The sequence below is a fragment of the Pelodiscus sinensis genome, chromosome 8, assembly GCF_052426305.1.
Source record: "Pelodiscus sinensis isolate ZL-2025 chromosome 8, ASM5242630v1, whole genome shotgun sequence".
Lineage (NCBI taxonomy): Eukaryota > Metazoa > Chordata > Testudines > Trionychidae > Pelodiscus > Pelodiscus sinensis.
In genome coordinates, this window is record NC_143059.1 from 21142433 (window position 1) to 21214005 (window position 71573).

At 46.2% G+C, this 71573-nt stretch overlaps 2 protein-coding genes across 2 annotated transcripts; one reads left to right on the top strand and one right to left on the bottom strand.

The window, feature by feature from the left end:
- Positions 1-8551: 8551 nt before the first annotated feature.
- Positions 8552-48946, bottom strand: LOC112544213 (rho GTPase-activating protein 1-like). Its single transcript, XM_025179994.3, has 3 exons — positions 48767-48946; positions 42412-42547; positions 8552-11081 (listed from the first exon to the last, which is right to left on the bottom strand). The coding sequence occupies exons 1-3, from the start codon at positions 48934-48936 to the stop codon at positions 11043-11045; spliced, it is 345 nt and encodes a 114-aa protein (XP_025035779.2). The 5' UTR covers positions 48937-48946; the 3' UTR covers positions 8552-11042.
- An 11668-nt stretch (positions 48947-60614) lies between these two features.
- LOC142830492 (uncharacterized) lies at positions 60615-62027 on the top strand. The gene is made up of 2 exons (XM_075935773.2): positions 60615-61322; positions 61518-62027. Exons 1-2 carry the CDS (start codon positions 60773-60775, stop codon positions 61943-61945), a joined length of 978 nt encoding a protein of 325 aa, XP_075791888.2. The 5' UTR covers positions 60615-60772; the 3' UTR covers positions 61946-62027.
- The last annotated feature ends 9546 nt before the right edge of the window (positions 62028-71573 follow it).

The window sequence follows — 71573 nt, forward strand, 5'->3', positions numbered from 1 at the left end:
AATTTGTTGAACAAGAAATTACAAGGAAAAAACTGTAAACTTATATCTTGCAAAGAGGTCATTACTGCTTTTCTTGGAAAACGTAAGCTGTTCTGGGTTAATATTGGATGTCGCGAGTTGATGCAGTTTCCGTCACTGGCCACTGTGGACATCGAACTGCAAGATGATGATCTTTCTGTGCATATTGAGCATTTGAAGAATTTGTACAGTGATATGCAAGTTCTGTTCAGTGACCTGCTAGAGATGAACATTCCAGATTGAGTGGTGGATCCATTTGGGGTAAATGTGGTTAATGCTGACATTACATTACAAGAAAGCCTCATTGAGCTACAGAGTGATATAACAGTTCAAGCTAGATTCAAACATGGCAAACATAATTTACAGCTAAGCAGTGAAATGGCTAGGAAGTTTCCACTGCTCTGGGAGAAAGCAAAGTTGTATTTTATCATGTTTCCCACTTCTTATCTTGTTGAATCTGGCTTTAGTTGAGTGGTTTACCTACTATCAAAAGCTCATAACCTCCATGATATTGTGAATAGAGGTGATCTTCATTTGTCACTAACAACGCTGCAGCCAGATACTGAAAAACTTGCAAATTTGCATCAGCCACAAGGATCACACTGAATAAAGTGCCAATTATCCAATTTTTTTTGTTAGCAGGCCTTATGCTGCTACTATATATTTTATGTCTTTAAGAATTTTCTTTGCTACTTAGAAATAATGTATGGATTATTAGAATATGTATAATATAAATAAAAAGTGCATATGGTAAATGATGTACCTTTTTTCCAATTAACAGCAGCTATGAGGGAGGCCACAGAGGTCAATGAGGCTCAGAAGGGGGCCATAAGCAAAAAAAAGTTAAGAAACACTGCGCTAGATGACGCAATAGGGGAAGGAGGTGGTCAGCCCTTGGTGGGGAAAGAACAAGTTAGGAACTATTGAGAAAAGCTAAACATACACAAATCCATGGGTCTGGATTTAATGCATCCGAGGGAGTTGGCAAATGTCATTGCAGAGACTTTGGCCATTATCTTTGAAAACTCGGGGAGATCCGGAGAGATCCCGGATGATTGGAAACAGGCAAATGCACTGCCCATCTTTAAAAAAGGGAAGAAGGACAATCCAGGGAACTACAGACCAGTCAGCCTTACCTCAATCACCAGAAAAATCATGGAGGGGATCCTCAAGGAATCCATTTTGAGTCACTTGAAAGAGGGGAAAGTGATCAGGAATAGTCAACATGGATTCACGAAGGGCACATCATGTCTGACCAATCAGATTAGGTTCTATGATGGGGTAACTAGCTCTGTGGATATGGGAAAGTCAGTGGATGTGATAAACCTTGACTTCAGCAAAGCTTTTGATACGGTCTCCCACAATATTCTTGCCAGCAAATTAAGGGAGTATGAATTGGATAACTGGACTGTAAGATGGATAGAAAGCTGGCTAGAAGGTCAGGTCCAGCGGGTAGTGATCAACAGCTTGATGTCAAGTTGGGGTCAGTTTCTAGCAGAGTATCCCAACGATCGGTTCTAAGGCCGGTTTTGTTCAACATTTTTATTAATGACCTAGATGAGAGGATGGGTTGCACCCTCAGCAAGTTTGCAGATGACACTAAGCTAGGGGGAGAGGTAGCTAAACTGGAGGACAGGGATAGAGTCCAGAGTGACCTAGACAGATTAGAGGATTGGGCCAAAAGAAATCTGATGAGATTCAATAAGGACAAGTGTAGAGTCCTGCACTTGGGACGGAAGACTCCCAAGCATTGTTATAGGGTGGGGACTGACTGGCTAAGTAGCAGTTCTGCAGAAAGGACCTGGGGATTAGAGTGGATGAGAAGCTGGATATGAGTCAACAGTGTGCCCTTGTAGCCAAGAGGGCTAATGGCATATTAGGTTGCATTAGGAAGAGTGTTGCCAGCTGGTCTAGAGAAGTGATTTTTCCAGTTTATTTGGCTCTGGTGAGGCCATACCTGAAGTATTGTGTCCAGTTCTGGACCCTCCCACTATAGAAAGTATGTGGATGTATTGGAAAGGGTCCAGCAGAGGCCAACCAAAATGATTAGGGGATGGAGCACATGACCTATGAGGAGAGACTGAGGTATTTTGGTTTGTTTAGTCTGCAGAAGAGAAGAGTGAGGGGGATTTGATAGCAGCCTTCAATTCCCTGAGTGGAGGTTCCAAAGAGGATGGAGAGAGGCTGTTCACAGTAGTGACGGATGGCAGAACAAGGAGCAATGGTCTCAAGTTACAGAAAGGGAGGTCTAGTTTGGACTTTAGGAAAAACTATTTCCCTAGGAGGGTGGTGAAGCACTGAAATGGGTTATCTAGGGAGGTGGTGGAATCTCTATCCCTGGAGGTTTTTAAGTCTCAGCTTGACAGGGCTCTGGGTGGGTTGATTTAGTTGGGATTGTTCCTGTCCTGGGCAGGGAGCTGGACTTGATGACCTCCTGAGGTCTCTTCCAGCTCTATGATTCTATGATTCTAATTTCAAAGTGTCTAATTTATATCCCTTTTTCGAGAAAAGGGATGTAGTCTAGACATACCCCTAATGCTTCACCCACAAAACTCTGAAACTGATTTATTTGGCTGTGTTTCACTAGTTGAGTAGAATTGCCTTTCTGGAGAGGGGAGAGGACAGCAAGCAGCTAAATAACAACAGAATTTTGTGAACAAATACCAAAACATGCACCAATTTAAAGAAAAACATTAAGAAGATGATATATTGTTTCTATCACTCCTTGGCATACCTATAACAAACACAAATTTTATGAAGTATGCCTGGAGTAGGCGAGGATGGCCATGGTGAAACATGACAGATAAGGAAGCACTTTGGAAAAAAGGATCTTCTGTCTGGAAGAACTAGGAAAACTACCATGCATGTGATGAAGTGGGTCTTTGCCCACGAAAGCTTATGCTCCAATAAATCTGTTAATCTATAGGGTGCCACAGGACTTCTCATTGGCCAGCTTCACTGCCCTCGGGTTCCCCAACTGCGGAGGAGCCCTGGATGCAACCCACATCCCCTTCCTGTGTTGTATGTTTGCATACAGGAGTGCCCCTGGAGTAGGATCCTCCTCCATGTATTGGAACCACCGGTCTGTGTTCTGGCCCCGTGGAGGGTGAGAGGGCGCTTGTGTTGTGTTAACCTGTGGAACTCCCTGCCGGTGGAGGCTGTGAGGTTTTGGGCTAATCATTGATGTTTGACAGGGAGCGAGATGAATCCCCACACAGTGCTTGGGAGCACATCTGGCAGACGTGATCTGGGCTCTCAGATCCCCATAGCGTGGGATGTCTCCTGGACAGAACCAGGAGAGTGATTGGGAAGTGTCCCATCCTTGCAGTAAAACTGAGGTGGCTCTAGGGCCGGCCCGAGCGCTTCTCCCCCTCCCCCTCCCATTAGCCCTCACACACATAGCCCAGGGACATGTGTGGCCAAAGTGGGGACTTCCCTCAGGGGGCCAGCCAAGGCACCGGGAGCAGGCGAGGGGCTCAGTGGGGGCCACGCTCACAGGGCTGTGATGCTGCGGTTTTCCCAGGAGCAGCTGGCTGTGCCTCACAGGCAGGCATGGGACAGTGTGCCGTTCTGCGTGCTGCACCCTTGCGGAGGTGCGGGCTCTGGCCTGAGCCCCTGAGACCTTGGCTGGTTCTAGCCGGCATCCACTCTTCCCCCCGGTCCCGCGGGATGTGTGTGAGCAGCACGGTCCCAGGTGTGCCCTGGAGCTGCCTGCCGTGGCCACATCCCGCTCGGTCACCAGGCTGCACGTGGTTGCACATGCTGCTTACTGCCTAATGCTACACAGCGTGCAACTCACGCGGCCTGAGTGACGTGTTCTCCCACTCCTGGCTCTGGGCGTCTGGCTCCCCCGCCCTTGTGAGTGCAAAGTTTAACACTCACCGGTGGATCCTTCCCCGGCCTCCGAGGATGCGCGGGAGACGATGGGGCTGCCAGAGGGGGCCTGCAGGGTGGCAGTGCTAGCCTCGTCCTCTGACCCACTGCTGGTGTCTCCTTCCCCCGCCTTGGTGGTCCTGGTGACGGGGGGGGGGTGCATGCTGCTGTCCACGGGGACATCCGGTGCTTGCGTGCTGGCTGACCCAAGATGGCCTGGAGCCGTCGGTAATGGGGGCAGGTGTCGGCTCCTGCTCCTTGGCCCTCGCTGGCCCAGACGTAGCCCAGGTGCAGTTCCTTAACTTTAGCCCAGACTTACTCCGGGGGCCGGGCTGGATGGCCCTGCTGGGAGAGCACCTGGACCATGCGGGCAAAAATGTCTGCGTTCCGACGCCGGAAGCAAGTGTTGTGTAGGGCTTCCTCCTCCTGCCACAGGTCCATGAGGCCTTCCAGCTCCCCCAACGACCAGGATGAGGCCCATCTTTTTCTGGCCCTGGGGGCCTCTTGTGCTGTGGGTGCGGGTGCCTGATCCCTCCCTGGAGCTGCCACGGTGCTCTGGGGTGGCTGTTGAGGATGACAGGGGCCACGTGGCAGATCTCTGGCCAGAGGTCCGAGAAGGGCTCCTGCCTCGTGACCTTAGCAGCCTGTTTTCGTACCTTGGTATCTTCGGTGGTCTGGACTGTCAGTGTCAGCGTCATCTGGTCAGGGTTGTCCTGGTGCGCTCCTGACAGGTCCTCTACTCCATTGGTGATTATAAACTTTCGGCTGCGTGCGTAACAATTGGTACTCCCTTTATCTAGAGTGTTAGACCCCGTGCACTTGGGTCAACACAGGAGATCTCTGTGAGACCCCAGAAACAACAGATGCAGGCAAGGTTTGAAATCAATCGAGCAGGTTTATTGTCAAATGCAAAGCTCTACCAGTTGGTAACAGAGATCAGTACAATATTACACCACTGGGCACTATGGCCCGCGTTGACAAGGTACCAACACTGGGCAGGCCTATTGCCATATATCAGATATTAACAGCAGTTAGTCAAAGTTAAGCTACTGTGCGTTCTGTAAGTTCAGGCAATGACACCTGCCGTTCAGGCGCCTAGGTGGGCTGGAGAGCACCCTCTGCGGTGTCCTTTTATAGACAGGTACAAACAACTTACATCATTTCTTTACGTACCAGGTTACCACCCTCTGTTGCCTAGTTACCACCCCTCACCTTACGGAAGGGGGGCTTACTTACTAGCCTTCATGCTGTCAATTCCGACCTGGTCCTGAACCTAGGTGCATTACTTTTTAGGGAGTCTTTGTACCAAGACATTTCTTATTAAGATGTTCCATTACTCCCCTTTGGCTCACAGTCTGTACCCAGTGCCTCCCTGTGTCCTTCCATGCTCCACCTAACTTACACAATCACACAATTATCAATAAGGCTTCTTTCTTGGCTCCTGTTACTGAACCAAAGTCTTGGTCACTAGATTGCAAGGCCTGTTGCTGTCTTCATGTTACAGGCCTCTATTTAGGTCTGCTGACTCCATGTTACTGACCCTCAACTTATTACACCTGCATCTGCTTTAAGGGGGCTCAGGTTACCAGGAAGTCCGGGAGCTGACTGCAGCTACAGAGCCTCCAAGCGGCCACTAGGGCTTTTTTCCATTTAGCCTGCTTTACTGCAAAATGTCTTAGTTGCCTGTCTATACTGGCTCTCTTGCACAAAATCATTTCTGCAAGAGGGCTTTTTCCTAAACGGGAGCGTCAAAGCATTTGTGCAAGAAGCACTGATTTCGGACAGTAGAACATCAGTGCTCTTAAGCAAAATCAAGAGGCCAGTGTGGACAGCTGGCAAGTTTTTGCGCAAAAACAGCTGCTTTTGCACAAAATCTTTCCAGTCTAGACGCATCCAAGAAGTTTCTCCTGTCACGTGAAATTGTTTTGATTTAATGGATTTTTCTCAACATCACCTTACTTTACCTCCCACTGATTTTGTGTGTATTTATTTCCCCATTATATGCTTATGTCAAATATCAAATTGTGCACAGTCCAGAGAATCAGATATTTACTCTCAAGGGCACTGGGTGTGATGTTCAGCTAATTATGAGTGAGTAATGTTAAATAAAAGGACAAAATAGATATCTAAAGTAAGCAGTTTGCTTAAGAAAACAGAAGAGAAACAGGGTCTCAGTGAATCATTGTTCCTGGTAGGCAAACAAAACCAGTTTCAAATTTTGCAGGAATCATTACAGATTAAAAATGACTAGCTAATTTCACCAGTATCAGACAACATGGAATCTGCATCACTGGAGATATTTAAGAGCAGGTTAGATAGACATCTGTCAGGGATGGTCTAGATCAGTGTTTTCCAACCTTTTTTTTATAAAGTACCCCTTTTTCAAAAAAAAAATAAGTACCCCCAGTACCTACACACATCTTTTTCTACCATTGCAACACATTTATTTAAACAACATAATCGTAGCTGGGTGGGCAATGAAATTTTTGGGTGTAAAAAGAATAAAAATAATAAAACGCTGTAAAACTTAAAACAAAAATTCACTTTTCTCCAAATTTCAGTTGTGTTGAAGTTCCCCCCAGACTTCTCTCAAGTACCCATGAGGGTACTTGTACCACTGGTTGAGAAACACTGGTCTAGATGGTACTGGGTCCTGCCGTGAGGCCAGGGGACTGGATTCAATGACCCCTAGAGGTCCCTTCCAGTTCTGGTGTTCTATGATTCTATGATTCCACTTTTAATGCAGTAGGGGAAAGGGTAAAAGACCTGATCTGTATATATATGCACCTTGAACACACCATTGCATGTCAGACAAGAGAAAATTAGAGCCATCTACTGATTAACTATTTTTTTCAGATACTTTGGAAGGGAAAAGAAAGACAGTCAGTCCTGCATGATATTGTGCAGGAAAAGGTGTGTCAGAAGTGCACTTTAAATATGTGCTTTCAATTAATTTTATCCGAATGTTTTTGATTAAGAACTTTACCACACTTGTTCCTTAAGAGGATAATTTGTTTCTCTAATTGCTTTATTACTCATATTTCCTTTTTACTTTGGTGTGTGTTTTCAGGCTTTTAAGCACTGCTCCAATGCCATAAGAATATTTCCATAGTGGCCAAGTGCAACATTGTGCAGTTAACTAAATATTATATAAATTATGTTTGGACCAAGCATTATTTATGTTTGGACTAAAGAAAAAATAGTTCATCCAGCTTTAGTCCTCCAGGTATGAAGATTGAGATTTTTCATTGTTGCATTCATATGAAGGTCTTAAATTGACCTTGAACAGCACTAACTGTTATAAAATGTATTGAATAGAAATGCCTAGCTAGCTACAGTAGTAGTGCTTGACTTGCCCCTGCCCTCCAATGATGGGACACCCACCTGCAGCCTGCCATACGCCTGGAAAATCATAGAGCTGGAAAAGACCTCAGAAGGTCATCAAGTCCAGTCCTCTCCCCAAGGCAGGACCAATCCCAACTAAATCAATCCACCCAGACCCCTATCAAGATGAGACTTAAAAACCTCTAGGGATGGAGATTCCACCACCTCCCTAGGTAACCCATTCCAGTGCTTCACTACCCTCCTAGGCTGTGTCCAGACTCAGGGGTTTTTTCGGGAAAAGTAGCCTTTTTCCGAAAAAACTTCACCTGCGTCTAGACTGCAGCCGCGTTCTTTCGAAATTAAATCGAAAGAACGCGGCTTTTCTTTCGACGGCGGTAAACCTCATTTCACGAGGAAGAACGCCTTCTTTCGAAATTGCTTCTTTCAAAAGAAGGCGTTCTTGAATGTAAATAGGGCTTGTTCGAAAGAGAGCATCCAGACTCACTGGGTGCTTTCTTTCGAAAAAGCGGCTTGCTCTTTCGAAAGTTCCGCGTGCAGTCTAGACGCTCTCTTTCGAAAGAGGCTCTTTCGAAAGAGGCTTGCAGTCTAGACATAGCCCTAGGGAAATAGTTTTTCCTAATATCCAAGCTGGATCTCTCCCACTGTAACTTGAGACCATTGCTCCTTGTTCTGCCATCTATCACTACTGTGAACAGAATTTCTCTGTCCTCTTTAGAACCTCCCTTCAGGAAGTTGAAGGCTGCTATCAAATCCCCCCTCACTCTTCTCTTCTGCAGACTAAGCAAACCCAAATCCCTCAGCCTCTCTTCATAAGTCATATGCTCCAGCCCCCTAATCATTTTGGTTGCCCTCCGCTGGACTCTCTCCAATGCGTCCACATCCTTCCTGTATTTGGGGGCCCAGAAATGGACAGACTATTCCAGGGGAACGTGTAGACTATGCCTCTCTGTCAACAGAGAGATGTAGATTAGGCACGCTGAAATTGCTAATGAAGCAGGGATTTAATATCCTGTGCTTCATTAGCATAAACATGACCGCTGCTTTTTTCAAAACAGAGCTTTTTTTAAAAAAAGCAGTCTAGATGTGGATCTGTCAAAAATAAACCCTTTTTCGAAAGATCCTGTATTCCTCAAAAAATTAGGTTTACAGGATCTTTCAAAAAAGGGTTTATTTATCAAAAGCCTAGATTGCCTTTTTTTCCGAAAAAGCTCCATTTAAAAAAATAGCAGTGGCCATGTTTATGCTAATGAAGAACGGGATATTTAAATCCCTGCTTCATTAGCAATTTCAACATGCCTAATCTATATTTCTCCGTCGACAGAGAAGTATAGTCTAGGCACAGCCCAGATGTGGCCTCACCAGAGCCGAATAAAGAGGAATAATCACTTCTCTGGATCTGCTGGCAATGCTCCTCCTAATGAAACCTAATATGCCATTAGCCCTCTTGGTCACAAGGGCACACTGTTGACTTATATCCAGCTTCTCATCCACTGTGATCCCCAGGTCCTTTTCTGCAGAACTGCTACTTAGCCAGTCAGTTCCCAGTCTGTAGCAATGCTTGGGATTCTTCTGTCCCAAGTGCAGGATTCTGCACTTGTCCTTGTTGAACCTCATCAGATTTCTTTTGGCCCAATCCTTCAATTTGTCTAAGTCACTCTGGACCCTATCCCTGCCCTCCTTCTATCTACCTCTTCCCCTAGCTTAGTGTCATCTGCAAACTTGCTGAGGGTGCAACCCAGCCCCTCATCCAGGTCATTAATAAAGATGTTGAACAAAACTGGTCCTAGAACCGATCCTTGGGGCACTCCACTAGAAACCGACCGCCGACCTGACATCGAGCCATTGATCACTAACTGCCTGGCCCGATCTTCCAGCCAGCTTTCTATCCATCTTACCGTCCATTTATCTAATCCACATTCCCTTAACTTGCTGGCAAGAAGCGGGTTGCTATCGCCATATGGAAGCTTGCCACCCCAGACAGCTACTGCTCCGTGGGCAACCAGTTCGGCGTGGGGAAGTCCTCCGTAGGGGCCCTCCTCGTGGAGGTAAGACACTCTCAGGCTGCAGTCCCTGGAAGGGGGAAGTCCTGGAAAGGAGAACCCTAGGGAAAGGTGGGTGAGGGCGCTGGGGTGGACTGAGGATGGGAATGAAGCCCCGTCCCCAGGGGCTTGTGCCGTCCCACCCTCACACAGCCCTGCTGAGGAGCGGCCTCATAGGATGTGGCTCCTGGGGTGTTTGGGGAGGGGGTGGGCACCTCCCAAGGGCTCAGGCACTCCCTCTCATTCTCTGTTTTGCATGTTTATTTTTCTCCTTCTGCAGGTTGTGAGGGCCATCAACTCCATCCTGCTGTGCAGGATCATTCTCCTGGGAGACCTGGACTCAATCATTGCAGGATTTGTCACCCTGGGATTCCCTAACAGCAGGGGAGTGATTGATGGAATCCACATCCCAATCTGTGCACCAACTCATCGAGCTGCCCAGTACATCGACAGGAAGGCCTATTTCTTGATGGTGCTGCAGGCTCTGGTTGACCACCGTGGACAGTTTACTGACAGTTTTGTCAGATGCTCAGACAGAGTACACGATGCCTGCATTTTCAGAAACTGAAGCCTCTACGGAAAGCTGGAGTCTGGCACATTTTTCCCCCAGAGTGAATTTCATGTTGGAGACGTGCACATGCCACCGTGCATCATGAGGGATGCAGCCTACTGCCTAATGCCATGGCTTATGAAGCCATACACCAGCCACCTGCACCCCAGCAGGGACCAATTCAATGCCCACCTCAGCCAGGCCCGAATCCAGGTCGAGTGTGCCTTCGAGCGCCTCCAGGACTGGTTCAGGTGCCTCCTGACCTGCCTCGACGGAGGGGAGCACAACATCCCTGAGGTCACCTCGACATGTTGTGTCCTCCACAACACTGAGGAGAGGAATGAGAAGGTCTTCCTACCAGAGTGGGGGTCAGAGATTGGCCACGAAGGGAGGGGCTTTGATCAGCTGTGCACAGCTGCCATCTACCAGGCACATCAGGCAGGGGTGCACATCCAGGAGGCCTTGAGGGAGAGTTTCTTTCAAGAATCCCAGTAACTCTTCCCAGGGCCTCCCCACTAGGAGCCTGTGCCTTGCTCCACTATCCCTTTCCCCTTCCACTCTTCCCTTGACTCTCAATAAACACACCTCTTCCGATTTGAACAAAATGAACTTTGTTTTTTTTTTAATAAAATACACTGGGGAGCAGAGGGGTTGAGAACCTGGAGCAGGGAGGGAGGAGGGGGAATCAGGGATGGGAGAGGTATGTGGGGTGGCTGGAAGTGCCACCTTGGGTCTGGGGACCTCAGTGAACCTGGTATTTGTTGGGGCCTGGGACAACAGGGAAAGGCAGGAGGGTGGGCTGGAGTGGGATCAGGGATGGCACAGGGGGCAGAGAGAGGAGGCATAGGCATAGCAGAGGGAGGGGGCAGAGGCAATAGTTGGGGAGAGAGCAGAGGCATTGCTTGGGGGTCGGGGGGGAATGGGCATAGCAGAGGAGAGGGGGAGGGGGAATGGGCATAGCAGGGGGGCAGGAAGGTGGGAGGCAGGAACAGGGACAGCAGCCAGGTGTGCCATCATTTCCCGCGTGGTAGCACACATGTTGCCCTGTTGCACAAGCCGGTCCCACATGCGGCTCTGCCACTCAGAGTCCTCCTGGATCTTCTGTGCCAGGGTTTGCTGCATGTCATGCAGGAGTCACAGGACACCCACATGCTGCCTCAGGAGGTCCTCGTGAATCCTCATGCACTTGCGGCTCCCCCCAGGGTCGGGCAGCTGCCTCACCTGGCGTGGATTGCCCCACAGTGACAGTGGTCCAGCTGTGGAGAATAAAGAGGGAGAGGGGTCAGCCATCCATACAGACACTGCTCTGAGGCCATGCCCTCCTCTGTGAGCAGCGACCAACAGTCCTCGGGCCAGAGGACGGGGATGTCCTGGGAGCAAGGCCATATGTGTCCTGCACAACAGGCCCTGCCTCACAGAGACCCCGCAGTGCCCAGAGGACCATGCTTCCTGCTCCCTTCCCTCCTCCCCACAGACAAGCAGGCAAGGGAATTATCCAGGCACTGTGGGACCCCATGGGTAAGAGAGGGGCCTGAGTCAGTCTGGCCCTCCATGGATCTCATACACACACCTGTGCCTGGAAGCGCAGTCCGCGGGAGTGGGGGGTGTGTCTTGCATGGGTAGGCATGCCCAGATGCTATGTGCAGCACTCTGTCTGTATGGGGTCATGCATGCACGCGCCCTTGTGTCCAGCCTGCTTCCAGTACTCTTGCCAGCAAGTTAAGAAAGTGTGGATTGGATAAATGGTCTATACGATAGATAGAAAGCTGGCTAGATTGTTGGGCCCAATGGGTAGTGATCAATGACTCGATGTTTGGTCGGTGGTCAGTGTCAAGTCGAATGCCTCAAGGGTTGGTCCAGAGGCCAGTTTGTATAACACTTTAAAATTAATGACCTGGATGAGGGGATGGATTGCACCCTCAGCAAGTTGCAGATGACACTAAGCTAGGTGGAGAGGTACATACATTGGAGGGTAGGCATAGGATCCAGAGGTCCAGGTTAGATATTAAGAGGGGAGATCCAGGTTGACTATTAGGAAAAACTATTTTAGTAGCACTGGAATAAGTTCCCTAGGGAGGTGATGGAATCTCAATCCCTGGAGGTTTTTAAGTCCCACCTTGACAAAGCCCTGGCTGGGATGGTTTAGTTGGGGTTGGTCCTGCTTTGGGCAGGGGGCTGGACTCGATGATATCCTGAGGGCTCCTCCAGCCCTAGGATTCTATGACTCATGGAGATGTGCAAGCAAGACTCCCGTGCTATCTGCAGACACATTTACAAGCTGTTCTGGGCCCTTCATGCTGCACATCACACAATTGCTTTCACCTGTTTGTATTAAGAAAAAAAACTGTGGATGCCAGGGTCCAGAAGTGCACTCCCCAGGGTCGGTGCTTGACTAGGAAACATCCAGGAAGGAGTGGACTGGTTCCAGAACCATGAACAGATTTTGGCTCTCATTGATCACCAGCTAGCCATTCTCCTCCTTGTCTTCCTCCCCCTCCTAAACCACCACGTTCTGCTCCATGCTGACACCAAGAGTGTCTTGGCTGGACTCCATGTTCACACTTAGGAAGCTGGTCCCCAGCCCCCGAATAGCATCCAGCTGCTCATAGGAGCAGCAGCTGTGAATTGCTACACCAGACAGTGCATTAGCCTCCTTCACCTTGACTGCCTCAGTTCCTTGATTTTGACTCGGCACTGCTGGGTGTCCCTGGAATAGCCCTTAGCCCCCAGGCAGTTTACAATCTTTGGGTAAATGTCCACTTTCTGCTTGCTGGTTTAGAGCTCAGAGAGAAGGGCTCATCTCTCCATGCCTCAGTGAGGTCCAAAATCTCCTGGATGGTCTTCTGCACCCCTGGGAACTGGAGCCCATGGGAGCAGAAATATTAGAGTTCTTTGCAGTCTTGGAACTGGTCAAAGTCATGTCCACGTGTGCTGCTCACTCTGAATATGCTTGTAAGTCTGGCCACGTGGGAAATGAAATTCAGATTTTCCCAGAGCTTTTTCTGTTAACCTGGAGAGCAGTAGAGGAGCAAGTTCTGGCCAGATCGATCAGAGTAGGGAACTGTGGGATGCTGCCAGGAGGCCAATGGCCTCTACTTTCATCAGCTGTAAACTCGACCATGCAAGGCTGGGAATAGCATTACTCCTCATGAAATCAGGAGTAACTGACATCAACTTCAGCAGTCGCTTGATAGCGTAGAAAAATGGACCCTATGTGGCTAAATTCAGTGTAAACCCCTAGGCTGTGTCCAGACTGGCGAGTTTTTCCGCAAAAGCGCCTGCTTTTGCGGAAAAACTTACCAGCTGTCTACACTGGCCGCTTGAATTTCTGCAAGAACACTGACGATCTCATGTATGAAATCAGTGCTTCTTATGGAAATGCTATGCTGCTCCCATTCGGGCAAAAGTCCTTTTGCACAAAAGGGCCAGTGTAGACATCTCAGATTTGTTTTGCGCAAAAGCGCATCTAGATTGGCATGGATGCTTTTCCACAAAAAGTGCTTTTGCAGAAAAGCATCCGTGCCAATCTAGACACTCTTTTCCACAAGAGCTTTTAACAGAAAACTTTTCTGTTAAAAGCATTTGCGGAAAATCATCCCAATCGAGACGTAACCCTAGTGTAGACCAGGCCTTAGTAGCAGGTCCTGAGTCAAAGCAACTGTAGAAACCATTTCATATTTAGCTAGAAGCCATTCTGTATAACAATAGCCATTTCAGTTTCTTGTGTCTGCACGTATACTAGAGGGAGTGAACTGACCTTCACCGAGGTGGGGAGAGGCCAGAAGGATGCGCTGTTGGAATGTGTTAATGAACTATTTTGAGCTGAAGCTCGAACTCCCTCTAAACCTGTTTCTTTCTCCACTTATAATAATTCCTCTTTGAAGTTCACTTTGATTTCTTGCCCTGACGTCAGACTTGCTTGGTTAAGGGTATAAAATACTAGGATTAATTGTATTAGCCAGCCTCACTGGGCCTGGCTCTGCTGGAACCACGTTTGGCTCACTTTGCTTTTATTGGCCAATAAAACTGTCTGTTTAGCTGCGTAAACTGAGTGAACACAACAGTGCCAGATGGAATCAATGTTAGTTTTGAATAAACATGAAAAAGGCAAGGTGCACTATTTACATTTATCCTCTATCAAGATGTTCAAGGTATAAAATGCATTGCAAGGTCTAAGCCTGAATTTCCTCCAGTTCCTTTTTTGGGAGCTGATCTGAAGCACATGAGTATCTTTTCATTGTCCTCATGAATGACATTACATTTTTTTTCTCCTATCTTTGTAACAACTAAATAGGTAGAAATATTAGGAACTAATTATATTCAAGTAGCCCAATAACAGTTCTGTATAGGACAAGGCATAGTTTGAATGTTCTTAGTCGTGCACACAACAGCCACAATTCTAATGAAAGTGACTTACAAATCTTGGGTAGATTCTGAACTTCCCTTGTACTAGTATAAATTCAGAATAAGTCCATGGAGCTGGTATAAATTGCCATGGTTCCAATGGCATGTGGACTTTCAACTGTATACTCAACATCATTGTATGACTCCATGTAGAATTATAAAACTGGACTGATTAATAAGAGCTACCAAGTAATTGAAAAATTATGAGCCGCCATTTTTGCAGAAGAGGCTCTTGCACCAGAAGGAGCTGTCTACACTGCCCCTTCTTGCACAATAAAAACCCTCTTGTGCAGTGCCACTACGCCAATTATTTTCAGGAATAACAGCATTGCGCAAGAGAGTTTTTCTTGCGCCAGAAGGGGCAGTGTAGACTGCTCCTTCTGGCGCAAGAGCTTCTTCTGCAAAAATGGTGGCTCATTAGATATGCAAATGGGGCTCGGCGATATTCCACACTTAACGTCATTTGCATATTTCTCGCGCAAGAAGCCACGAGTATAGACATAGCCTAGGAATCCACAAGCCTCAACACCCTGTTACATAACAATTGAAATATCCACTTTATATCCAGAAGAGCACATTTAATCCTGCAGAACTCTTGCCTTAAGCACAAAAAATCTCTAAGGGTATGTCTACACTGCAAAGTTAATTCAAAATAACAGCTGTTATTTCGATTTAACTTTAATAGCGTCTATACATGCAAACCACTATTTTGAAATCAATTCAAAATAGCGGAGCACTTAATTCGAATTTGGTAAACCTCATTCTACAAGGAGTAACGCCAAATTCGAAATAGCTATTTCAAATTAAGTGCTGTGTAGACACTTAATTCAAAATAGGGGGCCTCCAGCCCTTCCCAGGGAGCCCTGGTGGCCACTCTGGGCACAACCAGAAAAACTCCTCTCCTCTCCCCCAGCCCCAGAGCCCTTAAAGGGGTAGACTCTGGCCAGACTGCACGTGCCAGATCCAAGCCTGCCAGCAGTCTCTGCCCCTGACCCAGTGGCCCCACAATGAGCTAGGCAGTCAGTGCCAGCCAGGGGTCGTAGATGCTGTGCTCCCTCCTGGACTAGTGAGGAGATCGTGGACCTCACCCCTGAGCACTGAGCTTCCCCTCCCCCTTCCTCCTCTTGCTTCCCCCTTCCAGGTCCCTCCTCCCAGTTTTCCCCTCCCCTCTCCCACCCTCTCTCCTCCCATCTCCCGCTTCCTTTCCCCAGTCTCCCCAAAGGTTCATTCCCCCACCCCACCCCGTCATTTTGTTAAATAAGCAGAGTTTCTATTTTTTGAAAAAAGTGTATTTTATTTGACATCAGGAAGGGGGGGCTAGGGAGGAGTAAGTGGAAAGACGTGACAGAGGAATGAGGCACAAGGCCCCAGTGGGGCAGACCACGGAGACTGTTAGTGCTCCTCAGGATGGAAGCTCTCCCACAGGGCCCCCTGGATACCGACTGCCCCCTAATGGACCTCCCGGATGGCAGCCTGCAGCAAGTGCAGCCAGACTGATGGCAACACGTCCACAAGATGCACCAGAGTGCCCAGGGGCAGCTCTGGCTCCTTGTGGCATAGTGTTGTCGTGTCCTGAGTGAGGGCAAGCAGAGACACAGAGACACAAATGCTTTGCTGTCCCTCATCGAAGTAGACAAGCAAGCAGGGAAACCTGAGAACTGTCTTTCCAGGGTAGGAGTAGGGTCCCTTTAAGTACAGGCCTCAGGCAGAAACCCTACCCATTAAGTCCTGACCTGGTGCCCTGCTGGAACTGGTTCCAGCCAGCCTTAACTCCATTTCAGAGTCCACTCAGTGTGGATGCACTATTTCAAAATAGCAAAACTGCATTTTGTGTGTAGATGCGTTAATTCAAATTAGCTTAATTAGAATTAACTATTTCGAACTAAGATAACTCAGATTAACGTTGTAGTGTAAACATAGCCTAATATATTTTCTAAAAGTAAATGCATAGAGGCACTCATAAAACTATTGCTCCTTAATTAATCTATTTCTTTGAAATCCGTAACATGGTACACATTAAGTTTGATTCTATTCTCAATTTATAACAATACTCAGCTGTTTCTATAGCAACTTTTATTCAGGTTTAAGAGTGACAAATCCTAAGATTCTGATTCTTGCTGACTTTGAGCCAACACACTTTTTAAAGGAAATCTGATGTATCAATAGATTTCTTACTGAAAATTTGTAAGTAATGTAAAAGAAATACAAGAGCTTTTCTATAGTCCATTTAAGATTATAGTTCTTCTTTCCCCTAGTATTTTAACTGTAATAAAACAGAAATTAAGCATTCTTTGGAATGATCTTTGGGATTTCTCTGTATCCAGGCTTCATGTAAAATTTCAGTACCTCTTTTTCTTTAAGCTGCTGACAATGTTCTTGTTACTGTTGGCTTTTTCCAAGCATACCAGCTGTTGCCAAAAAACATTTGGATTTCTTTTTTGTGGAGTAATTCCCAAGCCCTCCCTATGTAGTTCTCACAGTGCCTCATTAGCTGAAGAACTGAAAATACATTTTGTTTGTCTAAGGACAAATATGAATAAAGTCCATGTTCATTTCCATATCCTTCATGAGTATGTGTATAATGCCTAGTTAATGCACGATTCAAAACTTTCAATTAATGGCCATTGGAAATAAGTATGAGAAAATATTTAAAATGAGACAATAAGAACCCAACCCACCCCTTTACCTTCAGAGGGTCCCTTATGCTGTGTTGGCTATCTGACTGCAGGTCTCAAGCCCCCAAACCTGCTGTTCTGAAGCAAACACCTTATCACCTAGTCCACTCCAGAACACAGGCCTATGGCCCCCAAAAACCATATTAATGTTGACTGTTCTGTAGATCATCTTTCCAACTCCCAAAAAAGAGAGTCCATGGTTGAACATAAATTTCTTTAAAGTAATATCAGAGTAGGTCCAACAAAGAGGAGTTATTGGATTTGCTCTGGGCAGACTGATAGAAAAAAATATCACTTTCTTTCTGCCCCTTTATGGTAGACGACATTGTCTACATACAGGTGATCCAGTTAGTTCTCCTTGCAATGGAGAACAAGGAACACCCAAAGAGAAGACCTGGTTGGTGAGCAGAGAGAAGGAAAACAATGCCAGATGAATTCTGCCACTAAAAAAATAGAGTTCTGTTGGGTAAAATGCCAAGTTCTGAAGCCTAGAGAGTTGCCTTGTACTCTCCTCTCTGCCTCTCATTTGTCTGAATGTATCTGTTGTCTCAGGTCTTCAATTTAAATTGTAATCCCTTTGGAGCAGATTTCATTGTTTTGTCCTATGTGTGTATAGTACCATGGGATCCCAGTCAATGACTAGGACTCTTATTGATTTAAGAACATCAGAACGGCCATACTGGGTCAGACCAAAGGTCCATCTAGCCCAGTATTCTGTCTGCTGACAGTGGCCAGTGACAGGTGAACCAGAGGAGGTGGACTGAAGACAATGATCAAGCAATTTGTCTCCTGCCATCCTTCTCCAGCTTTTGACAAACAGAGGCCAGGAGCACCATTCCTTACCCCCTGGCTAATAGCTGTTTATGGACCTAACCTCCATGAATTTATCTAGCTCTTTTTTAAACTCTGTTAGGGTATGTCTACACTAGCTCATTAATTCGAGCTAGGTAGGCAAATGAGGCGACTGGAGTTGCAAATGAAGCCCGGGATTTTAATATGCTGGGCTTTATTTGCATGTTCCCGTCCGATTGCCATTTTGAAATTTCACTAGCCTGAACTCACTGCCACGTGGCTACACGTGACAGTGAAACGTTAATTCGAACTAAGTCCTTAGTTCGAATTAACTGTTACTCCTCGTTTCACAAACTAAGGACGAGGAGTAACAGTTAATTCAAACTAAGGACTTAGTTTGAATTAATGTTTCACTGCCTTGTGTAGCCGGACGGCAGTGAGTTTAGGCTAGTGAAATTTCAAAATGGCGACCGGACGGGAACATGCAAATAAAGCCTGGGATATTTAAATCCTGGGCTTCATTTGCAACTCCGGTCACCTCATTTTCCTACCTAGCTCAAATTAATGAGCTAATGTAGACATACCCTTAAAGTCCTAGCCTTCACAGCCTCCTCTGGCAAGGAGTTCCACAGATTGACTGTGTGCTGTGTGAAGAAGAACTTTCTTTTATTAGTTTTAAACCTACTACCCATTAATTTCATTGGTGTCTTCTAGTTCTTATTTTATGGGATCAAGTAAATAACTTCTTTATTCACCCTCTCCACACCACTCGTGATTTTATATACCCAGATCATATTCCCCCCTCAGTCTCCTCTTTTCTAAACTGAAAAGTACCATTCTCTTTATCCTTTCCTCATATGGGACCTGTTGCAAACTCCGAATCATTTTAGTTGCTCTTTTCTGAACATTTTCTAATGCCAAAATATCTTTTTTGAGGTGAGGAGACCACATCTGTACGCATATTCAAGATGTGGGCATAATATAGTTTTATGTAGGGGCAGTAAGATATTCTTCGTCTTATTTTCTATCCCTTTTTTAATAATTCCTAGCATCCTAATTGCTTGTTTGACTGCCATTGCACACTGCGTGGACGTTTTCAGAGAACTATCCATGATAACTCCAACATCTCTTTCCTGATTAGTTGTTCTTCAGTCCACTACTCTGGTCATTTGAAGAAGTTGTCTGTGCCCACGAAAGCTAATGATACCATCTACATGTTTTGTTAGTCTATAAAGTGCTACCAGACCATTTGTTGTTTTTTTCTAATAGATTAGTAAGACATGATTTCCCTTTACAGAAACCATGTTAACTTTTGCCCAACAAATTATGTTCTTCTACGTGTCTGACAATTTTATTCTTTACTATTGTTTCAACTAATTTTCCCGATACTGATATTAGACTTACCAGTCTGTAATTGCCAGGGTTGCCTCTAGAGGTGAATTCTTTGGAAGGGACCTCACAAGGAAGAAACCAGAAGCGAACACCATCTACTGGAAGGCATGGGATGCGTAGTCTTAGGGATGGGGGTTCCATGGCCACCACCCCCAAAAGAAAACAATGGGTGGTGGTGGTCAGGGACTCCCTCCTAAGAGGGACTGAACCATCCCTCTGCCGTCCTGACCTGGAATCTCGAGAGGTGTGCTGCTTACTGGGAGCTCGCATTCAGGATGTCACTGAGAGGCTTACAAAACTAATCAAACCTTCGGATCGCTACCCCTTCCTGCTTCTCCATGTAGGAACTAATGATATGGCCAAGAATGACCTTGAGTGGGTTACTGCAGATTATATAGCACTGGGAAGAAGGATCCAAGAATTCGGAGCGCAAGTGGTGTTCTCGTCCATCCTCCCTGTTGAAGGGAAAGGACTGGGCAGGGATCGTCGAATTGAGGACGTAAATGCGTGGTTGTGCAGATGGTGTCGCAGAGAGGGCTTTGGTTTTTTCGACCATGGGACTCTGTTCCGGGCACAAGGATTGTTAGGAAGAGATGGGATCCACCTAACGAAGAGGAAAGAGCATATTCACGGGAAGGCTTGCAAACCTAGTGAGGAGGGCTTTAAACTAGGTTCGTCAGGGGACAGTGACCAAAACCCTGAGGGGAGTGGGAAAGTCGGATACCGGGAAGAAATGCAGAGAGGAAGGAGCAAGAAAGGAGGACCCCTGTCTCACATGGAGAAGATAGGGCAATCAACTGGTTACCTGAAGTGTTTGTACACTAATGCGAGAAGCCTGGGCAACGAACAAGAAGAACTGGAGGCTCTGGCCCAGTCCAAGAAATATAACTTAATTGGGATAACAGAGACTTGGTGGGATGACTCACATGACTGGAGCGCTGTCATGGAAGGGTATAGACTATTCAGGAAGAACAGTCAGGGGAGAAAAGGAGGAGGAGTTGCGCTATATGTAAGAGAGCACTACGATTGCTCTGAACTCCAGTATAAAGAGGTAGAAAAACCTGTTGAGAGTCTAAGGGTTAAGTTTAAAGGAGCAAACAACAGCAGTGATATTGTGGTTGGTGTCTGCTACAGGCCACCGAATCAGGTGGATGAGGTAGATGAAGTTTTCTTTGGACAATTGAGCGAAGCTGCCAGACCGCAGGTCCTGGTTCTCTTGGGTGACTTCAATCACCCTGACATCTGTTGGGAAACCAATACGGCAGTACACAGGCAATCCAGGAAGTTTTTGGAGAATGTTGGGGATAACTTCTTGACACAAGTGCTGAAGGATCCGACCAGGGGTCATGTGCAGCTTGACCTGCTCACAAACAGGGAGGAACTAATAGGGGAAGTAGAGGTGGGTGACAACCTGGGAAGCAGTGATCATGAGATGGTAGATTTCAGGATCCTGACCAAAGGAAGGAAAGAGAGTAATAAAATAAACACCTTGGACTTCAGAAAAGCAAATTTTGACTCCCTCAGAGATCTGATGGGCAGAATCCCATGGGATGCTAACATGAAGGGGAAAGGAGTCCAGGACAGCTGGCAGTATTTTAAAGAAGCCTTATTGAAGGCACAGAAAGAAACCATCCCAATGCATAGCAAGGGAGACAAACATGGTAGGAGACTAGATTAGCTTTCAGGGGAAATCCTTGGTGAATTAAAGCACAAAAAAGAAGCTTACAAAAAGTGGAAACTTGGACAAATAACCAGGGAGGAGTTTAAATGTATAGCTCGAGAATGCCGGGGGTTTATCAGGAAGGCGAAAGCGCAAATGGAATTGCGACTGGCTAAGGATGTGAAGGATAACAAGAGAGGTTTCTACAGGCATGTTAACAAGAAGAAGGTGATCAGAGAGGGTGTGCAGCCCCTAATAGATGAAGGAGGTAACCCTGTGACAGATGATGTGGGGAAAGCTGAAGTACTCAATGCATTCTTTGCCTCTGTATTCACGGACAAGTTTGCCTCTGTATTCCTGGACTTCTGCGCTAAGTGATGCAAGATGGGATGAAGATGGACAGCCCTTGGTGGGTAAAGAACAGGTTAGGAACTATTTAGAAAAGCTAAACATACACAAATCCATGGGTCCGGACTTAATGCATCCGAGGGTACTGAGGGAGTTGGCAACTGTCATTGAGGAGCCTTTGGCCATTATCATTGAAAAGTCGTGGAGTTCGGGAGAAATCCTGGATGATTGGAAAAAGGCAAATGTAGTGCCCATCTTCAAAAAAGGGAAGAAGGACGATCCAGGGAACTATAGGCCGGTCAGTCTTACCTCGGTTTCTGGAAAAATCATGGAAGGGATCCTTAAGGAATCCATTTTGAGACACTTGGATGAGAGGAAAGTGATTAGGAATAGTCAGCATGGATTCTCAAAGGGCAAGTCATGACTGACCAATCTGATTAGCTTCTATGATGAGGTAACTGTCTCGGTGGACATGGGAAAGTCAGTGGATGTGATATACCTTGACTTTAGCAAGGCTTTTGATACAGTCTCCCACAATACTCTTGCCAGCAAGTTAAGGGAATGTGGATTGGATAAATCGATGGTAAGATGGATAGAAAGATGGCTAGAAGGCCGGGTCCAGTGGGTAGTGATCAACGGCTCGATGTCAGGATGGCGGTCGGTTTCTAGCAGAGTTCCCCAAGGTTCGGTTCTAGGACCGGTTTTGTTCAATATCTTTATTAATGACCTGGATGAGGGGATGAATTGCACCCTCAGCAATTTTGCAGATGACACTAAGCTAGGGGGAGAGGTAGATACGCTTGAGGGCAGAGATAGGGTCCAGAGTGACTTAGACCAATTGGAGGATTGGGCCACAAGAAATCTGATGAGGTTCAACAAGGACAAGTGTAGAGTCCTGCACTTGGAACGGAATAATCCCAAGCATAGTTACAAGCCGGGGACCAACCAGTTAAGTAGAAGTTCTGCAGAAAATGACCTGGGGGTTACAGTGGATGAGAAGCTGGATATGAGTCAAATTGTGCATTTGTAGCCAAGAAGGTTAATGGCATATTAGGTTGCATTAAGAGGAGCATTGCCAGCAGATCCAGAGATGTCATTATTCCCCTTTATTTGGCATTGGTGAGGCCACATCTGAAGTATTGTGTCCAGTTCTGGGCCCTCCACTACAAAAAGGATGTGGACGCATTGGAGAGGGTCCAGCGGAGGGCAACCAAAATGATTAGGGGTCTGGAGCATATGACCTATGAGGAGAGGCTGAGGGAGTTGGGTCTGTTTAGTCTGGAGAAGCAGAGAGTGAGTGGGGATATGATAGCAGCCTTCAACTTCCTGAAGGGAGGTTCCAAAGAGGATGGAGAGAGGCTGTTCTCAGTAGTGACAGATGGCAGAACAAGGAGCAGTGGTCTCAAGTTATGGTGGGAGAGGCCTAGTTTGGATATTAGGAAAAACTATTTCACTAGGAGGGTAGTGAAGCACTGGAATGGGTTACCTAGGGAAGTAGTGGAGTCTCCATCCCTGGAGGTGTTTAAGTCCCGGCTTGACAAAGCCCTGGCCGGGTTGATTTAGATTGGATTGGTCCTGCCTAGAGCAGGGGGCTGGACTTGACGACCTTCTGGGGTCTCTTCCAGTTCTATGATTCTATGATAAGGGAATGGTTTGAGAACATGATCTTGGTAACTAATTGACCATTAATTATCAGTGGGAAATAGGTCAATGGAGGGATGATAGGAGTTACTATAGAGAACTTTCTGGGTGTCTGGCTGGTGAGTCTTGCCCACATGTTCAGGGTTTAGCTGATCGCCATATTTGGGGTCGGGAAGGAATTTTTCTCCAGGGTAGATTGGCAGAGACCCTGGAGGTTTTTCGCCTTCCTCTGTAGCATGGGGCACAGATCACTGCTGGAGGATTCTCTGCATCTTGGGGCCTTCAAAGTATTTGAAGGCTTCAATATCTGAGACATAGGTGAGAGGATTATTCTAAGAGGGGTGGGTGAGATTCAGTGGCCTGCACTGTGCAGGGGGTCAGACTAGATGATCATAATGGTCCCTTCTGACCTTAAAGTCTATGAGTCTATGAGTATGAGTCTAGAGCCCTTTCTAAAGATTGGCATTATGTTATCTGTCTTCCAGTCCTTAGGTGCAGAAGCTGATTCAAAGGGTAGGTTACAAACCACAGTTAATAGTTCCACAATTTCACATTTGAGTTCTTTCAGAACCCTTGTGTGAATGCCACCTGGTCCTGGTGATTTGTTACTGTTAATTTTTTCAATTTGTTCCAAACCTCCTCTAACGACACTTCAGTCCAGGACAGCTCCTCATATTCATCACTCACCAAAGGATGGTGCAGGTTTGAGAATCTCCCTAACATCGTCAGCTGTGAAGACTGAAGCAAAGAAATCATTTCGTTTCTCCACAATGGCTTAATCATCCTCAATTGCTCCTTTTATATCTCGATCATCCAAGGGCCCCACTGTTTTTTTGGCAGGCTTCCTACTTCTAATGTACTTAAAAAAAAAATTTTGCTATTACTTTTTGAGTTTTTGGCTAGCTGTTCCTCAAAATCTTCTTTGGCTTTTCTTATTACATTTTTACACTTAATTTGGCTTTGTTTATGTTCCTTTCCATATACCCCACTAGGACTGGACTTCCACTTTTTAAAAGATGCCTTTTTATCCCTCCCTGCTTCTTTTACATGGTCATTAAGCCATGGTTGCTCTTTTTTAGGTCTCTTACTATGTTTTTTTTATTTGGGGTATACATTTATGTTGGGCTTCTATTATGGGGTCTTTGAAAAGTCTCCATGCAGCTTGCAGGGATTTTACTCTAGTCACTGTACCTTTAAATTTCTGTTTAACTAACCTCCTCATTTTTGCGTAATTCCCCTTTTTGAAATTAAATGCCAGAGTGTTGGACTGCCGAGGTGTTCTTCCCACCACAGGAATGTTAAATGTTATTATATTATGGTCACTATTCCCAAGCGGTCCTGTAACAGTTACGTCCTGGACCAGATCCCGCACTCCACTCAGTACTAAATCGAGAATTGCCTCTCCCCTTGTGGACTCCGGTACCAGCTGCTCCAAGAAGCAGTCATTTAAGGCATTGAGAAATTTTCTCTCTGCATCTCGTCCTGAAGTGACATGTACCCAGTCAACATGGGGATAATTGAAATCCCCCATTATTATTGAGTTTTTTTATTTTGGTAGCCTCTCTAATTTCCCTTAGCATTTCAATATCACTATCACTGTTCTAGTCAGGTAGTCGATATTATATCCCTAGTGCTATATTCTTATTAGAGCATGGAATTACTATCCATAGTGATTCTATGGAACATGTTGATTCATTTAAGATTTTTACTTCCTTTGAGTCTACATTATCTTTCACATATAGTGCCACTCCGCCACCCGCATAACCTGTTCTGTCCTTCCGATATATTTTATATCCCCGTCTGATTGTGTCCCACTGATTGTCCCCATTCCACCAGGTTTCTGTTATGCCTATTATGTCAATCTCCTCCTTTAATACAAGGTACTCTAGTTCATCCATTTTATAATTTAGACTTCTAGCATTTTTGTAGAAGCACTTTAAAAACTTGTCACAGTTTATTTGTCTGCCCTTCCTTGATGTATTAGATTCTCATATGTGTGATTGTTTGTCTGATCTGGCTCATACTTTATCATCTCCCCTCCTCTCTTTCTGACTAAAACCTAGAGAATTTCCATCAATGGACTCTCTGCTAAGAGAAGTCTTCGTCCAATCCACGTGCTCCTCCGCACCAATAGGCTTTCCCCAATCTCTTAGTTTAAAAACTGCTCTATAACCTTTTTAATGTTTAGTGCCAGCAGTCTGGATCCACCTCGGTTTAGAGGGAGCCCATCCTTCCTATATAGGATCCCCCTCTCCCAAAAGTGTCCCCAGTTCCTAATAAATCTAAACCCGTCCTACCTACACCATCGTCTCATCCACGCATTGAGACTCTGAAGTTCTGCCTGTCTACCAGGACCTGCGTGTGACTCATCTAAGGGTATGTCTACACTGCCACCCTAGTTCGAACTAGGGTGGCTAATGTAGGTATTCTAACTTGCAAATGAAGCCCAGGATTTAAATATCCTGGGCTTCATTTGCATGTTCCCGGGCACTGCCATTTTTAAATGCCCCGGAGTTTGAACAACCTGCCTGCAGCTACACGCGGCATGGACTAGGTAGTTCGAATTAAAGCTCCTAATTCGAACTACCGTTATGACTCCTGCAAGAAGTTCAAACTAGGGTGGCAGTGTAGACATACCCTAGGAACCACCCACACCCTCTACCAATCAGAGCATACCACTTCCCTGGAAGTCCCATCACTACACAAAAGAGACCATCTTGTTCCAAGAAAGTGTGTTTTAGAAATCGTGGAAATGCTGAGAGGAAACATGGATACCTCCAGCACCCCGTCAGAACTTTGGACTTTGTTTTAGTGCTGAGGGCCTTGGACCTCACAAGGAGAAAACTTTACATCAGTGACAGTTCCAAGGAGGAGGGAGAAGCCATGGGGAGCCTTCTGGCCCAGCCACTGATGGATACAACAGAATCTGAACCCCAAACCCAACTGCTCACGAGGCAGCCTGATGAGATAGACCAGTGTTTCTCAGCCTTTTTTTTATAAAGTACCCCTTTTAAAAAAAACCAAAACAGAAATACTGGACATGTGAAATGCCGGACATGTGGGGACAATTTTCCTTTGCTGCATCTGGCGGGGGCAGGGGAGTGAGGAGTGCGGTAGAGTCGTAATGAAGGGGACAGGAGGGGGCACTTGCCAGGCACCACACTTGGGCTATGTCTACACTGGTGGCCTCTTGCACAAGAACATCTTGCACAAGAGTTCTGGTGCAAGAAGTCTTGGGCAAGAAAACATCCACACTGCCATGTGCGAGCTGTGCTTTTGCGCAAGAGCTCCCATGGCAGTGTGGACGCTCTCTTGCACAAGAAAGCTCTTATGGCCATTTTAGCCATAAGGCTTTCTTGCTCAAGTAATACCTGCCGAGTGTCCACACTGCCCTCTTGCACAAGAGCACCTGCTCAAGAAAGCTTACACCTGATAAAAAAGAGCGTAACTCTTGTGCAAGGAGCCCTCTCTTATCACGCCATACTGTAAATTTCCTTGCGCAAGAGTGGGCAGGCAGTCTCTATGCTCTGCAGATTCTTGCGCAAGAAAGGCTGTACTTGCACAAGAAGCCGTGAGTGTAGACGTAGCCTAGGAGAGCACCCGGGCTGGGGTGGGAGCGGAGCACATGCTTCTCTGGCCCACGTTACCAGCAGAGAGCCAGGAGCTGGCCATGTGATGCCTCCCTTAACACCAGCTGTGGCCAACCCGTGGCTCTTGCCCCCCAAAAGTGCAGCTTGCAAAGCCATTCCTGCCCCCCCAAAACCACCCTCGCCGGCTCCCCCCTTGACCCCTAGCTTCCCTGTGCTTACTGGGTGGAGATGTGGGGTTTTAAAAATGGTGCCCAAGATCTCGGCCATCTTAAAGGGGCAGCCTTCTTTAAAAAAAATATTTTTTCTGCTTAACAACTTTGGTCTCCTCCTTTTTTCCCCCACTCTACAGAATTTTTTCCTGGTGTGTTTTTTTTGGGGGGGGGTGTTCGGTATTTTTTTGTTAAACCATCTGGCAACCCTATGCCTGAAGTTCTAGCAAAGCCATCTTGCTTTTTCTTCTACTTATGAAAGCTTCTAGTCAGGGAACAGGAACACTACCACCACACAGCATAAATAATGAAAGCAAAGATGTTATGCACCATTCACAGGCTGAATCATGTTAGCACAACAGGCCAGATTTTCAAAAGCATTTAAGTGGCCAAGGTTGCAGATAGGCACTCTTGAAAGTCCCATGGGCCCCTAAATACCTTTGAAAATCTGGCCCAGAGATTTTGACAATTTGGAATGAAAAATTTGTGAAACTCAATCTTGTGTGTCAATTATCCATTGATAAGTTAGCTAATATCATTGCATCAGTTTTCCCTGCAGGAATGGGACCTTGTTTTCTCATTAAGCCTAGAACACTGGGGGGTTTTCAGGTTGCCAGCCCTCACAGTAGCGTTACATTATTTGGTGGTTTTCATAAAGCCCCAGCTCCTCAATTCATATGATTACGTTAGAATCTTGGCTTTCATATTTAAAAAGAAATAAAAGAAAATATCCAGCCCTTGTGGTTTTTGAGACTAGAAAATATGACTTGAGTGCACTCTAAAGGCTCAAACTAGAAGACAAACAAAAATGAGTCAAAAAATATTTTAACTCATTTTTTTAGGTCTAACCATAGTTTTGAATGCTTAGATTTGGCAATACTGCAAACTATAGACCTTGTCCTCCTTGAGGAACTACAGCCCATCTCCTACAGGCTGTGGGGGAGGGGGGAAGGAGGGAGAGGAGTACTATTAGATCTAAAATTATCTCTCTAGCAGGGCCTGATCCTGTGTCCTTTGAAGTCAGGGGCAAACTCGCATTGGACTTCGAATGATGCAGGAACAAACCCTTAGTTCATTAGTTTAAATTGGAGGACAATGAAATGAGAATCATCTTCACTTAAACATACTGGCTACGTCTAGACTGGCCCCTTCTCCGGAAGAGGCATGCAAAGCAGGCAAGTCAGAATAGGGAAATCCGTGGGGCATTTAAATATCCCCCGCGGGATTTAAATAAACATGGCTGCCGCTTTTTTCCCGGCTTGGGGAAAAGCTGGAAAAAAGTGTCTAGACTGGCGCGATCCTCCGGAATAAGAGTAGGAATAAGAGATACTCCGGAAAAGGGCTTTATTCTGGAGGATCGTGCCAGTCTAGACGCCAGTCTAGACGCTCTTTTCCGGCTTTTCCCCAAGCCAGAAAAAAAGCAGCGGCCTTGTTTATTTAAATCCCACGGGGGATATTTAAATGCCCCGCAGATTTCCCTATTCTGACTTGCCTGCTTTGCATGCCTCTTCCGGAGAAGGGGCCAGTCTAGACGTAGCCAGTATGTTTCTCTTCACCAAGGGTGTGTCTAGACTATCTAGTTTTGTCGACAAAAGTGGACTTTTGTCGACAAAACTATACCAGCATCTACACTACCGCTGAGTTCTGTCGACATAACATCGACAGAACTCAGCAGTTTTGTCGACGCTGGTATACCTGATTTTACGAGGCATAACACCTTCTGTCGACAGAACTCTGTCGACAGAAGGTGTTATTGCCTGTAACACTGCGTCCAGACTACGGAGTTCTGTGGACAAAGCAGCTTGCTTTGTCAACAGAACTCAATGTGTCTGGACGCTCTTTGTCGACGGAAGTTTTGTCGACAGTATCTGTCGACAAAACTTCCGTCGACAAAACGCGGTAGTCTAGACGTACCCTAAGAGAACCCGCATGACATAATGGACAGAGAAGGAGCTGATGCTCATTACAGCATAAGCTTACTGTAGTTACCAGGGTAGTCAGTAGTAATGCATGTCATTTAATGAAGCAATGTCAATTTACTCCACATGAGGAGCTGCTCTGATCAGCACCCCTTTAAGTAAACAAAAACAAACAAACACACAATCTAGTTATGCTATTCTGATTACATAAAAGATTTTTACATTTGACATTTTCCGAACAGAGCAATGCATCACCAGTGTTGCAATTTGTACAGATGATCTTAAATTGACCAAAAAGGGAGATTTAGCAGATATAAAATATAGTATGGGGTGAATGTATACATCCTGTCAGACTATTAATTTAGTCATATCTGCCAAGCTATGGTTAACAGACAATTTATGAAACTCAGAATGCAATTAAAGTCTCAGGGGCACAGCTGGAGGCTGTGGCAGTTTCCATAGCAACCCAAAGGCTCAGAACTAGTAACAGGAGAATAACTTAAAGGCAAGATAAGTACATAAATACAGCTTTCATCTACCATTTTCTCTACTTCCAAACATGCAACATACTGTAGAATTAAAAACAAAGGACTTAATATAGAAATGCAATCAGAATATCTTTCTGATGTTTTATTTGTCATTTTCTAGAGTGACAATAACCATTCGCAACATGCTATTTTTAAAATAAAATTGTGACTTAATTCTACAATGAGCACCCTTACCTAAAATTCATTCATTCGTTAATCTAAAATGGAGAAAGCAGAACTTCAAATTCTGCAGGAAAAGATTAGAAGAAAGCTCTAAAATATGACATGCATAATGAAAAGGGTTTGCTCATGTCAACATGTCATGTGCTTATGCAAAAACTCTCGACACATTGTTCTAGATTATAATTTCAGACACCTTAAATGTCTCAAGAAGGGCAAGGGCAGAAGAAAGGACAATTTCTTTAATAACTAGATATTTTTATGCTTTTTAAATGCCTTGTTTGAAACCTCATCCAATCTTGCTTGTGTCACTCAAAAAACTTTTTTTTAAAACAACTGGTGATATGACAGCCATTCTTAAACACTCTCTCTTTATACAGAAACATAATCTCTCTGTTTTTATCAGACAAGTTTGTTTTTAACCTTCTGGAGATAAACAATATCCAGGTGAAATGTTGTTAATGCACCAGGATCACAGGGCAGGACTCACTGCTGCGACACCTCCTGCTGCAAGCTCCAGGGAATTAGCTCTTTTGTCAGAACAGCGCCTCCTTCTGGCTGGTGTCTCCCCCATCCTCGCTCCTGCTCCAGATTCTCAACACTCTCCAATCACAGCATCTTCTTCAGGACACTGCCCTCTGGCAGTGCCCACAACAGTGGTCTCTTGCCCCCTTCCGGGGGTTTAAGCAATTTTCATTCTCACCCAAAGACTAGCCCCTCTGCCTCAGGGGCAAGCACTATTTGTATTGGCTACTATTCTTGGTAGCAAGGTGAGGTAAAAAGGGAAAGGTGGGGACCTAGCCTGGCCCTCCCCCCACTATTCTGGGTCCCAGTCTAGGACACTTCTGACAGCAGCCTTATCCTGCCTCCCTCTACTCCTCTTTGCTATCTCTTGTTCCCTGGGCCATTTCCCCTGTGACTCCCGCACCTTCTTGGCCCTTGGTCAAGGCCTGCAGCAGGAATCATGCTGAAGCCCATGTCTCTAGCTCCCCTGAGCTTGCCCAGCTCTGCTTTCCCTCTCCAAAGTGCTTCTTGGGGAACCAGTCCTGCACCTTCCCTGGTCAGGACCCAACGGCTTCCCCTCTGCTGGGCAGCTCCTTATATACAGGGCTGCCACAGCAAGCTGCACCCTGGGTTGGCACCTTAAAAGCCCCTACCTCATTACCCAGGGCTCTGCACAGGCTCCCTCCTGCCAACTTTAACCCCTTCCAGCTGTGCAGGGCAGATGTCCTACCACAACATCCTCCACCTTGTCAATCTACGCTAGTTTGCATATCACTAGATCTGCATCCAAGGACAAAAATAAAAATACCACAGCCTTTCAGACAATCAATGTCTTTGATAAGTAACTGAGGAGGATATTATCATGCAGTCCTAATAAAATCTTTCTGGAGCTGTTCCAAAAACCACGTAAGACAATTGGAATCTTTCCACCAACTACAATATTCTCTGTATCATGCCATTTACAGGTAACTATCACTTTCTGACTTGATTCTGTCTGCAAATCTTTTAAACTTATACCTAGTAGAATTATTTTTGCTTGTAGTTTAAAATAATATATGGAAGAATAATAATTACTTTCATACTCTTTATTAGAGTGGTAACAGATGTCTGCATGTATCAGAAATCAGTTTGTAGTTTGGAGCTCTTGATTGTGATTCTATAGCTCTTCTCACAATTAGCTACAATGAAGTGCAACATTTCTGGCAGCTGTTTTTGAGAAAATATTCCTCAGTTTCTTGGTCCAAACTAGATTAAACAATCTAAAATAAGCAATTAATTGATATAAGCCATTTACTGTTTTATCAAGAATGTTCTTTCACATACTTACTTTCTGAAAGGGCAACTGCCTCTAAATTTTAGACTATTTTTCTCCTACATGGTCATGGTTTTTGTAGCAGTAAAAGCCTTGATCCTTTATCAGGTGAATTTGTGCACTTGTCAGCCAAGGTCAGACATTCAAAGATGGAGGATCTGAAGTAGGGCTTTACAGTTTGATCTGATTTTCATTCATTTATTTAGGAATCTTCCTGCTTCACTCCAGACAGCATCACCAGACTCCAAGTTATTTACACATTTCCTGCAGTTTCTTTAGCAATTCATTAAGTCTTATGCTTTTCAGCCTCCTTCTGATGTATAGTTTTCTCTTCACATGTACAGCCAAAGAAACCATGTTTGAAGGTGCCACCAGCCAGCATCTACTACCTGCACTACAAACCAACTGCAACTTCAATACACTGCCTCCACAAACCACATGCACAAACATGGATCATCACCTTGTAGTGATGAAGAGGCTTGTGTGTCCCAATGACCCCGTGAGTGACGCTGCCTGGAATCATATACTCTCTTAGGGTAATGGATGGCAGAACAGTCGAGGGTGAGGTTCCAGACAAAGTATGATCTAAGAAGCAGAGCAGATGGAGGATAATTGCACAATGGAGGTGAATCTGTTGTATAATGTTACAGTGGCCATGAAGGTGGATAAAGCCTGCAGCAGATAGAGGACCTCCAGTTGTTGTGGGTGTCCATGCCATTGGTTTCAAGCCCTCTGTCTGTCAAGGACAGTGGTAACTGTTGTGCACCAGTCTTCCCACTTTAAAAGAAGTCCTGCACAGGCATCTTCCAGCTTTTGGGAAAACACCTGCACAAGTCAAAAGTCGGGGGCGATTGGCGAGTGGTGACAGGAACAGGACAGTGAGCACCAGAAGTTTCTAGTCACAAACTGACACACAGACAGTGGTTGTGTGATTCAGTCATCTTGCTTGAGGACTGAGGCACGTCGAGCTGTCCTGAGCAGTCCACTTTAGGATCTACTCTGCTCACCCTACATGGGAAGAGAGCTAAACATAATCTTGCCTCTCTTCCTCATGAGAGCAGGATCAACCACCAGCCGTTAAAAATGTACGAGAAAATTTTCAGCTTTGGAACCTGGAATGTACGTAGCCTGATGGACAACTTGGACAGTGACCAACAAAAGTGACATACAACTATCATTGCTCATGAATTGAATAGGCTTAACATTGATGTTGCTGCTTTATCCGAAACTAGAAGAGCTGATGAAGGACAGGTGAGGGAATATTTAAGTGAAATTAGACAGAGCAGAGACAAATCAACAGAATCAGAAAGAAAAAAATAAACCTATATGGAAATCAAATTAAGTTATAGTTTTCTGTCATTCTGTCAAACATATAAAGGATCTGTTTGCTGCCAAACAGGTCTCACTTTTTTTGGAAATACAAAACAGACTAACGCAGCTCCAAGCTTCAATCAATATAGAAGATGAGAGAGAAAATATTCTCTGCTGCTTTGTTGGATTGAGATGTCATCAAGAGCTCCTATTTTGCAACAGAGGATTAAGGATTAATTTCAATTGTCATTGTGTCCTGCAGGGGAAAATGAGGTCCCAATTTTGAACTCTATACTTAGAGACAGAAGTTTCAGGTATGGCAGCCTAGAGTGAATGCAGGTATCTTTGCATCAGCAGGAGCACTTTACATGCTCCTACAAAGTTCTGATACTTGTGGCTTCTGGTAGCAACACAAATTTACTTGATCTAAAAGTGTGACATGATTTCTCAGTCTTTCCCCCATTCTGTTTTCTTCCCATGTTGTAAAACGGTTAGAGAAAGAGAAATTAGGTAATTAATTAGTAAAAATCAAAGATTTTGCACATAACAAACAAACTACTTGCTGTACAACCCATTCATTGATTTACAGACACAAAGTCATTCAAGAGCATTGCAAATACATAGGATATTTCTGGATGCTATCTCTTCCATTCAGATTTATAGAGTTACATGCAAATAGACTGAACCTAATTGACTGAGGAATACAATGAAGCAAATTAAGAGGTTTATTCCATCTGAAAATCTGAAATAAGTTACATTCAAAGACATTTCTTGGCATGCTTATTCCTACTATGGAAGAATCTTTCCACAACATACAGTTTAAGGTTTAAAAATAAAATAGGTCCCAAGGAGTGGCTGGGAATTTTCCAGGCAGGGCTCTAAGTGCCCCTGCTTCCTCCCAGGCAGCTGGCTGGTCCCACGTCACGTGGGATGTGGTAGTGGCACATTCCAGTTACACTCTCACTGATGCGAATCAATGTCCCACCCTTGGCATCCATGGAGTGGGGTTGGGGCTGGACTCCACACCCCACTGGGGCTCAGCCAAGGAGGGGCTGCCAGGGCTCCAGGCAGGGTCTTGCAGGTGGTCTGCTTGGGGGTAGCAGGATAGTCTGGGATGCCCAACTGCAGGAAGAGAGGATTTTGCCCGTAGCTGAGGTGAGGAAGCCACGCAGGCAAGAGCAGAAGGGGGATACAAATGTATCTGTTGTAAGTTCCAGCCCAGATAAAATACCACAGCCGCGCCGTTCCCGTGCTCTGGAGACTTGCGAACCATGTGGCCTCCTCCATGCTCGGGAAGGGGTCCGCATGGCTTCCTCCTCCCCACTGATTGGGGGGGAGCTATGGGGCCTTCCCAATCCCCAGTGTTCAGAGTGTGTACCTCTCCCATCAGCCTGCTGCAGAATGGGTGGGCTTGGCGCTAGCGGTGCCTCCTGGCTGTCCCAGCGTGACCCCATGCTGCAGTTTTTGGGATGGGGGAGAGGAGAGCAAGGGTCCAGTCCCCAGCAGTGGCTGCAGCACTGTCTCTCCAGCTCGTCCTGTGGTGGTGCTGCTGCCTGGTTCCCTCCCACCCAAGATGGCGGAGAGCCTGCCTGTGCATGAGCAGGTCCTGCAGGAGACCTACGTGGGGCCCACCCTGTGGTGAAGGGCTGGGGCTGGGGCTCTGTGGATGACATGGGGCCTCTCCGAGTGACACCTAGAGGCTGGGCAGGGCCCCTGCACTGACATCTACTCTCCGAAGACACCCAGGCTCTGATGAATGCCGTGGAGGTGCAGCCCTTTGGGGGTTTGCCCTCACTGAGCTTTGCGGCCCCTTAGACTCCCTCCGGAAGGCCTTGTCCTCTGAGGGCTCCTTGTCTTTCCTTGTGTTCACAAAGCCCACTTCCTGCTGGGGAGCCAGCTCCCTGCTTCTCCTCTCTGGCTCTCAGAGGGGCCCTGTTTGCAGTGCTGCACCCCAGCCTTGTAGGGAAGGAGTTCATCAACTGAAGCATCAGGGCCAAGCCTGTGATTCAGGTGGGCTCTCCTGGGCATGTCTTGCCCACACCTCACACCTGGCCTTTTAGGGACAATGCAGGCACCCTGGCCACTTCCCCAGCTTTCCAGAGCAGCTGCTCTGTGCTCTGGGCTCCCCCAGGCTCAGCATGGAGCAAAGCCATGGGGATGGGTGGTGCAGTAAGGGGGGATAGTGGGAGTGAGGGGATATAGGAATAGAGGCAGGGAGATGGACAGTGTGGGGGTGCAGATGGGGAGGCATTACAGAAGGATGGGGGTGTAGGAATGGAGGAAGGAAGTGGGAATATGGATGGGTAGTGGCAGGGGTTAGGAAGGATGGGTGGGTGTAGGAATGAAGATGGGGGCTAGGGATGTAGGAATGGAGGTGGGGGCAGGAATGGAATGAGGGAGGTAGGCTGTGGGCCATGGAGCTCGGGATAAGTACTAGCAACCCAGATTACACCACCGGGCTCTCTTCCCGCATGACCAAAATCTGGTTCTCAGTAGTGCATGTAAAACTCGGTAGTCCCCCTGTGGTTCCATTGTGCCCTCTCTGCTCAGAGCGTTTCCCAGCCCTGCAGCAGGAGCTTGCTTGCCAGCTGGAAGGGCACATCAGGAGTGCTGCTGCCCTACAAAGATGGGCAGTAGCCAGGAGCATAAAGTGGGGAATTCTCTCCCTTTCTCACTGCTCACATGTAACCCAGCTCCTGCCCCTTGCTAGTGAGCCAGGAGCACCAGGAATGAAGGGGATTCGTTTGGAGTCGGGCCCCATTTGACTAATAGTGTTTGTTTTTGGTTACACGTGAGGCTCACAAACCCGCAGAGCACAGCCCTTCCCCGTGCTCGCTGCCAGGAATGGCTCCAAACTCTGTACAAGAGCGAACTATTTTATTGGTAGGTGGGGCAGGAGCAGAAAGAGTGCGGAAGGTGGGCTGGCTGGCAAATAAAGGGAGCGAGCGGGCGGGATTAGCCAAGTGGTTTTAGATACAGAGGCCCATCCAGAGGTGTGATGGGGAGGGAGGGGAGAAGAGTACGAGTGACTTGGGGCTGTGGAGAGCACGGGTGGGCTCAGTGCAAGATTAACAGACTCTCTGCCCGTGAAGGAGCCAGCGAGAGTGGGGTTGGCGAGTGGGGCACAGCCCCCTTGTATACCTTTAAAAAGTTTCTAGTAATAGCTTTTGTGCTGTGATTATGCAGTCTTGTTAGGCCTGCACTCGTGATACTAGCTCCCTCTCCTTTCTGGGCTCCCAGAGATTATTGTTGTTCTCACATCAGGGTTCTGTACAACTTTGGTCTCTGCTCCTGTATCTTCTCTCATCCTTTGCTTCGTGCCAGAGGCCAACCTTGCCTCTCCAGTTAGTTTATTTTTCCCACTCTACCTTTCCTTCCTCCCCACATTAAAATCTCCTCAACAGTCTCTTTATTCAAACCCATGTCTTCCAGGAAGGCTACAAGTGCTAAGCTAACATCAATGTCTTTTTAAATTCAAATACGATTTAATACTGTCTTGTGCATCTTCTAGAGTGTTCAATCTTCACCCACCTTTCAGATATTTAACTCATCGTCTCACGAACCATGAGTCCAATTCTCTGTTCACTTTAATATAATTCCATGGTCTAGGAGAAATTACGCTGATATAAAGCAGTAGCAAGAGGGACTATGAAGCAGCCTATGAAGTGCTTACGACTCTAGCCATCAACTCAGACTTGGAAAGGAAAGAGGTCAGATGAGCCAATGGTGGGAGGAGGGGAAAGAAATGCTCCCAGAAAAAATATGCAGAAAGATACTTTGATGTTCCAAATCTATTTTCCCTCTCACAACAAGTGCAATTCATGCAAGTTAAATGCAAAGAACATTTGTTTTCTCTTGCTGTGGATATTAGAGAAGGGTAAATGAAAGATTTAGAGGGTCATTAATTTTTTAATTGTATGAGTAGTTAATGTGGAAAAGGAAAGAAAATATAAACATCCAAATAAAATTTCCATATCAAATGTAAAAGGATCAAGCAGCAGGGCTAGGAACAGATTGTGCAGGCCAAGCAAAAATAGGAACTTGAGTAGATGTAAGAAGAGTATTAAGTATTTCCTTACCTTTCTTATCCATTTAGGCCCAATCTCATTAACTCAATGGTCTATCATCTCAGTATTTTAAGTATCCTTCCGCCGGTACTGCACCAAGGATATTAATGGCATTGCCAGTTTCGAACAAGATTTACCTTTCATAAAACAATTCAAGTTTTGGGAAAGAGGTCACTACAGTGACAGTCTCGGACTGGATCCATTTGCTTTTTTGAATCTAAAAATTAATCTATGTATGTGTGTCCATCTGAGTCCTTTTGTTGAAGAACTCCTCCTGAACAATAAAAATGAGGGCCACCAAATTAGGTATGTAATCTCCTCTTATTATGACTTAAAGCAAAGTCAGGGTTTGTTTGTGCCAGGGCAATGGGATGTACATAGAACAGGGGAGTTTGAGTGGGAGTTCTGTTGGAGGAGAAGTTGGTATTTGGTTTTGTATTTGTATTGTTTGTATGTGTAGAGGCTTGTAGGGGCAGTGTGCTGGGAGAGAAGCTGAGCCCTGATTGGGGGCGGGGCTTAATTGATTAGGGGTCCTATAAAGGTATCCTTCTAGTCAGGCAGCAGCACAGGAGCCATAAAAACAGAGCTGTAAACAGGGGAGTTTGAGTGGGAGTTTGTAAAGGGAGTTTGGATTGTGGAACTTGTTTGGGGTTTGTTTTTGCTGTGGAGAGGGTGTTTTGGTCTGTTTGTGTGTTCACCGGACTAATAGGATTTTGGTGAGAAAGTAGATAAAACACAGAGGCAGTAGTGGCCATGGCCCAAGTAGTAGAGAACACAAGGAGGATGATTGGATGTGGTAGCTGCGGTATGTACATGATTCTGGAGGGGGTACCTGAAAGGTGTTTTGTTTGCATGAAGTGTCGCCTGATAGCGCTGATGGAAGAAAAGATCCGAGGACTGGATATGCAGGTGGAAACTCTGGTCGAGTTTAGAAGGGGGTTTGAGCAGATGATGGAGCAAAGGCATGACGTGGCTGAAGGGGAAAGCTTAAATATGCAGATGGAAGCAGGACCAAGGGCCTCAGAGGGGGGACTGCTGGGCGAAGAAAATGGACAGTGGAAGCATGTGACTCAGAGAACCAGGCAGAGGAAAAGATGGGTCAGTGAAGGAAAAATAGAGCTCAAGAACAGGTATGTGGAGCTGGAGAATGAAGAAGGGGTACAGCAGGTAGATAATGAAGATGGAAGGGTAAGGAAGAAGAGAAGAGTGTCTAGTCCAGGGGTGTCCAAACTTTTTTCAAAGAGGGCCAGATTTGATGAAGTGAACATGCATGAGGGCCGACCATTTTGCCTGACATTCTTTGAACCATTAAAATTAAATGAAAATTAACTATTTTATGCAAAGTTTATTGCAAATGGCATACTTTTCATTTCGTCACATGGATGACAAATCTAAACAGGTGTTAAATCACTCTGCCTTTCATATCTGAAGGCCAGATGAAAAAAAAATCCAGGAAGCTGAAATATGTCAGGAACATTGTAAAGTACATTACATATTATTGGTAATAAAGGTTGTCTGTCAACTTTTAAGTTCAAAAAATATGAACAGGAACATAACACCAAGTATACATGTTGTGTCCAAATATATTTATAACTGATTTAGACCAACTGACATTAACTGAGATTTTACATTGTATTCATCTCAATACATATGGATTCGTTGGGGGCCATAAAAGATAGATATTGCCAAATTACCTGGGGGGCCGTATTAAACCGGAACACGGGCCGCAATTGGCCCCCGGGCCGGACTTTGGACATGCCTGGTCTAGTCCAATAGATAAAGGGGAAGAGTTAATGGAGACAACACCAATAATGAGCATTAGGAGGATACAGGATGGGTTAAAGAGGATTACAAGGGAAAATAGGAATAGCAAGGACTTGCAGCCAGAGTGACTGACCAAGATAATTTCCTTGCTACTTCAGGAACTATTGCAGATTTGTGAATCTGAGTCACTCTGCAGATGCTTTTTGTATATTTCCCCATGTTTCCATTATAAGTTTGTAAGGGTATGTCTACACTAGCCCCCTAGTTCGAACTAGGGAGGTTAATGTAGGCATTTTGAAGTTGCAAATGAAGCCCGGGATTTAACAGTTAACTCGAACTGAGGACTAGTTCAAGTTAACATTTGACTGCTGCGTGTAGCCGCGGGCAATTAGTTCAGACTAGGGGAATTTAAAAATGGCGCCCGGACGGGACGGTGCAAATAAAGCCCGGGATATTTAAATCCCAGGCTTCATCTACAACTTTGAATGCCTACATTAGCCTTCCTAGTTCGAACTAGGGGGCTAGTGTAGACATACCCTAAGGTAAAACTCAAAAGTGGCAAAACTTGTACCATATCTGATCAGTAGATAAGGGGTCTGAGTTTTCTGGAGCGCTAAATTGAAAAGGAGTGAGCCAGATCTTCACTTAGTGCAAATCCATGTGGATCCATTGATTTCAATGGTGCACCTATGACCCATTGTTTTCTATTAGTTTTTCTCTCCATTTAAATTTATTTTTAAAAAAGATAGAAAACCCAACTGGAGGCTTAAAAACATACCCGAATGATCCTTCAGTTCACTGATAGCATGCCAGCCTCAGAAAGCATTTTTTACCCAGAAGTCAGATTACACTTAAATTTAGCTTCAATTTTTTTCTCTCTAAATAGCTTGTAATTAGTTTTCAGAACGGATCCTGCTGCTTATATTAGAATTCACTAGTTGGAAGAAATAAACATGTGGTCTAGACTGGCATGATTTTGCGGAAATACTTTTAATGGAAAAGTTTTTCCATTAAAACTATTTCTGCAAAAGAGCATCTAGATTGGCACGGATGCCCAGTATAGACGCGCTTTTGCACAAGAAAGCTCCGATGGCCATTTTAGCCTTCGGGCTTTCTTACGCAAAAAATTAAGGTGCCTGTCTACACTGGCCCTCTTGCGTAAGTATTCTTGTGCAAGAAGGCTTATCCCTAAGTGGGAGCATCAAAGTATTTGCGCATGAAGCACTGAATTCTTACATTACAACATCAGTACTCTTGCGCAAATTCAAGTGGTCAGTGTAGACAGCTGGCAAGTTTTTGTGCAGCAAAATCCTGCCAGTCTAGATGCACCCGTGGAGTTCTTTCCTCCCTTTCCACAGTCTGATCACCTGAGGTTCCTTATCCTACTTTGTCTGAAAAGTTGCCTTTTCTAGTAACATTGGCAGCAGCAAGCCTCTAAAGAGAAGTTTAATACAAAAATTCCCTTTCCTACTGATACACAAAAGAGGATGCAATACATATAGAAGAGATTTGTTTGATCCTTGACTGAGACCATGTCTAGACTGCAGGCTTCTTTCAGAAGAAGCTTTTCCGGAAGAGATCTTCTGGAAAACTTCTTCCAGAAGAGAGCGTCCACACTGCAAAAGTGCATTGAAAAAGCAATCTGCCTTTTTGAAAGATAGCATCCACACTGAATTGATTCTAACTCACATTTCAGCTGTGATTACTATGGATGGAGTGGCCACTCAGGCTGTGTCTAGACTACATGCCTCTGTCGGCAGAGGCATGTAGATTAGACACATAGGCAAAGGCAAATGAAGCCATGATTTAAATGATCGTGGCTTCATTTACATTTACATGGCTGCCGCGCTGAGCCGACAAACAGCCGATCAGCTGTTTGTCCGCTCAGCGCGCTAGTCTGGACGCTCCCCTGCCGACATCAAAGCCCTTTGTCGGCAGCCCCGGTAAACCTCATCCCACGAGGAATAACGGGGCTGCTGACAAAGGGCTTTGATGTCGGCAGGGGAGCGTCCAGACTAGCGCGCTGAGCGGACAAACAGCTGATCGGCTGTTTGTCGGCTCAGCGCGGCAGCCATGTAAATGTAAATGAAGCCGCGATCATTTAAATCGTGGCTTCATTTGACTTTGCCAAACAAACAAATCTACATGGCTCCATCGACGGAGCCATGTAGTATAAACGTACCCTCAGGGACCTGTGCTTTTTCCTCTTTCCTCTTCTTTTGAAAGAACTCCCTCTTCCCCTTCCCTGTCTAACCCTCGTAGAATGAGCATTACCAATGTCAGAAAAATCCCTCTGTTCTTTCAATTTTCTTTCAGAAGAACACAATTGCAATGTGGATGTTCCTCAAGTTTTGTTGGAAAAACAGCCGTTTTCCGACAAAACTCTGTAGTGTAGACATACCCTCAGTGTGGATATAAATATTAGAGTAACTGCTGTAAGGCCAGAGTTTGCATTTGAAATCCTTCCTGCAAGAGAAGGTATTAAAGTTGCCTTCCATTCCAAAAATTGGCCTGGTTTGCTGCTTAGTGTTTTGATGAAATCTATGTATTGAATATTATCAGGTCTTGCATTCTGCCTAGAGAACTTCAAGCAGGTACTGTTAGTTAGACAGATACCTGAAGGAGTGACTAACCAAAATTCTAGATGCTCCTGACATAAGTTATGACAATAAAATTAGATCCCTGACAGAGCAAACTCTTTGTCTACATGCCCTGTCCCCATAGAACTGCTTTACCTTTGTATCTGGCAAGTTATTAACATGCCCGACATTATTCCCAGTGAGACCATTCCAGAGGAGTGCTGAGATGGACTGTGTGTTACAGTTAGATGTAGATTTTGGCTTTAGAGTAAAAGCCCTCTAAGATCCCCCCCTCCAGCGCTCCCTCTGCCCCCCATCCCTAAATACCAGAAGAGGCTGAAGCTGGAGCTCAGGAAAGTGAGGAATCACTAGCAGTGGCCTGGCTCAATGCAGACATCCTGGACAATACATCTTACACTGGTAGCTTCAGTGTAAAAATCCTGACCTGCAAAATCCTGGTAAACCCGTCCAGGGTCAGAGTTGTATCATACTGTATGTAATTTCATTATGTAACATTAGGAGGAAACCTACTTAAGACATGAATCTAGATCTGTGTTAACCTATTATGCAACCTTGCGTTCCTAGAGTGGATTTTTAAAAAGATCTAAACTGAATAGCAACAATACATAATGGATGAAATCTGGGGTGAGTGGGAGGAAAGCCATGTAGTAATAGTACTATTCTAGAAGGAAAGTCATCCATACTAAGTGCAAAATCATAAGGGTTTTGAGAAACACAATGTAACAGACACATTGAAGAACTAACACTATTCTATAGCAGTGCATACCTGAGGACAGAAAGTGAGTCTTTAACTCAATAGACTTTGAAAAGGCATTTCTACCCTTCTGCCTTTGCTAGTCACCACTATATAGCAGTCTGGAAGATGACTGAAGAAGTGCCTTTGGAAATTGAAGGATTAGATCAGGGCTACTCAACTTTGGAAGCCCCAAGGCCCATAATGATACTCACAGAACATGCCAAGGGCCACAACTAAAGTGTTGTTGCATATACATGCAAATATATATGCAAATATTTGCAAATAGCTTCTTTCACACCGATGGGCATGAATACAAAGATTAAGCCTCAAGCTGCGGTGCCAGACCCAAACATAGCAAGTGTGAGCCAGTTTGCACCTCTCTGGCTCTGCCCACAAGCTAAGCAGCCAGCACTTCCCACAATGCCCCGGCACTTCTGGCATCTCCTCTCTGGGGGCTAGAAATGCTGCCACCCTGGACCTGTCTGTTCCAGCCAGCTCGTCCACTTACGTTTTTCAATGCTCATCCCGCCTGAGAGACTCCTCACTATTGTGGAGCGTGTTCCCAGTGGCAGCCATGTTCAAAGGATCCCACTCGTGGGCCATGTGTCAAGCCCCATGTAAACCCAAACTGTACCACGGGCCACAAACAAATGGGCCGCGGGCCACATGTTGAGTAGCCCTGGCTTAGAGCAAGGAAATGGTGCTATTGGATATTTCAAGTAGAAAAATGGGGTGATTTTATTCTTGACCAGTTACTCTGGTTTACATTCTTTAGAAAATTTTTAAAAACATATAAAAGTCTCCCATGTGTATGAGACATGCAATGGATGATCACTTTTGTCAGCCTATATAGCTGAACTGATGTATTACAACTTGAATATGCAAACCTAAAGATAGAAATTCATTACAACCTAATGAAGCACCTTTGATGATCTGTTGGAATCAAATTTCTTACCTGTAAGTTGTCTGCTTGTGTCAGTGAGGAATGGCTGTCAGAGTCTGCAAATAGCATCTCATGGTTCTGGAGCAGATACAGCAGGAGTGCATTACAGCGCACTTGTTTTTCATGAGCCAATGAACTGAAAGGAATCCTAAACAGGAGAAAAAATAAATAGATTATGTTTAGTGGTTGTCCAGTCCCCTCAAAAATAGGAAGGAAAAAGCCTGTGATCATTCTACTTCCTTTCTGAAGAGGCCTTATCCTCTGGCTCACAGTCCCCACATGCCACAGGAATGACAATCCCTCGAATGCTCTATTCTGGCCAAAGTTGGGCTTTGAACTCCTGCTAAAGGCCTGCTTGGACTGTGATGAGGTTCACACCTGCAAGTTTAGGAGATTGGTGGATTTTGAAACCAGGATTCTAGTTTGGAAATGCTACAAAGATTCATTGTAAAACGTAGCTCTTGTTTCAAACACTGGTTTGGAATTCAAACCCTACAATTCATGGAACATATGGTTTCAGCTCTAAATCAGTAAATTGCAAAAGAACAAAATACTCTTTTCAGAAATTGCTGCTCAGTAGTATAGCCATTGCATGTCTGCATATTTGCATGTATTATAAAAGGAATCTAGTTAAATTAGATCTAGGAAAATATTCCTAGTTGCATATAGCGATTGTAATGTTGTTCTGTCAAGTGAACAGGATTCACATACATGCCCCCATACTACATAAAGAATCTCCCTTGGCCTTAGACATGTTTTTTAACTATTAATTTCTAGTCAAGACAAATTAGGTTAGTAGGAGATCAGCACTACAACTGGCACCCAATGTATAGTTTGGATCCAGTTTAAAAAAGGGGTCCTGGGTATCCTTAAAGGTTATTTAAATTAAAAATGTCGTATTGAACTGCAAACCATTAAATGTTACCAAGACCTGGGCCTTATCGGCCTAGCAACTAAAAGTCGTGCTGAGTTAGTGACCACTTGGAGACCTGTGCCTGGACATCAAGAAGTGCTAGAAAGGTTCATCTTAAAACTAGACATGGCAGGGGAAGGCATGGTGCTGCCTTAGCACCACTCACACCATCAATTCTATACATATGACAGGTCTCCAAAAGCTATAACACACAATAAAATAGGACTGGCAATAATGATGGCTAGAATGGGCACCTGGAATGTAAATGGAGCAAAAAATTAAGCAGGAAGAGAGTTTGTAAACAGTTGAGTTTATCTGATGGTGAAGCAGGCAGAAGCAAGAGCATAAAAATGAAGTCTAAAATGCAGACACACACATTGGGGCACTGCAAGGTTGTAAGAATTAAAAAAAGATAAAAATGGTCCATAAGACATTTTCAGCAATAATATCAGGTGTTCGTTTTTGCACATCTGATTCTGGGATTTTTAGAAGAAACTCAAACTTGCATTGGCAAGTGTAACAAGCATCTTCCCAGCCTGGCGTGGAACTCTCACTATCTCAGTTTATCTTCATTGATGGTTCTCTCAGCTTTCAGCACAGGCTGGCTGCTGAACTGGCTTAGCCAGAGATCTGCCCTTTATGCAGCATCAGTAGAAATCCAAACATCTTCTGCCCCAGTTTCATTAGGACCATCCCTTCATTTCTGAGGGTCTTCTCTTCTACAGCACACTTTTCTCAAAAACTCCTTCTCCCGCTTAGCTGCAAAATCTCCTGGAGGTCACTCTGTCCTTTCACTGCAACCAATAGCACAGATTGCTGTAACTCCTCAGAGGGTGGCTGCATTCAGGAAACCCAAATCCATCCTCTACAGTGAGTTATAGTCTTAGGGATCAGAAACGACTTGTTTCCTCCACCTCATAATTCAAGTTAAGATTGAATGAGTGACCACACTAGGTCAGACAAATGGTCCATCTAGCCCAGTATCCCTGCTCATCATAAATCAGTGTTAGGTGCTTTGGAGAAGATGAACAGAATGGCAATTCTTGAGTGATCCATCTCCTGTTGTCCACTCCCAGCTTCTTCCAATCCAAGGGACAGCCAGAGCATGAGATTGCATCCTTGACCATTTTAGCTAATAGCCATTGAGGGACCAATCCTACATGGACTTATCAAAATCCTTTTTGAACCTCTTTATAGTTGGCCTTCAAAACATTCCCTTGCAATTAGTCCCAGGTTGACTGTGTGTTATGTGCCTATTAATTTCATTAGGTGGCCCCCTTTTCTTGTTTTATGTGAAGGGACAAACATACTTCCTTATTCATTTTCTCCACACAGTTCATGATTTTCTAGACCTTTGTCAATGTCCTATCTTCCCCTTGGTAGACTCTTTTCCAAGCTGAAAAGTTCCAGTTTTTTTAATCTCTTCTCATACTGAAACTGTTCCATACACTTTTTGTTAGTCTTCTCTGCATTTTTCCTATTTTAATATGTCTTTTTTGAGATGGGGTGACCAAAACTGTACATAGTATTCAAGGTGTGGGCATACTATGGATTTATCTACTGGCATTATAACTTTCTGTCTCTCCAAAATGAATTAATGATCTCTTCCTTGACTAGCAAGATCTAATTTAGACCCCATCATTTTGTATGTGTAACCCCGATTAGGTTTTTGTAGCCAGACATGAACCTCATCTTGTTTCCCCACCCCCCAGAGAGCAAGAGAAAGGCAGTCAGACTTTGATGCCCTGGGAACGCAGGTGTGCTGCCTGTCCCTGACTCTACCATAAACAGAAACCAGACAGTAAATGGGCTAGCTGACGACCCGGGGCCTCCCGCCGTCCTGATGGCTAGTACCAGTAATTGACACGTCTGCACTGTCCCAGGAGAGGAATCTTCACCCATCACATACCAGAGGTGCCCATTGTCTGCATTTTCCCAGGTGTGAATTATGCTTTGCACCCTTCGTGGGAAACTTGGCATTCAAAGCCATTTTTCCTAATTGGCCACGTGAGACCAGGAAGAAGCCTACGTGACCCAAGGGGTATAAAGAGGGGTTTAGTAGCCCACCCCATTTGAGCTCCAATCATCTACACCTGCTGGCAGGTATTGATTGTCTCCCAAGGTCTGTGGGACGCCCAACCTCGCCCTACTTCTTCCAGAGGGATTGAGAGAAAGACGCTGACCACTCCAAGTCTGGAACGCAGGGGTGAGAATATATACCTGCTAGGTGTCTATTTTGCATGCATTTAATAAGAGCTCTGAAAACCAAAAGGGTTCCATGGTACCTGTAAGTGACTTCTTAGTGTAATTTCTGTCCTGTCCTTTGTAGTGGCTGTGTTATCTGTAACACAGTAGTAGCATTTAACAGCTAAGTTTACCCTGTAACCATAAAATAGTAACTGTTTAAGCTTTAACCTGACTCCTTCAGTTGCTGTAACAGAACCAAGCTCAATTTAAAAGAACTTCAGCCGGTCATAAGGGATGGGTATAGGAAGAGCTTGGGCATTTTGGATCGTGTCACTCCCAGGTGACAGATCCATTGGGGCATCTCTCAGTCTTCCCTAGACTGCCCGCTGCGAAGGGATCCTGTATCTTAGCAGCTGAAATCTGAGATGTAATAAGCTCTCCCTGTAAACTTCTTGGGGTGCCCGTCAACCTTCTCCAGGTTGCCCACTGCGATGGGACCCTGGTCTCAGCAGTTGAAGTCTCTGGTGTATAGCACAGACACACACCACTCACTGCCCTGACCATCAGCTGACAGTTTTCCAGCATAAATTACTTTGCATATTAACATTGACTTTCCTCTACCATTTTGTTGCCTAGTCACTCCATTTTGTAAGAGTGCTTCACAACTCTTTGCAGTCTGCTTTGGACTTAATCATCTTGAGTAATTTTCTAGCATCTGCAAGATATGCCACCTCATAATTTGCCCTTTTTCAGATAATTTATGAATGTTGAACTGCACTGGCCCCATTACTGATCTCTGGGAAATAACTATTTACCTTGTACTGTTCTGAAAACCCTCCTCTCGTGTTTCCTGTCTTTTACCCAGTTATTGATCCATGAGATAACCTTATCCCGTGATTCCTTAAGAGCCTTTGGTGAGGAACTTTGTGAAGGGTTTTTTCAAATTTCCCTGCTTCTTCCCAAGGCTCCTTCTTGTACTCCCCACTATCCTGTTCTTCATAGAAGACTGATATCCTGCTCTCCTCTCCTGGACTCTGTTCATAATCACATCTTCCCTCACTCCATGTGACCTCCCTCCACTGGAGAAGCAATCAAATAATGGCTTAACTACAGCTGAGCCCCAATTCGCTTGAAGGGCCAGCTCATATAGTGACATTAAGGCCAGATTTTTAAAGGTATTTTTGGACCCAGAAGCACCTAGAAATCAATGAGAATTAAGCACATAGGCTACGTCTAGATTGCAATCCTTTTTCGAAAAAGAACATCTAGACTACAACCAGTACTTTCAAAAAAGTGAGCTGCTTTTTTGAAAGAGAGTCTAGATACTCTCTTTCGAAAAAGCACAGTTTGCATTCAATAGTGCTTTTTTTCGAACAAGTGCTTTCGAAAAAAGGCATTATTCCTCGTAAAATTAGGTTTACCATGATCAAAAAAACTGCTGCATTCTTTTGATTTACTTTTGAAAGAATACAGCTGCAGTCTAGACACAAGTGAAGTTTTTTCGAAAAAGGCTACTTTTTTGGAAAACCCCCTATATTCTAGATACACCAACTATTGCATAAATCCTCTTGTGGATCTGGCCCTACCCCCAACATTTAAAAACTGTAGAGTCCCTCAAGACCCCTGCTCAGCTGTCATCTAATGCTAGAGATGCCCGAGTTTCTGTCTGAGACCATATGCACTGCCATGTCAGTCTCAGTGCCAAGATACCAAAGATCCTGAAGGATCCTTGTATTAGATGTTCACAGTTCCTCACCCACCTCGTGTGAAAATACTGATCTCTTAGGCATTAAGTGCATGCCTAAACACCCACAAAATAGTTGTAAGGGAGTCTGTTGCCTCCACCTTCACCTCAAGTCCATGGTTAGCACTTTCACACAGGCTGTGGAAAAGTCAGCTTCAAACTCTCCCCTCTGTCTCACACAGAGCAGCAATTTTAAATTAGCTTGTGCACTGCTCAGGTGAGTGCTTTAGCCTCCAGCCTGTGGCACCTCTTTCACTGTGTATAAATACAGTGGGCCAGAAAACACACGAGAATGAGTCTGTAGCTCAGTGGTCAAAGCACTTAGAGGGGAGGCAGGAAATCCAGGTTCACATCCTTAAGCCACATCAGGAAATGAGTTGAACACGTCTTGGGCAAGTACCCTCACTCCAAGGCAGGGGATAGTAAGGTCTGCCACCATCTTCTGCATGGCTGTCCCTTGGGCAAGGCTTAAGACTAGGTCTCAGAGTGGTGGGACTTATACATTTTCAAGAGATGAAACTAGATGGCTCCTCAGAAGTCAGCATGCTGACAGGGGAACTAGCTGTTAGATGCCTTCGCTCCTGCCCCATACTTTTTATAAGGAATCTGGCCAACCAGCTTGAGGCTGTGTGTTCCAGTGGGTATCAAGGTCCCTAGCAGTGAGGGCCCAGGTGTTTCTGAACACTGCCTACCTGTTTTTGAAAATGATGCTAGGCGCCCATCTGCAGTTACAGGTGACTGAACTACTTTTAAAATTAATGAGGAAAGAGATAGCAAGAGAAGAGTCATCCCTGTGGCTGTCTTGTACTGAACGCTCTTTGTGCAGAGCAAATAATGCAGCAGCAAGCAGAGGAGTAAAACTTGAAGAGTAACACCACTTCATTTTATTTTCATTGTGAGAAGGTAGTTTCCACTCTCTTGAGGGAAGGATTAAGATTTATAGGAATCTGAAAGCATCCCTAAGTACCCCATGGAGATTATCACTCAGTTTGCCAACTAAGGGTTTCTTAACTACATGGGATGTCCACACCACCTGCTTTTAAAATTAGCACGAGTCTGTTTTTCCTCCACCTCTGCTGCCCTCAGAGGGGAAGAGGGGTCTGACTGCTTTCTGCTACCTCTGAAAAGACAGCTGGTATCACCTGGAGAAAGAAAGGAACTTCCAGCACCCAGGAAAGCACTGGAGAAATAGGGTAGGCCACTTACCCATTCCTAGCGTTAGGACAACCCAGAGACTGAGAGCCAGGAGGATAATGAAGAAAGTGATCATGTTGGGCAGGGTAAAGCCAGGTCAGCTGAGCCTCTCACCTCTACTGATGTTCAAGGCACATGCACTCAGATTTTGTGGGGTGAGGTGGTGCTTCCCTAGCACTATTGTTTATGGTTCTGCTTCTCTTTCATTGATTCCTCAGTATGCAGCAGGCTCTCTCAGCAATGTTCTGACTCATCTCTTCTTATGGCTTTTCTTGTTTTAAAGAGAGGGACGAGCAAAAACAACAGTAGAATAAATCTAAAATACTTACTGGAAAAGGGTAGGCCCAAAAACAATGGCAAGGTTTTCCAGGGTCATGTGGTTCATGTCACTGTGTGATGCCACTTTCAACAGAAAGGTAGAGAGGAAGTGGAATAGAATGTAATGGGCCTGAGGCAGGTTGCTTAATAACCTTTTCAGACATCGTGTACACTCAGCCATGTGGTTCTTATTATCTGTGAAGAATGAAGGTTTAATTCAGTTACTAATAGCTGGATATTCTAAGCATCCCGCATGACCACAGCTATACAAGCTTTACTACACAATTCACTCTACTATAAAGATCTCTCTCAAAGAAGACACTAAGGGGAAAAACGAGTATATGTGCCAAAGAGCCAGGGTTTTTAGTCTAATCTTCTAATTATTTCACATATTAGCTTTAACCTATGAATGCTTTCCTAGTTACTGGAATTTCCTGTAGGTCTTTGGACTCTATCTTGTGTCTATGGCATTCCTCCTCTTTTGGAAAGAAAAATAGAGAGTTTCCTGTTATTTCTTGTGGAGAGTTACCAACTGTCTACATAGTAGCCAAAGACAAGGACAATGGGGGTGGAGGGGCAAAGAGGAAAGTTGCACCAGGGTCTGGCAATTTAAAAAGACCCAGGGCTCCCAGTGGCTACCATTGCAGCAGCTAGATCCACAGGTGGTGCTGAGGATTGGGTCGGGGAGATTAGCTCTCATCCCCTTTTGGGAGGGGAAGGGGCAGAGGTCCTGGTAAAATCTATTACTAGCCCTGGCATTATGGGAAAAAACATGGGAGGATTGTCAGCTGTGACTCACTCACTGGAGATTTGCCACATTCTGTATGACTCATGATAGAGAAGGCTGTGGAAATTTTACCTTTTCACTGCCACATCTGTTTTCATTTCCCTGCTAATTGGTCACATTTATAGTTTCAGTGCATTTTTGCACTATAAATATTGTATTGTAGCTACAGAGGAGAGGTTTAAAACTCCAAGCCCAGTGATCCTAGCCTTTTCACTTTTCCCCACTCCAAAAAGGAATGTTTTAAATGGCAAACGTATTTTAACACAGTAGTATACAAGGTAAGGAAACTTTCCATGCTGATTTTGTTTAAATTAAGAAGGCTAAAAGCAGCATTTAACTTCTGCCTGGGAAAGGTTTCAAAGCTGTATTAAGTCAATGTTCAGTTGTAAACTGTTGAAAGAGCTACCATAATGTTTTGTTCAGAGTTATGAACAACTTCTGTTCCAGAGATTTTCATTCCCATGTAAGTCAGCTGGACACACTGACTTGGGAAGCCACACCTTTGTATTGGGAAGTTATGCAAACACTAACATATTTGTTGATGACACTGTTTAAATTCTGCTATGGGTACATAAGCCAGCCATTTGTGGACAAAAGACATCCAGCTAAAGTGCCACTGAAGTTCTGAATGAATGTAGCCTTTATTTTACCTTCAAAGGTTTTAAGAAGGTTAGCATGTGTGCTATCTGGGAACACAGCAACTGGGAGCTCCTTGAGGAAGAGTTTAAGGAGGCTTGCAACAGAATCAATGTCTCCATCAGTAATGAGGTCCACTTTTTCACCTTGATCATACTTATGCTTCAACACTCTGATTTTGTTCACTGAGCCACTGATTCGAAATAGACCTGTATGATCCAGGCCTATTGAAAAAGAATAAATTATTTTGTAGACACTATCTATAAATGTTATATAAAGGAGTTGACCAAGACATTTGGGAACAGAGAAGTTACTAGTTGTTCAATCTCATACACATCAAAAGAGTTGTTTAATTTCTCTACAATTTCTCTTCACAAGGAGTTTAACAACAACTGGTTTGATGCCCAGGGAGTTCACTGTCGGCAGACAAGCTACTGGGCTAAATGGACCTTTGGTCTGACCCAGTATAGCCATTCTTATGTTCTTATATGTTCTTATGTCCTTCTTGCCATTAGTCACAGCTCTTCATTTTATTAAAAGTACAAAGGTTCTAGAAAGCAGAATAAGTTATCAACTTACCAATCATTTCTAGGAATTCCACCATGTGTGTCACTACAAAAGGAACTTGGTATTGTGTCGCCTCTTGTGTAAGCGTCTCAAGAGGAACACCAAAGTTGTTTCTCCTCTTGGGGAGCTGGAAATCTGGTCCCACTTTATTTGTGCCTTGCTTAATTTTAATCGAAGACCGTGATTGCTGCAAAACACAAGCAAACCCTCTGTGGTAGTTACAAGCTGCTTTTCACTGCACACCTCCTCATGGCTGGACATGACAATGTGGCAGGTCTACCTCAGTTTTCATGCAACTTCTGAACCTATTCCTTAAGCCTAGTCCTTCCAGAGAGGTGACTTGGTCTTCTAATCAAGCCATTCTAAAGCATTCAACCCCCTCTGAGTTAATAGTGTCTTAAGGTATGTCTACACTACAGCGCTATTTCAAATTAACTTATTTCAAATTAGTTAATTCAAAATAAGCTAATTCGAAATAACACATCTAGACACAAAAACTAATTCAAAATAGCATTTTGCTATTTCAAAATAGTGCATCCACATTGATTGGACGCTGGATCACATTTAAGGGCAGCTGAAACTGGTTCCAGCGGGGGGATGGGCGGCAGAGGGAGGGCTAGGGGGCTGGGCTGCAGCAGAAGGTGCCAGACAGCCTCCAGCAATTGGTGCCAGGCATGCAGCAAGATGTTCAACATGAGCACCAGAGTGCTCAGAGGCGGCTCTGGCTCCATGGTGCTGAGTGCTGTGATGTCCCAAACGAGAGCGACCAAAGCAGACAGAGAGAAAAATGCTTTGCTGTCCCTCGGCGTGGTAGGCAAGCAAGCGGGAAAGTTGAGAACAGGGGGGTCCCTTTAAGCACAAGCCTCAGATAGCCTCAGGCAGGAGCCACACAAAGCAACTACTGACCTGATGCCCTGCTGGAACCAGTTTCAGCTGCCCTTAAAGGCGATCCAGCGTCCAATCAGTGTGGACGTGCTATTTCAAAATAGCAGTAGGCTGGCTAGGTTGTGAAACAGATGATTAGCACAACTGTTATGGTAAGAATGTGCATGCAACAAGTTTCATACTGTATTAGAATTAATTAAAAGAGTCCTGTTGAGCGAGTTTAAGTTGCAACAAAGAGGGAGGTGTAATGAATAAAGCCCTAGAAATTTTGATATATTTATATATCAATATATATATATATCAAAATAATATAATGAAGTGGCTGCAATTTCATTATAATAGTTAAACTTTGATAAGGTAACATCCAATGCCAACATAAAAACAGCCATATTGGGTCAGACCAAAAGTCCATCTAGCTCACTATCCTGTCTTCCAACAGTGGCCAGTGCCAGGTGCCCCAGAGGAAGTGGACAGAAACAGGTAAATATCAAGTGATCCCTTTCCTGTCATCCATTCCAGCCCCTGACAAACAGAGGCTAGGGACACCATTCCTACCCATTTTGGCTAATAAGTATTGATGGACCTAACCTCCATGAATTTATTTAGTTCTTTCTTGAACCGTGTTAAAGTCCCAATCTTCACACTATCCTCTGGCAAGGAGTTCCACAGGTTGACTGTACACTGCATGAAGAAAAACTTCCTTTTGTTTGTTGTAAATCTGCTACCTATTAATTTAATTTGGTGATCCCTAGTTCTTATGTTATGGGAATAAGTAAATACCTTTTCCTTATTCACTTTGGCTATGTCTACACTGCCAGCTTTTGCCAGCTGAGAGTGTGCAAATGAAGCTCTGATTAGCATATTGTTACACTTCATTTGCATAATTATTCAAGCTGTTTTTCTGCACAGGTTTTTGTTCAAAAACAAGCAGTGTGGTTGTCAACTTTTTGCTCAAAATCCCCTTTTTGCGTAAGATCCTCGGAGGCATAAGGATCTTGCACAAAAAAGGGGAGGTTGTGAAAAAGGAAATGGCCACACTGCTTGTTTTTGCACAAATACTCCTTGCACAAAAACGGCTCAAATAAGCTCTTCATTTGCATACTCTCTGATGACAAAAGCTGGCAGTGTAGACAAAGCCTTTCTCCACACCTCTCATGATTTTATAGACCTCTATCATATCCCCCCTTAGACTATACTTACACTGCAGGCTTTTGTGCAAGATTGATATACCTACTTTTTTGAGGCATAAGGATCTTGTGAAAAATGGACCCTTCTACACTGCATGTTTTTGCTCAAAAATCTCTTGTGCAAAAAGCCTCAGACAAAGAATATGCAAATGACAGTGCAACAAATGCTAATGAGTGCTTCATTAGCATACTCTCTGCTGGCCAAAATCTGTAGTATAGACTTAGCCTGATTAGTATCCCTTTTCTAACCTGAAAAGTCCCAGTGTTTTTAACCTCTTTTCATATGGAACCCATTCCAAACCCCTAACCATTTTTGTTGCCCTTTTCTGAACTTTTCCCATTGCCAATATATCTTTTTTAGAGGCAACCACAGCTGTATGCAGTATTCAAGATGTGGGCGTACCATGGCTTTATATACAAGCAATAAGATGGTCTCTGTCTCATTCACTATCCTTTTTTTAATGATCCCTAACATTTGGTTTGTTTGTTTGTTTTTTTACTGCTGCTGCACACTGAGTGAATATTTTCAGAGAATTGTCTACAATGACTGCAAGAGCTCTCTCCTGAGAGGTTATAGCTTAATTAGTCCCCATCATTTTGTATGTAGTGTTGAGATTATTATTTCCAATGTGCATTACTTTGCATTTAGCAACATTAAAATTAATTTGCCATTTTGTTGTCCAATCACCTAGTTTTGTGAGATCCTTTTGAAGCTCTTCACAGTCTGCTTTGGTCTTAACTATCTTGAGCAAATAACTGCAAATTTTGCCACCTCGCTGTTTACCCCATTCACCAGATCATTTATAAATAGGATTGGCCCCAGTACAGACCTTTGGGGGACACCACTAGTTACTTCTCTCCTCTCTGAAAACTGACCATTTATTCCTATCTTTAGTTTCCTGTCTTTTAAGCAGTTATCAGTCCATGAAAGGACCTTCCCTCTTATCCCATAACACCTTTACTTAAAATCCTTTGGTGAGGGACCTTGTCAATAGCTTTCTGGAAATCTAGTACATTATATCCACTGGATCCCCCTTGTCCACATGGGGGACCCCATCTCAGAGAATTCTAGTAGATTAGGTAAATCATGATTTCCCTTTTCAGAGCCTATCATGGTACTGTATAGAGGGGAGAAGCAACAGCCAGCGTGAGCTGTCATAAGCCTCCCCACATTCAGGGCTCAGACCAAGTCATGCAAAATCCTGTGGTTGGACAACCCAAATGAATTCAAGGTTTCTGCCTCATTCTGAGGGCTAATGAAAAATCTGTAGCTCCATTCAAGTTATCACACATGAGGAAATTCCTAAGTATTGCCATAAGAGTTTAGGATGCCAACCTTTTCCTGAATTTGTTTAAGGTGAGAAAACCCAGATGCTGCCCCCACCTAATAATTGTATCCCTACTATGTCAAATGTAACTTCAGCTTTTGAGAACTTCCACACAAAAATGTTGTGAAAACAGCCATATGTTATGTGAACTAAGAAAAACATGTGTCTTTGGAAAGTAGATTGTATCTTGTTCATCATTAACTTATTCCATGGCTGCAAATAAGAAATGTCTGCACTAACAGATGGCTGTGGCTGTAACTCCACATTAATAGGGTACATCTACACTACAGCGTTATTTCAAACTATCTAATTTCAAAACACTTATTTCAAAATAATGCATCTACATACAAAATGCATTTTGAAATAGCATTTGGCTATTTTGAAATAGCGCATCCACACTGAGTGGATGCTGAATCGCATTTAAGGCTGGCCGGAACCAGGTCATGCAGGGCATCAGGTCAGGAGTTACTTTGTGTGGCTGCTGCCTGAGGCTATCTGAGGCCTGTACTTAAAGGAACCCCCCGGACAGCCAGTTCTCAGGTTTCCCTGCTTGCTTGCCTATCTCGATGAGGAACAGCAAAGCATTTTGTCTCTGCATGCTCTGGTTGCCCTCACTCAGGACACCACAGCCCTCTGCTATATGGCGCCAGAGCTGCCCCTGGGCTTTCTGGTGCTTCTTGTGGACACGTTGCTGTGAGCCTGGCTGCACTTTCTGCAGGCTGCCATCCAGGAGGTCCATCGGGGGCTGTCAGTATCCAGGAGGCCCTGCGGGAGAGCGTCCACCCTGAGGAGCACTAAGAGCCTCCCTGGTCTGCCCCACTAGGGGCTTGTGACTCATTCCTCCCTCACGTCCTTCCACTTACCCCTCCCCCCAACCCTTCTTCCTGATGTCAAATAAAATATACATATTTTCATAAACACAAACTCTCTTTATTTAACAGAACTGGGGGGGATGAAACTCTGGTGAGACTGGGGAAAGGAGGCGGGAGAGGGGAGAAGAGAGGACAGGAGAGGGGAGAGGAAAACCTGGGAGGAAGGAGCTGGAAGGGGGAAGCAAGGGGAAGAAGGGGGAGGGGAAGCTCAGGGCTCAGGGTTGGGGGTCTCACTGGACCAATTTAATTTTCATGCGAACCTGCTCCTGGATTCACATATGGCCTTTGGTGGCCAGGCTGGCAGCTAGTGAGGAGATCATGGACACTGGGGGCATCCCCCCAAACCTGAATAAGGTCCATGATCTCCGCCTTGCACCAGGAAGGCGTCCACCTTCTCCGGGCCCTGGAAGGGTCCTGGGGAGCGGTGGAGGGCTGGCTGCCAGTGGCTTTCTACCTCATGTTTTAGGGCCACTGGGTCAGGAGCAGTGACTGCTGGCTCTGGGCTGGCTGCATGGAGCTGGCACAGGCACTGTGGCCAGAGTCTACGCCTTTAAGGGCTCCGGGGATGGGGGGTAAGTGAGGAGTGTTCTTGGCTGAGGCTGGAGTGGCCAACAGGGCACCCTGAGAAGGGCTGGAGGCCCATTATTTCGAAATAAGTGTCTACACAGCACTTATTTCGAAATAGCAATTTCGAAATTGGCATAGAATCATAGAATCATAGGACTGGAAGGGACCTCGAGAGGTCATCGAGTCCAGCCCCCCGCCCTCAAGGCAGGACCAAGCTCCATCTACACCATCCCTGACAGATGTCTATCTAACCTGTTCTTAAATATCTCCAGAGAGGGAGATTCCACCCCCTCCCTTGGCAATTTATTCCAATATTTGACCACCCAGACAGTTAGAAAATTTTTCCTAATGTCCAATCTAAACCTCCCCTGCTGCACTTTAAGCCCATTACTCCTTGTCCTTTCCTCAGTAACCAAGAGGAACAAATTTTCTCCTTCCTCCTTGTGACACCCTTTTAGATATTTGAAAACCGCTATCATGTCCCCCCTTAATCTTCTTTTTTCCAAACTAAACAAGCCCAGTTCATGAAGCCTGGCTTCATAGGTCATGTTCTCTAAACCTTTAATCATTCTTGTCGCTCTTCTCTTTACCCTTTCCAATTTCTCCACATCTTTCTTGAAATGTGGCGCCCAGAATTGGACACAGTACTCCAGCTGAGGCCTAACTAGTGCAGAGTAGAGCGGCAGAATGACTTCACGAGTTTTGCTTACAACACACCTGTTGATACAACCTAGAATCATATTTGCTTTTTTTGCAACAGCATCACACTGTTGACTCATATTCAACTTGTGGTCCACTATGACCCCTAGATCCCTTTCCGCCATGCTCCTTCCTAGACAGTCGCTTCCCATCTTGTATGTATGGAACTGATTGTTCCTTCCTAAGTAGAGCACTTTGCATTTCTCTTTATTAAACCTCATCCTGTTTACCTCTGACCATTTCTCTAACTTGCTACGGTCATTTTGAATTATGTCCCTATCCTCCAAAGAAGTTGCAACCCCACCCAGTTTGGTATCATCTGCAAACTTAATAAGCGTACTCTCTATCCCAATATCTACATCATTGATGAAGATATTGAACAGTACGGGTCCCAAAACAGACCCTTGAGGAACTCCACTTGTTATCCCTTTCCAGCAGGATTTAGCACCGTTAACAACAACTCTCTGACTACGGTTATCCAGCCAATTATGCACCCACTTTATCGTGGCCCTATCTAAGTTGTATTTGCCTAGTTTATCAATAAGAATATCATGCGAGACCGTATCAAATGCCTTACTAAAGTCTAGGTATATGACATCCACCGCTTTTCCCTTATCCACAAGGCTCGTTATCCTATCAAAGAAAGCTATCAGATTAGTTTGGCATGACTTGTTCTTCACAAACCCATGCTGGCTATTCCCTATCACTTTATTACCTTCCAAGTGTTTGCATATGATTTCCTTAATTACCTGCTCCATTATCTTCCCTGGGACAGATGTTAAACTGACCGGTCTATAGTTTCCTGGGTTGTTCTTATTCCCCTTTTTATAGATGGGCACAATATTTGCCCTTTTCCAGTCTTCTGGAATCTCCCCTGTCTGCCATGATTTTTCAAAGATCATAGCTAAAGGCTCAGATACCTCCTCTATCAGCTCCTTGAGTATCCTGGGATGCATTTCATCAGGACCTGGTGACTTGCTGACATCTAACTTTCCTAAGTGATTTTTAACTTGTTCTTTGTGTATCCTATCTTCTAAACTTACCCTCTCTCTGCTTGTATTCACTACATTAGGCACACCTCCAGACTTCTCGGTGAAGACCGAAACAAAGAAGTCATTGAGCAGCTCTGCCATTTCCAAGTTTCCTGTTACTGCTTCTCCCTCCTCACTAAGCAGTGGGCCTACACTGTCCTTGGTCTTCCTCTTGCTTTTAATGTATTTATAAAAGGTCTTCTTGTTTCCCTTTATGCCTGTAGCTAGTTTGATCTCATTTTGTGCCTTTGCCTTTCTAATCTTGCCCCTGCATTCCCGTGTTGCTTGCCTATATTCATCCTTTGTTATTTGTCCTAGTTTCCATTTTTTATATGACTCCTTTTTTATTTTGAGATCATGCAAGATCTCCTTGTTAAGCCAAGCTGGTCTTTTGCCATATTTTCTATCTTTCCTACACAGCGGAATTGTTTGCTTTTGGGCCCTTAACAACGTCCCTTTGAAATACTTCCAACTCTCCTCAGTTGTTTTTCCCTTCAGTCTTGCTTCCCATGGGACCTTACCTACAAGTTCTCTGAGCTTATCAAAATCTGCCTTCCTGAAATCCATTACCTCAATTGTGCTGGTCTCCCTTTTACCTTTCCTTAAGATCATGAACTCTATTATTTCATGATCACTGTCCCCTATACTGTCTTCCACTTTCAAGTTCTCAACTAGTTCCTCACTATTTGTTAAAACCAAATCCAGAACAACTTCTCTTCTGGTAGCTTTTTTAACCTTCTGAAACAGAAAGTTGTCTCCAATGCAGTCCAGAAACTTATTGGATAGCCTGTGCCCCGCTGTGTTAGTTTCCCAACATATGTCTGGATAGTTGAAGTCCCCCATCACCACCAAATCTTGGGCTTTGGATAGTTTTGTTAATTGTTTAAAAAAGGCCTCATCCACCTCTTCCACCTGGCTAAGTGGCCTGTAGTAGACTCCTAGCATGATATCACCCTCGTTTTTTACCCCTTTTAGCTTAACCCAGAGACTCTCTACACAGCTATCTCCTACGTTCATCTCCACTTCAGTCCAAGTGTGTACATTTTTAATATACAAGGCAACCCCTCCTCCCTTTTTTCCCTGTCTGTCCTTCCTGAGCAAGCCGTACCCTTCCATACCAACATTCCAATCATGCGTCCCATCCCACCAGGTTTCTGTAATACCAATGATATCGTAGTTGTATTTATTGGTTAGCAATTCCAGTTCTTCCTGCTTATTACCCATACTTCTTGCATTTGTATATAGGCATCTAAGATACTGATTTGATCTTGCCTCCCTGTTGTGCCCTGACCCATTATTCCTCATGGAATAGGGTTTATCAATTTCAAAATCAGCCCTCCGTTATTTTGATATAATTTTGAAATAGAGGTTTGACTGTGTAGACGCTAGGAAAGTTATTTTGAAATAACAGCTGTTATTTAGAAATAACCCTGGTGTATAGACATACCCTAACAGAGCAATAAGGATGAACAAAATGTAGGAAAAAGTATAGCATGTTTATCATAATGGGGTACAAAACCACTATTTGTTTCAACTGGCATGACCTTTTTTTTTTTTTTTTTTTTTTTTTTTTTTTTGAGATGCATCATCTCTAATCAATCAACAACCTATTTAACAAGGGGGAACCTTAGATACTGATCCTGTATGAGGTGGTAAAAACTAGCCATTTTTCCATACCTCAGAATGATCACGAGTAGATGAAGAAGGAGACATTTCAAAATATAATTAGAATAAAAATAAAGGCTATAAATCCTAATGCTTCAACCTGCCTACAAGACATGAGTCCAAAGATGTAAATAGTATGTATATTTGAAAAGTAATTCTCAAGTTTTCATAGTATCATCCAAAAAGGCTTCAAAAACTATTGCCTTTTCAATTATTTATTGTCATGATTTTGAAAATATTTTGTAAAGATTTACAGTAGAAATGTCATTCATTCACAAATTCTCATTCTAATGCCAGAAATTAGCCCTGGCTTTGTTTGATTCTGTTGCCATGTCACATATGGACAAAGAGTATTTGTCCATATTTGCAAGTTGTTTGAGTCTCCCAGCTCAGTGCTGCAGCATGATTAATCTACTTGAAAGAGCATATATTAAAATGTAAAAAGAACCGTAATTTTATGTGTCATTTCACACTAAAGACATGTTTACAACTAAAGATGTCATTAACTGCAAAGCCACTCAGGAAATACTTGCCTAACAATCTCTTCCTCCCAGACTAAATATTACAGGGGAAAAAATGAATTGAATTTTTCTCAGTAGCTTTTGTGATTGCAGCTAGGACTCAGAACAGAATCAATAAACCAATGAAAATCTACTTACACAAACCAAAAGGGAGGCACTTGTTCCCATGTTAGACCTGCATTGGTCATGCAGTCCAATCAGCAAAGTTAACCACAGCCATTCAGAAGGTTTGCTGGGAGAGCGGTGAGTTAATTTACTCTGCTTCCAGAGTTAATTTACTATTTCTAACTTTAGTCTACAGTTTCACAGAGACTTTTACTCAAGGTGGAAACTGAATGCTGGTAGACGTGCATCCCTCATGAATCTGCAGCAACAAGTGTTTATCATATAGCAAAAACTTACTCAAGTGCACTATGAAGAGATGTTTCCATGGTACCTAATACACACACAGTGTCACAGCTTCCAGAAAATGCAGACTGATCATTTGATATTCAGTTTCCTCTTTACCATGCAGAGATGCAAACAAAGCAACCTTATTGACCAATCAGCCTTGCCATTTGCAAACACTTGCCAAGAGTATGTTCTGAATGTATGGAGTAAGCAAGAACAACACACATGCAGAGTTTATAAATGTGCTTCATTCCTTGTTTAATTTATAACATTTTTGTTGATTTTTAGGTATGACAGTTAACAAATACAAAACCCCTTTGATAGGGTTTGATAGAGAAGTGATTATTCCCCTTTATTCGGCACTGGAGAGGCCACATCTGGAGTACTATGTCCAGTTCTGGTCCCCCTGCTATAGAAAGGATGTAGATGCATTAGAGAGGGCAATCAAAATGATGAGGGGGTTGTAGCACATGACCTACAAGGAGAGACTGAGGGTATGTCTACACTAGAAAGTTAGTTAGAACTAACGGACGTTAGTTCGAACTAACTTTCCTAGGCGCTACACTAGCGCTCCGTTAGTTCGAACTTAATTCGAACTAACGGAGCGCTTAGTTCGAACTAGGTAAACCTCATTTTAGGAGGACTAACGCCTAGTTCGAACTAGCTAGTTCGAACTAAGGGCTGTGTAGCCCTTTAGTTCGAACTAGTGGGAGGCTAAGGCTTCCCAGGTTTCCCTGGTGGCCACTCTGGCCAACACCAGGGAAACTCTATTGCCCCCCTCCCGGCCCCGGAGCCCTTAAAGGGCCACGGGCTGGCTACTCACTTTGTGCCAGTTGCAAGGCTGCAAGCACCCGTGCCTGCACAGCCTGCACCTGCCACACCATGAGCCAGCCATCCGAGGGTTCCCAGCCCTCCACTGCTCCCCACGACCAGCCTGGCGGCTCCCGGGAGCCTGCCCGGGGGCGCAAAAGGCGGGCGCCCGCCTGGTCAAGTGCGGAGATCGTGGACCTCATCGAGGTTTGGGGGGAAGCCTCCAATGTCCACGATCTCCGCACTAGCCACCGGAACGCGGCCGTCTATGGACGCATGGCTGCCAGTCTGGCCGCCAGGGGCCACCAGCGCAGCCGGGAGCAGGTGCGCTGCAAAATTAAGGACTTGCGGCAGTCCTACTCCCGGGCCTGCCTGCCAGGGGCTGACCCGGAGGCCTGCCCCCACTTCCATGCCCTGGACCGCATCCTGGGGCCTCATGCCGTCCCTGCCCCCCGGGACGTGATTGACCCCGGGGCAGAGGGACCGCTCCTGGAGACAGAGGAGGAGGAGGAGGGCTCTGAGAGCCAGGAGCCTGCCGCCAGCCTTCCCAGGACCCGGGACCCCCGAGGCACCCCACAGAGCCGCTCGCCTGCATCATCAGAGGCCGGGGAGGCGTCCACCTGTGAGTACCCTCGTGTTCCCCTTATGTGTACGGGGGGCTGGGGCGAGAGGGAGCCCCGGGACCGTGCGCCTAGGCCTTGCCCACCACGGAGCAGCAGCTGGGGATCCTGCAGGGGCCCTGGCCTTGCAGAGGGGAGCTGGGTTTCACACACCTGGGCCCCTGGGGTCATTGACCGCTGGTCTTCTTGCACCACAGCTGCAGCACCGGGGCCTGCAGGGCGCACCACACCGCCTGCAGCAGCCGCCCGCGCCCGGGCAAGCAGGACAGCCAGGAACCAGGAGGACTACCAGAGGCGGCATCTCCGGTTCCTGGACCGACAGCTCCGTCTCCAGGACCACTGGGTCCAGGAGGACCTCAGGCTGCGCTGGAGGAGTCTGGAGGCCCTGGAGGAGCAGGGCCGTGCCCTGCGAGGCCACCTCCAGAGTCTGCTGGACCGCTTTCCATTTCCTCCTCCCCCTGCTCCCCCTCTTTCTCCCCCTCTTGCTCCTCCTGCTCCCCCTCTTTCTCCCCCTCTTGCTCCCCCTGCTCCCCCTGCTCCTCCTGCTTCCGCTCCTGCTTCCGCTCCTGCTTCCTCCACACCCCCTGTCCTCTCTGCCCCCCCCTCCACAACCATTCCCCACTGACGCCCCCGGACCCGCAGTGTGGCGAGACGGGAGAGGCAGCCGGACTCCCACCCCTGAGCTTTCCTTTCCCTTCCTCCCTTCCCTCCCCTCCCCTTCCAGCTCCCTCATCCCAGGTTTCCCCCTCCCTTCTCCCACCTTCATTCCTCCCTCCTCCCACCCCAGTTCTGTGAAATAAACAGACGTTTTTGTTTGAAAAACAGGTGTCTTTATTTGACAGTAGGTAGGGAGGGGAAAGGGGAAGGGGAGGGTAGGGTGGAAGAAGGCCCCGGTGGGGCATGCAGGGAGAGGTCAGTCCTCCTCCTCCTCCACCTGGAAGCTCTCCCGCAGGGCTTCCCGGATCCGGATGGCCCCCCGCTGGGCTTCCCGGACAGCGGCGGTGCGGGGCTGACTGTAGTGTCCAGCCATGCGGTCAGCCTCAGCCATCCAGGCTGGCAAGAAAGCCTCCCCCTTCCGCTCACACAAATTGTGGAGCACACAACATGCCGCCACCACGGGAGGGATGTTGTGCTCGGCCAGGTCCAGACGGGTGAGGAGGCATCGAAAGCGGGCTTTCAGTCGCCCGAAGGCCCCCTCCACCACGATGCGGGCCCTGCTCAGCCTGTTATTGAAGGCCTGGCGGGAGGGATTGAGGTGCCCCGTGTAGGGCTTCATGAGCCACGGCTGCAGTGGGTAGGCGGCATCCCCCACCAGGCACACGGGCATGTCCACGTCCCCGACCCTGATGTGGCGGTCGGGGAAGAAGGTCCCATCCTGCAGCCGCTGGCACACGGAGGAGTTGCGGTACACCCGTGCGTCGTGTGCTTTGCCGGACCAGCCCACATTTATGTCCGTGAACTGTCCCCGGTGGTCACACACGGCCTGCAGGATGACGGAGAAGTACCCCTTGCGGTTCACGTACCGGGACGCCTGGTGTTCCGGGGCACGGATGGGGATGTGCGTCCCGTCGATGGCCCCCCCGCAGTTGGGGAAGCCGAGGGCGCCGAATCCCCGGATGACGGCGTCCGGGTCGGCGAGGCGGACCACCCTGCGGAGCAGCACCCGGTTGATGGCCTTGACCACCTGCGGAGAGAGACACAGCAAAGCGTCAATCAGTGGGGCGCCCGGGTGGCTGGGAGCGTGCGTGCCCTGGCAGTGCCCCGCGCCCCACTCCTGGAAGCAAACCCCCTGGCGGCGTGTAGTACGGCCGGGACAGCCCGACCCCTCCGGTGCGGGGCGCCTTCGCCTCCTCCCGCCCCCCCCTTTGTCCCTGGGGCGGCCCATCCCCTCCTCGCAGCCTCCCTCCCCCCCGGCTCGGTGGCCGACGAGCGCCGTACCTGCATGAGCACTGCTCTGACAGTGGATCTCCCCACGCCGAACTGGTTCCCGACGGATCGGTAGCTGTCCGGCGTGGAGAGCTTCCAGAGGGCGATGGCCACCCGCTTCTGGAGGGGGATGGCGGGCCTCATGCGAGTGTCCCTTCTTTGCAGGGCAGGGGCGAGCCACTCGCAGAGCTCCAGGAAGGTGTCCCTCCTCATCCTAAAGTTCTGGGTCCACTGTCGGTCGTCCCAGTGCTCCAGGACGATGCGGTCCCACCAGTCGCTGCTGGTGTCCAGACGCCAGATGCGGCGGGGCACGCCGGTGCCGGGGCGCTGCCGCGGCTCCTCCACGGCCCCCAGGGCGGCCAGGCGGAGAGGCAGGGGGCTGACGTTCCCCAGGTGGTGCCAGGCAGCCTCGAGCCATTGGTGGCAGGCTTGCAGCAGCAAGTCCAGAACGTGCACCAGAAGGTGCAGGGCGAGCTGTGGCTCCATGTTGCCACATGCGGCGGTCCCCCCCGAAGGGAAGCACCGACACAGACGGGCACAGAGACCGACGCTTTGCTGTCCCTCGGCGAGGTTGGCAAGCAAGCAGGAAAAGCTGAGAACCGGCTGTCCAGGGGGGTCCCTTTAAGCACGAGCCTCAGATAGCCTCAGACAGCAGCCACACAAAGCAACTGCTGACCTGATGCCCTGCCAGAACCGGTTTCAGCTGCCCTTAAATGCCCCCCTGCGTCCAATCAGTGTGGACGCGCTAGTTCGAACTAGCAAAACGCTAGTTCGAACTAGTTTTTAGTTCTAGATGCGCTAGTTCGAACTAGCTTAGTTCGAATTAACTAATTCGAACTAAGTTAGTTCGAACTAGCGCTGTAGTGTAGACGTACCCTGAGGGATTTGGGTTTCTTTAGTCTGTAAAAGAGAAGAGTGAGGGGGGATTTGATAGCAGCTTTCAACTTCCTGAAGGGAGGTTCCAAAGAGGATGGAGAAAGACTGTTCTCAGTAGTGACAGATGGTAGAACAAGGAGCAATGGTCTCAAGTTACAGTGGGAGAGGTCTAGGTTGGATATTAGGAAAAACTATTTTACTAGGCGGGTGGTGAAGCACTGGAATGGATTCCCTAGGGAGGTGGTGGAATCTCCATCCCTAGAGGTTTTTAAGTCTCGGCTTGATGAAGCCCTGGCAGGGTTGATTTAGTGGGGTTGGTCCTGCTTTGGGCAGGGGGCTGGACTCAATGACCTCCTGAGGTCTCTTCCAGCCCTAGGATTCTATGATTCTATGATAGACAGGAAGAGAAAAGGTCAGTGAGATATAATACAGTGGCCACTACACAAGTTCTCCTAGCCAGAGGCTGCACTACAGTATTCTACCTCTGTTTTCCTCCTTTTCCACAGAGCACTAAAGAGCCACCTCAATCTTGCCTCATATCAGGTCCCACTCACATTCAAACACTCAATCAGATGGGACACAGCAGGGCTTCTCACCACCTTAACAAGCACTCACTGCTCTGTCTGGTCTCCTTTAAGTAGTCGTCTTTATCCAAACCTAAGCACATAGCAGACAAGTCCTTTGCTTACCTTTTACTATCAGATTTCATTGCCCCCCCCCCCAGAGATCTCTGCTTCCACTAGCGTCTGTTACTCCAACAGATCTTTCCACTGCAGTAGGGTGAGGATGAGCCTCCTACAGAAATGGAAGGCTCTAGGTGGTAACATACCACCACACAATTTTCTGTCCAAAGTCTTGAGATAAGATGCCCTTGTACATTACCCTCTCTTGCCCATCTTGTCCTAACACAGAGAATAAATGGCTTGCTTTTGGGGGGGGCAAGCAGGAAATTTTGGTAAGAAGCACCTGTTTTTTTGGGTTCAGATCAAAAATCCAAAAGCCCTTAACACACACAAAACACATCCCTTAGTTTGTAGGCAATCAAAATTTGAAACTTTTTTCAAAAACTGGAAGCCAAAAAAAAAAACATTTGCTTTTATGGGAGTTAGTTTGATACCAAAATAAATTTTTTGAGAAGTGGGAAAAGAAAACATTTCCCACCCAGCACACGAGGAAACTACCATTAGTTACACTCACCTAATGTTTGCATGGTTTTCGTCACTACCAAGACTCCAGAAATTTATTTTAAAATGAAAACGTAGATCCTGTGGAAAGTAATAGCACCTGCCCTACATGAGTCAATTTTTCAAGCTCTGATTATTACATTGGCTCACCTGTAACTATAGATGTGTGCAATAGCAATAACCATAACTGTATGAACAAAACCCATGTAAATAAAAAGCAACCCAAACAAAATTAAACCAAGAAGCTCTTCATGCTTTGAACATTGGTTGATCATTACTTGATCATCTCCTGCTTCTTATCACATTAGAATAATAAAATCATAGAATCCTAGGACTGGAAGAGACCTCTGGAGGGCATCAAGTCCAGTCACCTGCGCAAAGCAGGACCAACCACAACTAAATCATCCCAGCCAGGGCTTTGTCAAGCAGGGACTTAAACACCACTAGGGATGGAGATTCCACCACCTCCTTAAGGAACCCATTCCAGTGCTTCACCACCCTCCTAGGGAAATAGATTTTCCTAATATCCAACCTAGACCTCTCCCACTGTAACTTGAGACCATTGCCCCTTGTTCTGTCATTTGTCACCACTGAGAACAGCCTCTCTCCATCCTATTTGAAACCTCCCTTCAGGAAGTTGAACACTGCTATACTCATATCCCCCCTCACTCTTCTCTTCTGCAGACTAAATAAGCCCAAATCCCTCAGCCCCCCCTCGTAGGTAATGTGCTCCAGCCCCCTAATGATTTTGGTTGCCCTCCGCTGGACCCTCTGAAATGCATCCACATCCTTTCTATAGTGGGGAGCCCCAGAACTGGACACAATACTCCAGATGTGGCCTCACCACTGCCGAATAAAGGGGAATAATCACTTCTCTAGATCTGCTGGCAATGCTCCTCCTAATGCACCCTAATATGCCATTCACCTTTTTGACTACAAAGACACATTGTTGACTCATATCCAGCTTCACATCCACTGTAATCCGCAAGTTCTTTACGGCTGAACTGCTATTTAGCCAGTCAGTTCCCTGCCTGTAACACTACTTGGGATTCTACCGTCCCAAGTGCAGGAATCTGCATTTGTCCTTGTTGAACCTCATAAAATTTCTTTTGGTCCAATCCTCCAATTTGTCTAGGTCAGTCTGGACTCTATCCCTACCCTCCAACATACCTCTTCCCCTAGCTTAGTGTCATCTGCAAACTTACTGAGAGTGCAATCCATCCCCTCATCCAGGTCATTAATAAAAAAGTTGAACAAAACTGGCTCTAGAGCCGATATTTGGGGCATTCCACTTGAAACCAACCACCAGCCAGACATCGAGACATTGATCACTACCTGTTGGACCCAACAATCTAGCCAGCTTTCTATCTACCTTACAGTCCATTTATCCAATCCATACTTACTTAACTTGCTGGCAAGACTATTATGGGAGACTGTATCAAAGCCTTTGCTAAAGTCAAGGTATATCATGTCCACTGCCTTCGCATGTCCACAGAGCCAATGACCTCATCATGGAAGGTAATCAGATTGGTCAGGCATGACTTGCTTTTGGCGAATCCGTGTTGACTATTCCTGATCACTTTCCCCTCTTCCAAGTGCTTCAAAATGGATTCCTTGAGGATCAAGATTTTTCTGGGGACTGAGGGTATGTCTACACTACAGCGCTAATTCGAACTAACTTAGTTAATTCGAACTAAGCTAATTCGAATTAGTGCATCTAGACTTAAAAACTAGTTCGAATTAGCATTTTGCTAATTCAAACTAGCATGTCCACACTGAGTGGACCCTGAACTGAGGTTAAGGATGGCCAGAAGCAGTGCCGGCAGGGCATCAGATTAGGACTTAGAGTGTGGAGCTGCTGCCTCAGGCTAGCCGAGGGCTGTGCTTAAAGGGACCCGACCCCCACCCCGGACAGACAGTTTTCAGGGGTTCCCCGCTTGCAAAGCAGTCCTGGCTTGGAGTGCCCTGAGTGCCCACACTTGGCACATCACAGCACTCGGCCATCAGCCCGGCTGCACTTGCCACAGGCTGCCATCCGGGGGGGGGGGTCAACTGGGGGGCTGCAGGAGAGCTTCCACCCCGAGGAGCCCGCAGAACCACCCCAGTCCTCCCCATCGGGGGCTTGTACCCCATTCCTCCATCACCTCCTTCCACTTACCCCTCCCTAGCCCCCCTTCCTGATGTACGAAATAAAGTACACGTGTTCAAAAATAGAAACTCTCTTTATTCCACAAAACTCGGGGAGACTGGGAAAAGGAGCTGGGAGAGGGGAAGAGAGAGGGTGGGAGAGGGGAGGGGGAAAACTGGGAGGAGGGAGCTGGAAGGGGGAAGCAAGGGAAAGGAGGGGGTGGGGAAACTCAGGGATCAGGGGTGGGGGTCTCACCAGGCCAACCGCCTCCCAGCACGGCGAGGGAGGGGGCCTCGGTGTCCCCGGGGGCATGGGGTGGAGGGTGCGGAGGTTGAGGTGGGGGGTGTGGACATTGAGGAAGAGGATGTGGGGGTTGAGGAGGAAGAGGTGGGAGGGGGGCAGGAGTGGGAGGAGGGACAGCAGTTGGGGGGGCAGCAGGAATAGGACCAGCATGGGGCACCATGCTCTGCAGCAGGACCTGCAGGTTTGTGCTCAGCCCTCGGACCTCAGCCACCTGCTCCTGGTGGACCTGCAGGTCTGCCCGCATCCAGGCCTCCAGTGTGCGGTGCACGGCTCGCAGGGCCCCCAGGTGCTGGTCCCGGTACTCCTGCTCCGTGCTGGCGGTCCGGAGCAGGCCGCGGGTGCGGGAGCATGTCCTGGGTGGGGTGGTGCTCCCTGCACGAGCAGCTGGTGCAGCTGTAGAGAAAGAAAAGAAGTGGTCAGTTCTCCCTGGGGACGCAGAGGATGATGCCCAGCCCTCTCCCCCACCCCCCGCAACATGAGGGTGACCATGTCCTGCACCGTCAGAGCCGCTGTGCTTGTACAAAGGCCATGGTCAGGATGTCTGGCTCTCCCTGGGACTGGGAGCTGCCCCAAGACCGCACCCATGTCCCTGTGCCATGTATAGTGTGCCTGGGGCAGCAGGGGGGAGGGGGAGATGTCCCCTGCCTCCGTGTAGAGGGGATATGTGAAGGGAAAGCATCCTGCTGGGTCCTGCCCCGGGGTCGGGAGCATGTCAGGTCTCTTCGCAGAAGCATGTGCCTATTGGGCCATGGCCCCTGGGTGTCACGCAGCTGGAGCCACCTGCCCAAGGGTGGCATGGCACGTGCTCGCACGTGCACAGGTGTCTGCGTGATCCGTGGAAGGCATGGCCCACACACGTGGTCTCTGGTATCTCTCCCACTTCCCCCCCCCGAACTACTTAATTCGAACTACTTACCCGATACGGTCTCCCTGGACGACCCTGCCAACTCCGGTGCTGGGACATCCTGAGGTGGCCCCTCCGGTGTGCCCGGTTCAGGGCCCTCCGGTCCCGGCTCGCTGTCCCCCGTGCTGGCACCGACCACCCTGCCCCCCAAGAGTCGGTCAAGGGCAGGGGAGTAGGGGCAGGTGGCAGCCCCTGCTGCGGTGCCACCCCTGGTGGCCCTGGTGTACACCTGACACAGCTGCTTGACTTTCGGGCCTGTGTCCCTTTCGGGCAATGGCGGCTGCTATGCGGCCGTAGACGGACGCGTTCCTCCTCCTAGTGCGGAGATCATGGACATTGGGGGCCTGCCCCCAAACCTCAATGAGGTCCATGACCTCCGCACTAGTCCAGGAGGCCCCGCGCCATCTACGGCCCCTGGCTGGCTCCTGGGTGCTGGGGGACTGGGCAGGGGACACATCACTGCCAGTGGCTCATCCTGCGGCCACTGGGTCAGGGGCAGAGACTGCTGGCAGGGCTGTTTCTGCAAAGTGCCGTCTGGCCAGAGTCTACCCCTTTAAGGGCCCGGGGCTGGGGGAGGGGAAAGGAGTTTTCCTGGTTGTGCCCAGAGAGACCACCAGGGGGAACCTGGGGAGGGCTAGCCTCCCAGTAGTTCGAACTAAAGGGCTACACAGCCCTTAGTTCGAACTAGTAAGTTTGAACTAGGCGTTAGTCCTCGTGAAATGAGGTTTACCTAGTTCGAACTCTGCGCTCCGCTAGTTCGAATTAAGTTCGAACTAGCAGAGCGCTAGTGTAGCACCTATCAAAGTTAATTCGAACTAACGTCTGTTAGTTCGAATTAACTTTGTAGTGTAGACATACCCAGAGGGAAGGCTGACGGGTCTGCAGAGCCCTAGATTATCCTTCTTCCCTTTTATACAGATGGGCACTACATTTGCCTTTTTCCAATCATCTAGGACCTGGGAATCTCTATGAATTTTCAAAGATAATGGCCAATGACATCTGCCAACTCCCTCAGTATCCTCGGATGCATTAAATCCAGCCCCATGGATTTGTGTATGTCCAGCTTTTCTAAATAGTTCTTAACCTGTTCTTTCTCCACCAAGGGCTGCCTATAACCTTCCTATACTGTGTTGCCTAGTGCTGTGGTCTGGAAGCTGACCTTGTCTCTGAAGACAGAGGCAAAAAAACCCATTGAGTACTTCAGCTTTTCCCACATCATCTGTCACTAGGTTACCTCCCTCACTCAGTAAGGGTCCTACACTATCCCCGATCACCCTCTTATTGCTAACATGCCTGTAGAAACCTTTCTTGTTACCCTTCATATCCCTTGCTAGCTGCAATTCCAATTGTACTTTGGCCTTCCTGATTACACTCCTGCATTCTCAAGGATAGGGTTTTCAGATGGTTTTAAAAAAATACCGGACACACTTGATCTTAGATGAGGTGGGAAGAGAGACCAGCTGAAAGGGGACCAGGGCTGACTGGGAGGAGGTCAGGGGCAGCGGGCCTGGCTGGGGGATATCGGGGGGAAAAGGGGGGGAAACCAGCCCACGGAAAGAAGGGCTGCCTGGGAGGGGGTGGGGAGGAGTGGGGCTGGCCAGGAGGGGGCCAGGGGAAAAGGGGCTGGCTGGGGGAGATCGGGAGAGGGGGGAACCAGCCAGCAGGAAGCAGGGCTGGCTGGCGGGGAACCAGCCGGCGGTGAGCGGGGCTGGCCATGAGGGGGTCAAGGGGAGCGGGGCTGGCCAAGGGAGAATGGGAGGGGAGAACCAGTCAGTGGGGAGCGTGGCTGGCCCGGGTGCACACTGATCCTGGGGTGTTGCCCATCCCATGCACAGTCCCGGCGGGGTGCACGAGCAAGTCCAGCCCCAGGGATTCCATCCCGCCCCGGCTCCCTCCGCCCCCCCCCGTGTAGTTGCGTACTGCCTGGCTGTAGACACACTCATACAATGTGAGCGTGTCTACCAGCCAGGCAGTATGCAACTATGTACTGATACTCATGATAATAATAAAACTTACTTAATTAGAAAATACCAGACATTTCTATGTCCGGTATTTTCTCAATTTGTTTCCCGGACAGAAAGCTCAAATACCAGACTGTCCAGTTCAGAACCGGAGATCTGTCAACCCCCACTGAAGCAATATATTTATTCTCTTTCCTAGACATCTGTCTTGTAAATGATTTGAGCATAAGATGGAAACAGATCTTTACTGTATCTGTAGCTGAGACCCTTAGCCATTTATTGAGAAAGGGGTTATGTTAATTTTCTTTTCCATAGGATTCGCTATGAGTCTGAACCATACTCTCTAATGAAATTTCTGAAGATTAACACCTATTTGTCATTTAGTTTAAATATATCTGAAGTAATTTTTCAATCAGCTAATGAAATGAATAACTGTGTGTCATCTATTGTTACTATGTGCTCTCCTATCAGAAAATCAGGGGAAACAAACTTGTTCATGGGGGAGATTTATGAATTGAAAGGCATGTATCTACTTCATGTTTGTGCAGTCTAGAATTACCCACGAACTTCTCCCTAACTCTTACTGCTTTCAAAACAGAAAAAGCTTTCTTAAAATCATACCGTCAGTTAGAAATAGTTTCTCTCATGCTGTAGAGATATGCTTGTGTGATAAATAGCAGTAATACTGATTTCAACCTGATAAAAATATTTCCATAGATATCTAAATTTACAGATGGGCAAAGCTCGAAAAATGCTACTTGAAAATGTATTGAATGTTGGCATTAGAATATTTTGACATGTGATGTTGTCAATGTGCATTTAACTAGTGAAAAAGCTTCAGCTTTTTTCATCTCAATGTGCCAATCATTATTGAATGACCCACCTTGACTTCCTGTAACTGAAGATTTAAATAGATACGCTAGAAATTCTTAAAAATATGTATATCTATCAAAATTATAAAAAGTAAAAAT

Coding starts and splice junctions, on each gene's coding strand:
- LOC112544213 (XM_025179994.3), bottom strand. CDS start 48,936: ATGGCTGAGTGTACACGATGTCTGAAAAGGTTATTAAGCAACCTGCCT. Junction 42,548..48,766: donor TTTGGGCCTACCCTTTTCCA/GTAAGTATTTTA, acceptor TCTCCTGTTTAG/GATTCCTTTCAGTTCATTGG. Junction 11,082..42,411: donor CACAAGCAGACAACTTACAG/GTAAGAAATTTG, acceptor TATTCTCCACAG/CTGGACCACTGTCACTGTGG.
- LOC142830492 (XM_075935773.2), top strand. CDS start 60,773: ATGAGCCAGCCATCCGAGGGTTCCCAGCCCTCCACTGCTCCCCACGAC. Junction 61,323..61,517: donor GGCCGGGGAGGCGTCCACCT/GTGAGTACCCTC, acceptor CTTGCACCACAG/CTGCAGCACCGGGGCCTGCA.